Below are 72089 nucleotides of genomic sequence, written 5' to 3'. Positions count from 1 at the left end.
GACATAAAAATTGTGGAGAAGAACTAAGGTAGATTGCTTCTTGGTAGATCTATTTTTAGCATTACAAATTCTATACCAAGCATCTTTTAGATTTTCTCCCTCCCTTTGTTTAAAATTTAGAACTTCACTCTCGGGAGACAACGGAGAAGATATAAGACTAGCCATGACGACAAGCAAACAAACTAGCACACAAGCAAACAAGAGCAAAAGGGCAAAAGAGGCAAATAGAGAGGGAGGATAGAGAGAGGGGGCAAATAAAACGGCAAGGGTGAAGTGGGGGAGACGAAAACGAGAGGCAAATGGAAAATAATGTAATGCGAGAGATAGGGATTGTGATGGGTACTTGGTATGTTGACTTTTTGCGTAGACTCCCCGGCAACGGTGCCAGAAATCCTTCTTGCTATGTCTTGAGCTTGCGTTGGTTTTCCCCGAAGAGCAAGGGATGATGCATCAGAGTAGCGTAAGTGTTTCCCTCGGTTTTTGAGAACCAAGGTATCAATACAGTAGGAGGCCATGCTCAAGTCCCTCGTACCTGCACAAAACGATAGTTACTCGCAACCAATGCGATTAGGGGTTGTCAATCCCTTCACGGTCACTTACGAGAGTGAGATCTGATAGATATAATATTTTTGGTATTTTTGGTATAAAGATGCAAAGTAAAAAGTAAAGGCAAAGTAAAAAAGCAAAACAAGATTAAAGTGATGGAGATTGATATGATGAGAATAGACCCGGGGGCCATAGGTTTCACTAGTGGCTTCTCTCAAGAGCATAAGTATTCTACGGTGGGTGAACAAATTACTGTTGAGCAATTGACAGAATTGAGCATAGCTATGAGAATATCTAGGCATGATCATGTATATAGGCATCACGTCCATGACAAGTAGACCGAAACGATTCTGCATCTACTACTATTACTCCACTCATCGACCGCTATCCAGCATGCATCTAGAGTATTAAGTTAAAAACAGAGTAACGCCTTAAGCAAGATGACATGATGTAGAGAGATAAATTCATGCAATATGAAATAAACCCCATCTTGTTATCCTCGATGGCAACGATACAATACGTGCCTTGCTTCCCCTTCTGTCACTGGGAAAGGACACTGCAAGATCGAACCCAAAGCTAAGCACTTCTCCCATGGCAAGAACTACCAATCTAGTTGGCCAAACCAAACGGATAATTCGAAGAGACTTGCAAAGATAACCAATCATACATAAAAGAATTCAGAGAAGATTCAAATATTATTCATAGATAGACTTGATCATAAACCCACAATTCATCAATCTCAACAAACACGCCGCAAAAAGAAGATTACATCGAATAGATCTCCACAAGAGAGGGGGAGAACTTTGTATTGAGATCCAAAAAGAGAGAAGAAGCCATCTAGCTACTAACTATGGACCCGAAGGTCTGAGGTAAACTACTCACACTTCATTGGAGGGGCTATGATGATGTAGAAGCCCTCCGTGATGACGACCCTCTTCCGGCGGAGCTCCGGAACAGGCCCCAAGATGGGATCTCGTGGATACAGAAAGTTGTGGCGGTGGAATTAGGTTTTGGCTCCTGTTCTGATCGTTTGGGGGTACGTATGTGTATATAGGAGGAAGGAGTACGTCGGTGGAGCACCGAGGGGCCCACGAGGCAGGGGCGCGCACTAGGGGGGCGCCCCCACCCTCGTGACCTCCTCTTTGACTCCTTGGAGTAGGGTCCAAGTCTCCTGGATCACGTTTGGTGAGAAAATCATGTTCCCAAAGATTTTATTCCGTTTGGACTCCGTGTGATATTCTGTTTCTCCGAAACACTGAAATAGGCAAAAAACAGCAATTCTGGGCTGGGCCTCCGGTTAATAGGTTAGTCTCAAAAATAATATAAAAGTGGAAAATAAAGCCCAATATAGTCCAAAACAGTAGATAATATAGCATGGAGCAATCAAAAATTATAGATACATTGGAGACGTATCAGGCATCCCCAAGCTTAATTCCTGCTCGTCCTCGAGTAGGTAAATGATAAAAAGAGAATTTTTGATGCGGAGTGCTACTTGGCATAATTTCAATGCAAATCTTCTTAATTGTGATATGAATATTCGGATTAGAAAGATTCAAGACAAAAGTTTATATTGACATAAAAATGATAATACTTCAAGCATACTAACAAAGCAATTATGTCTTCTCAAAATAACATGGCCGAAGAAAGTTATCCCTACAAAATCATATAGTCTGGCTATGCGAGAGTGGTTCTACTGACGTGCTTTGCACACAGGTGGCTGGCGGGTGTCAGTTTCTCCAATTTTAGTTGAACTGAGTGTGGCTACGCCCGGTCCTTGAGAAGGTTAAAACAGCACTAACTTGACAAACTATCGTTGTGGTTTTGATGCGTAGGTAAGAATGGTTCTTGCTCAACCCGTAGCAGCCACGTAAAACTTGCAACAACAAAGTAGAGGACGTCTAACTTGTTTTTGCAGGGCATGTTGTGATGTGATATGGTCAAGGCATGATGCTCTATTTTATTGTATGAGATGATCATGTTTTGTAGCCGAGGTATCGGCAACTAGCAGGAGCCATATGGTTGTCGCTTTATTGTATGCAATGCAATCGCCCTGTAATGCTTTACTTTATCACTAAGCGGTAGCGATAGTCGTAGAAGCATAAGTTGGCGAGACGACAACGATGCTATGATGGAGATCAAGGTGTTGCGCCGGTGACGATGGTGATCATGATGGTGCTTCAGAGATGGAGATCACAAGCACAAGATGATGATGGCCATATCATATCACTTATATTGATTGCATGTGATGTTTATCTTTTATGCATCTTATCTTGCTTTGATTGACGGTAGCATTATAAGATGATCTATAACTAAATTATCAAGATATAAGTGTTCTCCCTGAGTATGCATCGTTGCCAAAGTTCTTCGTGCTGAGACACCACGTGATGATCGGGTGTGATAGGCTCTACGTTCAAATACAACGGGTGCAAAACAGTTGCACATGCGGAATACTCAGGTTAAACTTGACGAGTCTAGCATATAACAGATATGGCCTCGGAATACTGAGACCAAAAGGTCGAGCGTGAATCATATAGTAGATATGATCAACATAGTGATGTTCACCATTGAAACTACTCCATCTCACGTGATGATCGGACATGGTTTAGTTGATATGGATCACGTGATCACTTAGATGATTAGAGGGATGTCTATCTAAGTGGGAGTTCTTAAGTAATATGATTAATTGAACTTTAATTTATCATGAACTTAGTCCTGGTAGTATTAGCATATCTATGTTATAGATCAATAGCTCGCATTTAGCTCCTCTGTTTTATTTTTGATATGTTCCTAGAGAAAACTAAGTTGAAAGATGTTAGTAGCAATGATGCGGATTGGATCCGTGATTTGAGGATTATCCTCATTGTTGCACAGAAGAATTATGTCCTTGATGCACCGCTAGGTGACAGACCTATTACAGGAGCAGATGCAGACGTTATGAACGTTTGGCTAGCTCAATATGATGAGTACTTGATAATTTAGTGCACCATGCTTAACAGCTTTGAATCGGGACTTCAAAGACATTTTGAATGTCATGGATCATATGAGATGTTCCAGGAGTTGAAGTTAATATTTCAAGAAAATACCCGAGTTGAGAGATATGAAGTCTCCAACAAGTTCTATATCTAAAAGATGGAGGAGAATAGCTCAAGCAGTGAGCATATGCTCAGATTGTCTGGGTGCTACAATCGCTTGAATCAAGTGGGAGTTAATCTTCCAAATAATATAGTGATTGACAGAGTTCTCTAGTCACTATCACCAAGTTACTAGAACTTCGTGGTGAACTATAATATGCAAGGGATAAACAGAAACGATTCCCAAGCTCTTCGTGATGTTGAAATCGACGAAGGTAGAAATCAAGAAAAGCATCAAGTGTTGATGGTTGACAATACCACTAGTTTCAAGAAAAGGGCAAAGGGAAGAAGGGGAACTTCAAGAAGAACGGAATGCAAGTTGCTACTCAAGTGAAGAAGCCCAAGTCTGCACCTAAGCCTGAGACTAAGTGTTTCTACTGCAAAGGGACTGGTCACTGGAAGCGGAACTGCCCCAAGTATTTGGCAGATAAGAAGGATGGCAAAGTGAACAAAGGTATATTTGATATACAGACTATTGATCTATATTTTACTAGTGTTCATAGCAACCCCTCGGTATTTGATACTGGTTCAGTTGCTAAGAGTAGTAACTCGAAACGGGAGTTGCAGAATAAACAGAGACTAGTTGAGGGTGAAGTGACGATGTGTGTTGGAAGTGGTTCCAAGATTGATATGATCATCATCATACACTCCCTACACTTTCGGGATTAGTGTTGAACCTAAATAAGTGTTATTTGGTGTTTGTGTTGAGCATGAATATGATTTGATCATGTTTATCGCAATACGGTTATTCATTTAAGTTAGAGAATAATTGTTATTCTGTTTACATGAATAAAACCTTTTATGGTTATGCACCCAATGAAAATGGTTTGTTGAATCTCGATCGTAGTGATAGACATATTCATAATATTGAAGCCAAAAGATGCAAAGTTAATAATGATAGTGCAACTTATTTGTGGCACTGCCGTTTAGGTCACATTGGTGTAAAGCGCATGAAGAAAATCCATGTTGATGGGCTTGTGGAATCACTTGATTATGAATCAGTTGATGCTTGCGAACCATGCCTCATGGGCAAAGATGACTAAGACTCCGTTCTCTAGAACAATGGAGTGAGCAACTGACTTATTGGATATAATACATACTGATGTATGAGGTCCGATGAGTGTTGAGGCTCGCGGCGGGTATCGTTATTTTTCTGACCTTCACAGATGATTTGAGCAGATATGGGTATATCTACTTGAAGAAACGTAAGTCTGAAACATTTGAAAAGTTCAAAGAATTTCAAAGTGAAGTGGAAAATCATCGTAACAAGAAAATAAAGTTTCTATGATCTGATCGCAGAGGCGAATATTTGAGTTACGAGTTTGTCCTTCAATTAAAACAATGTGGAATAGTTTCACAAAACTCATGCCACCTGGAACACCACAGCATAATGGTGTGTCCGAACGTCATAACCGTACTTTATTTGATATAGTGCAATCTATGATGTCTCTTACCGATTTAACACTATTGATTTGGGGTTATGCATTAGAGACAGCTGCATTCAAATTAAAAAGGGCACCATCTAAATTCGTTGAGACGACACCGTATGAACTGTGGTTTAGCAAGAAACCTAAGTTGTCATTTCTTAAAGTTTGGGGTTGCGATGCTTATGTGAAAAAGTTTCATCTTGATAAGCTCAAACCCAAGTCGGAGAAGTGTGTCTTCGTAGGATACCCAAAAGTAACTGTTGGGTACACCTTCTATCACAGATCCGAAGGCAAGATATTTGTTGCTGAGAATGGATCCTTTCTGGAGAAGGAGTTTCTCTCAAAAGAAGTGAGTGGGAGGAAAGTAGAACTTGATGAGGTAATTGTACCTGCTCCCTTATTGGAAAGTAGTTCATCACAGAAATCTGTTTTTGTGACTCCTTCACCAATTAGTGAGGAAGCTAATGATGATCATGTAACTTTAGATCAAGTTACTACCGAACCTCGTAGATCCGCACCGGAGTGGTACGAAAATCCTGTTCTGGAGGTCATGTTAATTGACCATGATGAACCTACGAACGAGTGGTACAAAAATCATGTTCTGGAGGTCATGTTAATTGACCATGACGAACCTGCGAACTATGAGGAAGCGATGATGAGCCCAGATTCCGCGAAATGGCTTGAGGCCATGAAATCTGAGATGGGATCCATGTATGAGAACAAAAGTGTGGACTTTGGTTGACTTGCCCGTTGATCGGCAAGCCATTGAGAATAAATGGATCTTCAAGAAGAAGACTGACGCTAATGGTAATGTTACTGTCTATAAAGCTCGGCTTGTTGCAAAAGGTTTTCGACAAGTTCAAGGGATTGACTACGATGAGACTTTCTCACCCGTAGCGATGCTTAAGTCTGTCAGAATCATGTTAGCAATTGACGCATTTTATAATTATGAAATTTGGCAAATGGATGTCAAAACTACATTCCTTAACGGATTTCTTAAAGAAGAGTTGTATGCAACCAGAAGGTTTTGTCGATCCTAAAGGTGTTGACAAAGTGTGCAAGCTCCAGCGATCCATCTATGGACTGGTGCAAGCATCTCGGAGTTGGAATATACGCTTTGATGAGTTGATCAAAGCATATAGTTTTATACAGACTTACGGTGAAGCCTGTATTTACAAGAAAGTGAGTGGGAGCACTACAACATTTCTGATAAGTATATGTGAATGACATATTGTTGATCGGAAATAATGTAGAATTTTCTAGAAAGCATAAAGGAGTATTTGAAAGGAGTTCTTCAAAGAAAGACCTCGGTGAAGCTGCTTACATATTGAGCATCAAGATCTATAGAGATAGATCAAGACGCTTGATAAGTTTTTTCAATGAGTACATACCTTGACAAAGATTTTGAAGTAGTTCAAAATGGAACATTCAAATAAGGAGTTCTTGCCTGTGTTACAAGGTGTGAAGTTGAGTAAGACTCAAAACCCGACCATGGCAGAAGATAGAGAGAGAATGAAAGTCATTCCCTATGCCTCAGCCATAGATTTTGAAGTAGTTCAAAATGGAACATTCAAATAAGGAGTTCTTGCCTGTGTTACAAGGTGTGAAGTTGAGTAAGACTCAAAACCCGACCATGGCAGAAGATAGAGAGAGAATGAAAGTCATTCCCTATGCCTCAGCCATAGATTTTGAAGTAGTTCAAAATGGAACATTCAAATAAGGAGTTCTTGCCTGTGTTACAAGGTGTGAAGTTGAGTAAGACTCAAAACCCGACCATGGCAGAAGATAGAGAGAGAATGAAAGTCATTCCCTATGCCTCAGCCATAGATTTTGAAGTAGTTCAAAATGGAACATTCAAATAAGGAGTTCTTGCCTGTGTTACAAGGTGTGAAGTTGAGTAAGACTCAAAACCCGACCATGGCAGAAGATAGAGAGAGAATGAAAGTCATTCCCTATGCCTCAGCCATAGATTTTGAAGTAGTTCAAAATGGAACATTCAAATAAGGAGTTCTTGCCTGTGTTACAAGGTGTGAAGTTGAGTAAGACTCAAAACCCGACCATGGCAGAAGATAGAGAGAGAATGAAAGTCATTCCCTATGCCTCAGCCATAGGTTCTATAAAGTATGCCATGCTGTGTACCAGACCTATTGTATACCCTGCCCTGAGTTTGCCAAGGGGGTACAATAGTGATCTAGGAGTAGATCACTGGACATTGGTCAAAATTATCCTTGGTGGAATAAGGATATGTTTCTCGATTATGAAGGTGACAAAAGGTTCGTCATAAAGGGTTACGTCGATGCAAGTTTTAACACTGATCCAGATGACTCTAAGTCTCAATCTAGATACATATTGAAAGTGGGAGCAATTAGCTAGAGTAGCTCCGTGCAGAGCATTGTTGACATAGAAATTTGCAAAATACATACGGATCTGAATGTGGCAGACCCGTTGACTAAACTTACATTACAAGCAAAACATGATCACACCTTAGTACTCTTTGGGTATTAATCACATAGCGATGTGAGCTAGATTATTGACTCTAGTAAACCCTTTGGGTGTTGGTCACATGACGATGTGAACTATGGGTGTTAATCACATGATGATGTGAACTATTGATGTTAAATCACATGGCGATGTGAACTAGATTATTGACTCTAGTGCAAGTGGGAGACTGAAGGAAATATGCCCTAGAGGCAATAATAAAGTTATTATTTATTTCCTTATTTCATGATAAATGTTTATTATTCATGCTAGAATTGTATTAACCGGAAACATAATACATGTGTGAATACATAGACAAACAGAGTGTCACTAGTATGCCTCTACTAGACTAGCTCGTTAATCAAAGATGGTTATGTTTCCTAGCCATAGACATGAGTTGTCATTTGATTAACGGGATCACATCATTAGGAGAATGATGTGATTAACTTGACCCATTCCGTTAGCTTAGCACACGATCGTTTAGTATTCTGCTATTGATTTCTTCATGACTTATACATGTTCCTATGACTATGAGATTATGCAACTCCCGTTTACCGGAGGAACACTTTATGTGCTACCAAACGTCACAACGTAACTGGGTGATTATAAAGGTGCTCTACAGGTGTCTCCGAAGGTACTTGTTCGATTGGCGTATTTCGAGATCAGGATTTGTCACTCCGATTGTCGGAGAGGTATCTCTAGGCCCACTCGGTAATGCACATCACTATAAGCCTTGCAAGCATTGTAACTAATGAGTTAGTTGCGGGATGATGTATTACAGAACGAGTAAAGAGACTTGCCAGTAACGAGATTAAACTAGGTATTAAGATACCGATGATCGAATCTCGGGCAAGTAACATACCGATGACAAAGGGAACAACGTATGCTGTTATGTAGTCTGACCGATAAAGATCTTCGTAGAATATGTAGGAGCCAATATGGGCATCCAGGTCCCGCTATTGGTTATTGACCAGAGAGGTGTCTCGGTCATGTCTACATAGTTCTCGAACCCCTAGGGTCCGCACGCTTAACGTTCGTTGACGATATAGTATTATATGAGTTATGTATGTTGGTGACCGAATGTTGTTCGGAGTCCGGGATGAGATCACGGACATGAAGAGGAACTCCGGAATGGTCCAGAGATAAAGTTTGATATATGGGATAATAGTGTTTGGTCACCGGAAGGGTTCCGGAATTCACCGGAAGGGGTTCCGGATGTTTCCCAAAATGTTTGGGTACGAGAACACTTTATTTGGGCCAAAGGGGAAAGCGCAAAAGGAAGTTTTGCGGAGTCCAGGGGCCAGATGCCAGGGTCCCTGGCGTCTTGGTCCAGACGCCAGGAACCCTGGCGTCTGGCCCTGGAGTCCGAGAAGGACTCTTGCCTTTCAGGTGAAACTAACTTTGTGGAGGCTTTTACTCCAAGTTTCGACCCCAAGGCTCAACATATAAATAGAGGGGTAGGGATAGCACCCAGGACACATCAAGAACACCAAGCCGTGTGCCGGCTACCCCGTCCCCTCTAGTTTATCCTCGGTCATAGTTTTCGTAGTGCTTAGGCGAAGCCCTACGGAGATTGTTATTCACCAACGCCGTCACCACGCCGTCGTGTTGCCGGAACTCATCTACTACTTCACCCCACTTGCTGGATCGAGAAGGCGAGGACGTCACCGAGACGAACGTGTGCAGAACTCGGAGGTGTCGTGCTTTCGGTACTTGGATCGGTCGGATCGTGAAGACGTACGACTACATCAACCACGTTGATATAACGCTTCCGCTTTCGGTCTACGAGGGTACGTAGACATACTCTCCCCTCTCGTTGCTATGCATCACCATGATCCTGTCTGTGTGTAGGAATTTTTTTTGAAATTACTACGTTCCCCAACATCCTTGGCGTGGAAGGCAAGCTTGGTGACCGAAGATGAAGATTCCTTCTTATGTAACCGACTCTATGTAAACCCTAGATCCCCCCGGTGTCTATATAAACCGGAGGGGTTGGTCCGGAAAGGATATATTCATTACCATAGTCATACAGGCTAGGCTTCTAGGGTTTAGCCATTATGATCTCGTGGTAGATAAACTCTTGTAACACTCATATTCATCAAGATCAATCAAGCAGGACGTAGGGTATTACCTCCATAGAGAGGACCCAAACCTAGGTAAACATCGTGTCCCCCGTCTCCTGTTACCATCGATCCTAGACGCACAGTTCGGGACCCCCTACCCGAGATCCGCCGGTTTTGACACCGACACCCCTTCCTTTCCTCCTCCTAGTAGTTGTAGGAAAGGGGAGTCCTACTCCCACTAGGAGGACTCCTCCTCCTGGCGCGCCCTATAGGGGCTGGCCGGCCTCCCCCCTTGCTCCTTTATATATGGGGGCAGGGGGCACCCTAGAACACACAAGTTGATTGTTCCAAGCCGTGTGTGGTGCCCCCCTCCACCATAATCCACCTCGATCATATCGTAGCGGTGCTTAGGTGAAGCCCTGCGTCGGTAGCAACATCATCACCGTCATCACGCCGTCGTGCTAACGGAACTCTCCCATGAAGCTCTGCTGGATCGGAGTTCGTGGGATGTCATCGAGCTGAACGTGTGCTGAACATGGAGGTGCCCTGCTTTCGGTACTTGGATCGGTCAGATCGTGAAGACGTTCGACTACATCAACCGCATTCTCATAACGCTTCCGCTTACGGTCTACGAGGGTACGTGGATGATACTCTTCCCTCTCGTTGCTATGCATCACCATGATCTTGTGTGTGCGTAGGATTTTTTTTGAAATTACTACGTTCCCCAACATCCGCACGCTTTAACCATCCGCTATGCATTGGAGCTTCTAAAGGCATGCGCTGAATATGCCCAAACCATCGCAGACGATGTTGGACAAACTTCTCTTCAATTGGTGCTACCCCAACTCTATCTCGTATATCATCATTCCGGCCTCGATCCTTCCTCATGCGGCCACACATCCATCTCAACATACGGATCTCCGCCACACCTAACCGTTGAGCATGTCACCTTTTAGTCTGCCAACACTCCACAAAATAGTTCACCAATGGGATTATAATTCAACAATAAAGTAGTGGTCCTCAATAGTTGCAGCCCGATTCCTACACGAAAATTGTGAAAGAGATCAACTAATTTCATGCTGAACAAAAAAAATTACCCCAGACAAATGTGTACCGACCTTACACCTCTCTCGTATCTTCTTCTAGCCCTCATCTCCTCCTAAGCAGATGTGTTATACAAGGGGGAGGGTGGCGACTATTGGATCAAGCGCGTATCCTCCTATTTCTTCGCACTCTCGAGTCGTCGATGGTGCCACACCTCCTCCTCCACATAGCCGACCACCTGCGTCGCGACTGACCCACCGCTCGTCGTGTCGGCTGCCATGATCCATGAGGACGGATGCGTCTTCCGGGCTCGATAGATCGCTTGCATTGAGCGCGGTCCGACCCCCACCCCCAAGGTCACGCTCCTAACCAATCCACCTCTTGTTCGGATCATAGTTTTTTTTCAGACATGTGATGTTGTGATGTCGGCTTATGGGATGGGATAGGTTAATGGGATGGTATAAGTGGCCTAGTTTACTAGATGGTTGGATTCATAGGACAGTTGGGCCATGAATCTGCACAGTTAGCCAAGGCAGAAGTGCACCTAGATCTGACGGTCTAGGACAACCGAACCATGAGATCGAACGGCTAAAAACACATATGGCATGAGAAGGCTCGGTTTAGGCTCAGTCTTACTGTGTTAAAAAATTAAAAGGAAGACCAATTAAACCCACAAACCACAATGAAAAATTGAATCCTTGCAAAGAAAAAACAAAACTGAATGCCCTGCATAACATGCCATGTATGCTCAAAATAGATAACCGAATCAATGAGACAACTACATTAATATCAGGGGAAATAATGAAGTGCATGGGTCAACTTAAGGGGACAAAGATATTAGCGTGTTGGGGCACCAATTGCCGGAAGTGAAGGAAATATGCCCTAGAGGCAATAATAAAGTTGTTATTTATATTTCCTTATATCATGATAAATGTTTATTATTCATGCTAGAATTGTATTAACCGGAAACTTAGTACATGTGTGAATACATAGACAAACAAAGTGTCCCTAGTATGCCTCTACTTGACTAGCTCGTTAATCAAAGATGGTTATGTTTCCTGACCATAGACATGTGTTGTCATTTGATGAACGGGATCACATCGTTAGAGAATGATGTGATGGACAAGACCCATCTGTTAGCTTAGCACTATGATCGTTTAGTTTATTGCTATTTCTTTCTTCCCGACTTATACATGTTCCTATAACTATGAGATTATGCAACTCCCGAATACCGTAGGAACACTTAGTGTGCTATCGAACATCACAATGTAACTGGGTGATTATAAAGATGCTCTACAGGTGTCTTCGATTGTGTTTGTTGAGTTGACATAGATCGAGATTAGGATTTGTCACTTCATGTATCGGGGAGGTATCTCTGGGCCTTCTCCGTAATGCACATCACTATGAGCCTTGCAAGCAATGTCACTAATGAGTTAGTCACGGGATGATGCATTATGGAACGAGTAAAAAGACTTGCCGGTGACGAGATTGAACTAGGTATGATGATACCAATGATCGAATCTCGGGCAAGTGACATACCGATGACAAAGGGAACAACGTATGTTGTTATGCGGTTTGACCGATAAAGATATTCGTAGAATATGTATGAGCCAATATGAGCATCCAGGTTCCGCTATTGGTTATTGACTGGAGATGTGTCTCGGTCATGTCTACATAGTTCTCGAACCCGTAGGGTCCGCAGGCTTAACGTTCGATGACGATTTGTATTATGAGTTATGTGATTTGATGACCGAAGTTTGTTCGGAGTCCCGGATGAGATCACGGACATGACGAGGAGTCTCGAAATGGTCGATAGGTAAAGATTAATATATTGGAAGGCTATATTCGGACATCGGAAAGGTTCCGAGTGATTCAGGTATTTTTCGGAGAACCAAGAAGTTACGGGAATTCACTGGGGGAAGTATTGGGCCTTATTGGGCTTTAGTGGAAATGAGAGAAGGGCCACAAGGGGAGGCAGCGCGCCCCCCATGGGCTGGTCCAATTGGACTAGGAGGGGGCGCCCCCCTCTTTCTTTCTCCCTCTCCCTCTCCTTCCTTCTTCTCCTACTTGGACTAGGAAAGGGGGAAACCGACTCCTACTAGGAGCAGGATCCCCCCTTTGGGCGCGCCCCTTGAGGCCGGCCCTCCTCCTCCTCCCCTCCTTTATATACGGGGGAGGGGCACCCCATAGACACACAAGTTGATCTTTAGCCGTGTGCGGTGCCCCCCTCCACAGTTTTCCACCTCGGTCATATTGTCGTAGTGCTTAGGCGAAGCCCTACGTCGGTAACTTCATCATCACCGTCAACACGCCATTGTGCTGAATCAACTCACCCTCGACCTCAACTGGATCAAGAGTACGAGGGACGTCACCGAGCTGAACATGTGCAGATCGCGGAGGTGTCGTGCGTTCGGTACTTGATAGGTTGGATCACGAAGACGTTCGACTACATTAACAGCGTTACTAAACGCTTCCTCTTCGGTCTACGAGGGTGCGCAGACACACTCTCCCCTCTCGTTGCTATGCATCTTCTAGATAGATCTTGCGTGATCGTAGGAATTTTTTTTTAAAATATTGTGTTCCCCAACAGGAAGGGCATTCATGACTAATGGAGGACTAAATCCTCTCCTCTTTGTTTTAAGAAGAGGAAATACTTCGCTGGAGCTAGTGGAGCATACAAAAAAACTTATTTGGGTAAATATTGACGTGTAGTTTTGTACGAGACAAAGTGGTAATATTTAAGCTTTCTTGTACATGTTGTTTCATATCTCCAAACTTTTTAGAATGTCCAACATGGAAGCAAAATGTAATTGCTCTGGGGATCAAACATTAGCAATGTAAGCAACAAAATTTTCATAAAGCTCTTGTTATATGCTAATTATGGTTGGTAGTTGATGAAGAAGAAATATCTTGTTTTGGTAGCACGCTCTATACACCCACCGGAGGAAGTACCTAGAGTGAACGATACTCTGCATTTAAGGGCCTATTTGAGTTTGTAGGATCGAAAGTATGTCTAGAGGGGGGTGATTAGACTACTTGACCAAATAAAAGATCTAGACTTTTCCCAATTTTAGTTCTAGGCAGATTTTAGCAACTTAGCACAAGTCAAGCAATCAACCTACACATGCAATTCTAAGAGTATAGCAGCGGAAAGTAAAACAATTGCATATGAAGGTAAAGGGAGGAGTTTGGAGTGTGCAAACACAATTGAGACACGGAGATTTTTGGCGTGGTTCCGATAGGTGGTGCTATCATACATCCACGTTGATGGAGACTTCAACCCACGAAGGGTAACGGTTGCGCGAGTCCACGGAGGGCTCCACCCACGAAGGATCCACGAAGAAGCAACCTTGTCTATCCCACCATGGCCGTCGCCCACGAAGGACTTGCCTCACTCGGGTAGATCTTCACGAAGTAGGCGATCTCCTTGCCCTTACAAACTCATTGGTTCAACTCCACAATCTTGACGGAGGCTCCCAAGTGACACCTAACCAATCTAAGAGACACCACTCTCCAAGAGGTAACAAATGGTGTGTTGATGATGAACTCCTTGCCCTTGTGCTTCAAATGATAGTCTCCCCAACACTCAACTCTCTCTCATAGGATTTGGATTTGGTGGAAAGATGATTTGAGTGGAAAGAAACTTGGGGAAGGCTAGAGATCAAGATTTATGTGGTTGGAGCGGAATATCTTGACCTCAACACAAGTGTAGGTGGTTCTCTCTCAGAAAATGTATGTTGGAAGTGAGGCATGTTCTGATGGCTCTCTCCATGAATGAAGAGTGGGTGGAGGGGTATAAATAGCCTCCACACAAAATCTAACTGTTACACACAAATCATCAAACTCGGTGGGACCGAATCATGAAACTCGGTCAGACCGATTTAGTTCAAAATGTGAACGTTAGGATTCTCGGTGGGACCGACATGTCAACTCGGTGGGACCGATTTCATTAGGGTTAGGGCATAACGTAATCTCAGTGAGACCGATTACACAAACTCGGTGGGACCGATTTTGGTAATGGACTAACAGAGAGTTGGTCAGGCAAACTCGGTGGGACCGATTCACTCATCTCGGTTGGACCGAAACGTTACGAAAGGGAAACAGAGAGTTTGCATTGCAATCTCGGTGGGGCCGATCGCTCATCTCAGTTGGACCGAAATGTTACGAAGGGAAACAGAGAGATTACAATCCCATCTCGGTGAGACCGAGATCCCTATCGGTGAGACCGAAAAGACTAGGGTTTCTAGTAGTGGCTATGTCAACTGAACTCAGTGGCGCCGGATAGAAAGTTTCAGTGGGGCCGAGTTTGACTTTTGGTTTGGGACATATGTGGATTTGAGAAAGTAGTTGAGGGTTTTGGAGCATATCACTAAGCACTTTGAGCAAGTAAGCCATTAAGCAACACCTCATCCCCTCTTAATAGTATTGGCTTTCCTATGGACTCAATGTGATCTTGGATCACTTAAAATGAAAAGAGGTAAATACACCGATGGTCATAGAACTTGCATCGGACGGTCAGTTTGATGCATAAACTTGTAAAATACGTGTTTGAAATCATCTAACTTGAGCCGGTGTGCAAATACGGTCACAAATTCCGTATCCAGACGTATCTCACGCTTGTGTGACATGCTAGTGTGGCTATGGCCCATTGGCAGTGACTAAAACAGGCCAGAGTGATGCGCACATGTTATTTTTGGCAGAAACACCCACACTTTCAATTTAGTTATGCATAAAAGCCTGCGTTGCCTATTTTTCAGCGCGTGTTGGGACGGGAGAAATTGAGGAAGATAAAACAGCATTAAGACGCAGAGCTTGCCACTACACCACATGCACGTACCAGTATGCAGACAAACCGAACTATTTACTTTGGCAACAATTCCGATTAGTGTACAACGAAGATATGTTGGTTTTGTTCCTGCCGTCATGAAATTTATTTCCTCCAACCCAAGATTTAGAGATCGGCACGACGCAATTCAATTCAAATATCCTCTAGAATGAGCGGCGTGACATCCCTGTTAAAAAAAATGTCCATGACCTGCGCACTAAAGATGATGCCAAAATTTCACTCACCCACAAAATGGTCAAATTTTCGTAATTATTTAAAGACAAATCAACAAATATTTTTTTGAATCCTAATAAATTTAAATTTTTATTATATAGATAAAAATAAATAGTGTTGAGTTAATGTACGTAAATTCTTCCAGACAAATCACTGAATGTTTTTCTTTTGCGGCTCACTGAATGTTTTGTTTGAATTCAAATAATTTTAAATCTACAAATCTAGATAAAAGTAAATAGTTCAGAATGATGGACGTAAATTCTTTCAGACAAATCAACTAAGTTTTTGTTTGAATTCGAATAATTATAAATTTATAAATGTAGATAAAAATACAAGGTTTGAATCAATGTACGTAAAATTTTTTGGACAACTGAACGGATTTTTTGTTTGAATATGAATATTTAAAATTTTAAAATATAGATAAAAATATATGTACATTCTTTAAAAAATGATTTTTTGTTTGAATTCAAAGAATTTTCAGTGTAAAAATCTAAATGCAAAAATAGGTTTGAATTAATGAACATAAATTCTTTCGGACAAATCAACCAATTTGTTGTTTGAATTTGAATAATTTAAAGTTGAAATATCTAGATAAAAATATATGTGCATTCTTTTAGACAAATCAAAGTTTTTTTGGAATTCAGTTAACTTTAAATTCAAAAATCTAGATGAAAAAATAGATTTGAATGAACGTAAATTCTTCCGGACAAATCAACATATTTTTTGTTTGAATTGGAATAAGTAAAAAAAATTATATAAAAATAAATAGTTCGGAATGAATGTAAGTAAATTATTTCGGACAAGTCAACGAATTTTTTGTTTGAATTTGATTAATTTAAAATTTGAAGTGTAGGTAAAAGTAAATAGTTTTGAATGTAACATAATTTTTTGAGTGAAATGAAAAAAATTCACTCACCCTTGAATTTATTTGTCAGCTTTGACAATAGAATAGCATCTGCGTCTATTTACCTAACAGCAATGATTGTCCAGTCTGATGGTTAGCTTGCGCAATGGAAATGGAGCGGCTGTGGGTTCGAATCAGCACATGGTGCATTATTTTAACTCTTTTGCGCCCCACTGGCAGGTGGATCCCACAAACCTAGAGACGTAATTACCAAAAACACCTGGGAGGCGGGGGGTTCTGCAAATAAAACGCCACATGCACTAAGACCAAGCGCCTGTGCCACGCTGGCGAGCGATGGGCAACATGATACGTATGGAAGCACCGTATATGAACGTCTGCGCAAGTTTGATGACTACAATCACGTATTTTATAATTTGTGCACTAAACTAAACATCACATGCAAGTTCTAGGACTCCCGATGTATTTATCTCATCACTTTTCTCGTCCACATGGATTGATCTTGCCAGATGTGTGTACTGCATTCTCATTACCTTCCTGTGTACACAACATAGAGTAGTTCTTATGTATGTATGTATGTATGTATGTATGTATGTATGTATGTATGTATGTATGTATGTATGTATGTATGTATGTATGGAACACTATGTTGTAGTACTCTGTATTAGATCTGCACGGATTGAAGATCCCATGCTTTTGTAACCCCCCAGGATTTCCTGTCACGCAGTAAACGTATTATGATGGTACCATTTCTCTATCTATGTCAACCAAATTAGTTCCCATACGTTCTTCCATGCAATTTACATTTAGATTTACTAACTTGAGACAATTAACATTATCATGAATGTTTTCAAGATGTTAGGGCCATCTCCGTTAACATCTCAGGGTGCTGTTCTTTGCCCTGTCGTTCGACGGGCAACGCGCGGCAAGCCGCGCCCCCTATCTAGTAGGTTCTATTGACTTACCCTACGTTGTTGTAATTACGCGCAAGTAGGGAGCCTAAAATATTTTTTATGTTTAGAAAATAAATGTAATTTCTTTATTAGGCACATTGATTGTTGATAAATTATTTTGTATGTCTTTAGTTTCTCATTTATTACACACGATGGAAGGCAGACGCGCCAAGAGACGGCGGTGGATTGAACGGCCCAAGGCGTCATCTTCCTCTTCTGCAATGTCCGCCCAGATCGCAACGGGCAAGCGGACGGTGATGGTCAGGGGAGCGCCACTCACCAGCGAGGGCGCGGCAGAGGAGGGGGTCGCGGTGGGGGGTGTCACCGACGGGGAGGGTGCAGCCGGTGGGGATCCAGCAGGCGTGGGGAGGCCGACGAGTCGCCACCAACGGGTGCCTGCATTTCAAAATCCGCAATCTATAGGCAGCAGTTCAGCCTGGTTTAGTATTTGAAATGCTTGAAGTCATTAGTCATTGAATGCTAAGACCTCTTCCAATGTAAAGGTGTTTAGATGAGGTGCTAACAGCATGGTTAATAGTATAGCTAGTTGATGACTATAGAAAACTGCCATATCATGTATAGCCATCATCTATAGTCACTCGTATAGTAGTGTGGGCTACAAGGTTGGCTATAACATTACTACTTTTTTCAACCTTCTCTCTTTCTCTTTCTTCATATTTATTGTATTTGTTTAGGAACCCACATATAGCTTAGGCTCTTGCATGAGAGCCCACTCCCCTTACTTTTTCATCTTTCTCTCCTCCATGTAGGCAAAAATGACATGTAAGTGGGCTCTAACTCCACTATTATACTTGCTCTAAGTGCATTAAATACCTTAGCAACTCAACTCCCCAATGCATAGGTGCTTAACTTGTTGTTGCTAAGCACACTTTATTTAATGAGTTAGCACCTAAAGTCTTTCATGCATTGGTCAAATTGTTTTATTTAAATGGTTTGCCTAGGTTCTCGCACTTGGCATTGGTTTTTTCCGAGGTCACCAAAATACTCTCTCCCCTCCTTAAATATTGTGCCATGTCATTTTTTCGCTTATGTGGCATGCTTAGCACCTGTCCACGGTGGAGAACTGGGAAAGGCCTAAGTGCATGGATGCTAGAACCAAATATGTGTCACATGATCCTACCGGTGATTTGCTTATCAAGACTCCCTTGAGGTAGATATTCAAAGCAGAGTATCCTTGTCGGACATCTGCCAAGACAAGCTCTCCCTCGTGATCTATCATTTCCCCTTGTGTGTTAGAGCAATATCCTAATAATCGTAATATATTTCGGTGCTTTGCCTTCATCAAACAATGAACCCCTTCCATGAATCTCTTGTCATCAATATCAACCATTTTGAAAAGCTTCTTCACAGCAACCGTGCCATTGTCAAGTATTCCCTATAACCGCACGTGCTTTGGCACCATCACCTTAAGTTTCACAAAAAATGATGAGGACAAGGGCAGCTGACTAGCTGAGAGTTGCCAATATTCATACCTTATAAACCCTTGCAAATCCACCACAGCCAATTTCTTTGTAAATAGAGAAATCGCTGGTGATGTGCTCCAGAAGTGATAATGGTAGAGCCTTTGGTTCCACGCTTTCTTCAAATAGAATATGCTCCAGTTCATTTTGTGGGGTAAAAGCTTGGCGATCCATTTGGAGTTACAAACAAAATACCCTTGAAACAAGAAAAAAGTGTAACTTTGTGAATATAGTTACTTAAAAGCGCAATCATGTGATAGTTTGGACGAAATAAATGTAGCCTTGCGATGGTTACATTCAGGGCAGAACTACACAAAGATGATCACTCTACTGTTTTGCAAATAGAAAAGTTTGGATAACTATGCTCCCATTCCCTTGACGGCCAAAACTGTGCCACCATCATTCTCCATTAACAGGACAAATACCATGAAAGGCAAGTGTGTTTGTTCCCTAAACCCAGAGTTAAATTAACTTTGAGAAAATATTGTGTGTGACATCCGTAATTGCCAAGTTCTTGAATTTTTCATCACTAGCGGAAAGTTGCACCGACTGCCAATGCAATTAATGATTAGTTAGTCCAAGTCATCAGTCAATAGAGATAAGACTGACTTTCTTTATCCTATGCAAAAATAGAAGAAAAAAATGTGCAAATTAGGAGCCTGTTCAGGAACCCTCCAACTCCATTAAATCCTCAACTCCGCACTCCCATTCTCAACTCTGACTCCGCCACTGAAAACTGGAAGTGTGCTATTTGTTTGGTGACCAACTCTGCTCTACAGAGCACTTGAATCGGATTCTTCAGCTTAGCGGTGGCATTTTGTCTGTAATATTATATCAACTCCACGCTCGGCCACACTCAGAGCGCCGGTTTCCTAGCTCCGTAAATTTGCATTGCAAGGCGCTCCGCTCCACGGATTCAGCTCTGCGGAGTTGACGCGTTCGGCACTGCTCTGCTCGCTCCGGGAGGGGAGTTGTGGAGTGGAGAGGATCCGAACAGCTCCTAGATATCATGGCATGCTGAGTCATACATGAATTAAAATGAATAAGCACTAGAAATTGTTTGGTTGCAGCATAGGAAAAGGCATAAGCTTTCTTGAATTATCAGCTACTTGCCATAGTTGTCATAGAAACAGTGGAACAATCCATGAGGACTTTTGAATCACAAGTGAAGTAGTCCATAGTGAAATTCATATGGTTCTAGATCCTACAAATCAAACAATCTTCAAAAAGAACAGAATCGTCGAAAACTCCATGCAATTCCTTTGAATCAAAAAGGTTGATTCTTATAAAATTTATCTGAAACAAAGATGACACTGTGTGGATGACTAGTTCAAAGCAGCCTAAACACGTTCAAGAAGCAGCATGTCCTGGAACTACAGATAGCGATCATGCATGCGGGAGGCAATGTTATTTTCCTGGAACAAAAGATGGTAATTACCTGGAGAAACCCAGCTGCAGCACTGTGAAGTGATGGTGAGTTTCAGATGTAGCCGGTCCTGGACAGTCCCTGTGGAGAAGGGGATTTCTATCTCAGATGCTACTTCCAGCCGAAAGGTGCGCACAAAGTTTAACTGCAAGTTGCAACCACAGTGCCTATGTCAGGAGGGTTTCTTGTTACCAATTCCAACTTTCTGTATGAGCGTCACCTCACCGCCATCTTGCAACTTATAATACCTGCTGCAGGCATTATACGGCACGGCTCTCCTGTAAGAAGAGTATGATGGGAACATTGTCGAGGCCATGGACCAAACAAGTGTGGAAAATTTGGCTCTGTCGGTGAGAGGAAGGCGATAAGCGCGTGGAAAAAGTTGTGTGGTTGCCTCGGTGACTTTCTGTACCTTGACATCTTCTTTTCTTTCTCGGTGAAAGGGTAAAGGGGGTATATGGCCCACTATAGCCAGAACTGCCACACGTTATTGTTCTTCATTTTCATTTGATTTTGTAATTCATTATGCTGTATGTGTTTTTATTTAACAGGTCGTCTATCATGCTTCAGGTTTTCAACGGCAGGCAAACTTGAATGTCTACACAAAATCATTGTGCAGCATTTAAGATGGAAGCAAAATCAGTAGTATTATCAAAGCAAGACAAACGACTTACATCACACTGATCGATCAAGGTAGATTGAGGAAACGCAGGAGAACTGCGATCTCATTGCAGAAGAAACGACGTGAGAACGTCAACTGTACAAAGGTTTGGCCTGTCTCGTGGTCAAGGCAAACAAAATAAAAGAAAGAGAAAAAAACTGCGGCCTGGCTCTACTCTCGCAGCAACAGATGACTACCCCCAGCCAGAGCCCACAGTCGGAGCTCCTCACCGATCCGATTCAGAACCTCCTTCGGGTCATGCTCCGCGTCATTGAAGATCCTGTCATTACGTTCCTTCCAAATGGTCCAGAGGACAAGGAGCACGATCGAGCGCGACCGCTTGATAAGCGTAGCTGATCCGCCAAGCCTCATCATCCAGTCTACAAGGAAACCCCTGTCGGCAGGCCAACTCACAGGGTGCAGTGATGGGATGGCGAGGCGTACCGCCGCTGCCGCCCAGAGCTGCCTTGACCACTGACATTCTTTGAAAAGGTGTATGCTGGTTTCCAGGTTACGGCGACAGAGCGGGCAGAAATAGTTATTGGGCCATTGCCGCGCTAAGAGTCGATCGGCAGTAAGTAATCTGTTAATAGATAGGAGCCATGCGAAGAGTTTGATCTTGGCAGGAGCCCACGCCTTCCAAATGATCTCAAGGGCAGGCGATCGCGTAGAGCCCAGGAACTGCAGGCGATATGCCGATGCCGTGGTGAATTTCCGGGATTCAGTGAGGTTCCAGGAGAACTCGTCGTGGCCATCAGAGAGCGGGCTGGCCGAAGCAACTCTAGACCACAAGGCCACAAACTCCATTGGAAGGGCAGGGGTTATGCGCCCTTGCACATCCTTAACCCACCTCCCGTCCCGTAGAGCATCCTGGACCGACCTTTTTTTACGCCGCGAGAGCATGAAGATCCCCGGCGCAATGGTGATTGGGGCCTCCCCTCGCAACCAGCTATCGAACCAAAAGCTGGCAGCTTTGCCGTCATGGACCGTAGCGGTGGTGGCAGCCGCGAAGAGCAGTCGATCCGATGTGGAGCAGGGGATAGGTAGTCCGATCCATGGCCTTGCCCTGGCCACGCTCTCCAGCCATAGCCATCGCAGCCTCAATGCCACTCCAAAGCGTTGGAGGTCTAGGATGCCAAGGCCGCCGAGATCGCGCGGTCGGCAGATGCGTCCCCATGCCACCTTGCAGTGCCCACCATGACAGAACTCCTGGCCCTTCCAAAGCCAGGCATGCCTGATCTTGTCAATCTGGCGCCGAACCCACGCCGGCAGCTCGTGAAGGGACATCCAATAAACCGTGAAGGCCGAGAGCACGGAGTTGAGCAGTACCAAACGCCCTGCAGCCGCAAGTAGCATAAATTTCCAGCCTGCTAGCCTCGCCACTAGCTTGTCAATGAGCGGCTGGAAATCAATCTTGCGCAGTTTGCGAAGAGACAGAGGGAGACCGAGGAATTTGCAAGGAAAGGTTCCATGCGGCGCCCCCAGCAACCCAGCCAAGTCATCAATTGAGAAGCTCGCGCCATTGATGGCTAGGACTGTGCTTTTACTGAAATTGATTCTTAATCCCATGGCATCTCCGAAGGCACAGAGTATCGATCTAAGGGTGAGCACCTCTTGCTGGTCAGGGTTGAGGAAGATTGTGACGTCGTCAGCATACATAGAGGTTCGGAATGCCGGAACCTTGCCTTTGATCTTGGATAGGGCTCCTTCCTGCACAGCATTGACGAGCAGCTGCTGCAGCGGCTCATGGCCAGGATGAAGAGGAAAGGCGAGAGCGGGTCTCCTTGCCTAAGCCCTCGATGGTGCCGAATCACGGGGCCTGCCACCCTGTTGACAAGCACCCTGGATGACGCCGAGGCAAGGAGCAGGGCGATCCAGTCGCACCATCTTTGTCCAAAACCCCTGGCTCGTAGCATATCGAGCAAGTACGTCCAAGACACTGTGTCGAAGGCTTTGGCAATGTCGAGCTTGATCAGGAGCATAGGTCTCTTGGTGCGGTGAAAGTGCCTTGCCATTCCTTGGACGGACAAGAAGTTGTCCTGGATGCATCTGCCTTTAATGAAGGCGCTTTGCACCGGCGCGATGAGGCTATCAAGCCGTTTAGCCAGACGCGAGGCCAGAATTTTGGCGAATATCTTGATAACACCATGTAGCAGGCTAATTGGTCGAAAATCAGACATGGTCGCAGGGTCGTCCTTCTTAGGCAGGAGGATCGTGTGGGCGCCATTGATCAAATGCAGTCCAGCATTGTTGCATCTATGTAGCTGCTGAAAGGCAAGGAAGAGGTCGTGGATGATGATGCCTGATGTTGCTTTGAAGAAAGCACCCGAGAAACCGTCAGGGCCCGGTGCACGATCCCCGGGTAGGTCACGAATGCTGCCAGGATCTCATCGGAGGAGAAGTGTGCTTCGAGCTCCTGAAGATTGGCGGCTTGGAGGCCTAGTGCGTCCCAGTTGAACGTGGACGCTGTAGCAGCAGCCGTGCCTTGCAGCCCACGAAAGAATTGGGCGGCGATCTCCTCCTTGTGCTTCTGCTCAGTGGCAATCACCCCGTCGGCCGCAGGCATCGCAATAAAATTCTTTCGCCTTCTAGCATTTGCTTTGATGTGGAAAAAAATTGTGTTTGCGTCGCCAGTGCGGAGCCAGTTCACCCTCGCCCGCTGGTGAGCCTTGATGCGCTCAATGATCGCCAAGCCCAAGATACGCGATTTAAGGTCGCTCCTGAGTTGAAGCTCATCGGGCTGAAGCTGCCTCTCTTCTTGTGCAGCATCAAGCAGTGCCATCGTGTCCTGGGCCATCAGCAGCTGCAGTTTGGTGTCTCCGATGTAATTCTTGTGCCAAAGCTGAAGGGCCCGTGTCGTTCGCCTGAGCTTCTCGTCAAGGGTTTTGATGGCGCCGGTCGCCCTGCAGGGTTGTGACCAGGCTTGCAGAACCACTTCTTGGAACCCATCTATGTGCGGCCAGAAAGCTTCGAAACGGAAGCGGGGTCGCCTAGGAGTGGTTGCGTCACAGGTGAGCAGCAACCGGCAGTGATCAGACATTGCAGTTGCAAGGGGCTGCAGTCTGGCCGCACCGAACATTGAGTCCCATTGAGGCGTACAAAAAGCACGGTCGAGTCGAACCATAGTGGGTGATGGTTGCTCATTCGACCAAGTGAATTTCCTCCCTGGCAGCTTGATCTCCAAGAGGTCGCTGGAGTGCAGCGCATCACTGAATTGCGCCATCAGCCGACGGTTTACATGCGCGTTGTTCTTGTCCCTAGTTTGATAAATAAGATTGAAGTCGCCCACTAGAAGCCAAGCTCCATTCACCAGGCCCCTGATCCTACGCAGATCATCAAGGAATAATGGCTTCAAACCATCGTTGGTCGGCCCATAGACGGTGGTGAGCGTCCAGGCAGCCTCTCCAGTTCTTGGCGGCACTTGCACCGAGATGGCGAACGCAGAGACATCAAGCGTGTTGACGTCAAAACGGATTGCATCCCAGGCTAGCAAGATCCCGCCTCTAGTGCCCACGGCCGGCAAGAGCACAGAGCCCGTTAGCCGTGCGCTGTAAGTGCATCTAGTGCCTCTTAGCAATTTTGGTGTATTGAAGACTTATAGGTTAAGGGACTAATGCGTTTGTGAGTGTACACAGGTCTATAAGTCTATGAGGAGTTTGATATTTACAGGAAAAGTCAACCCCTAAAAATGAATATCTTCGACTGAAGATTTTGGTATTTCTGAAGACTTTCATGAAGACTTTGAAAGTGAAGAAATTGGTGTGTCCGTGAAGACTTGATATTCATGCGAGGAATATGAAGCTTGAAGACTTTCGTTTTCATAGTTTTATTTTTCTCTTTCTTGAGTCATAGGAAACACCGTACTGTTAAAGGGGGTCGAGGAAATACTAAGGAAAAATTTCCATGTGATGCTCAACTCAAAATCCTACACCTACCAATTCCTTCGAGTGAAGCCATTGGAAATCTCATACAGTTCAGTCAATTTCTTCAGTGACAGAGACGAAGTTCTTCTGGTCTCTGAGGAATTTGTCCTGACTGAGGAGTTAGGAATTCGCCAGTGCGGATTGCCTACACAGTGAGGAACATGATAGCCCTGAGGATTTTGCTACTCAAAATTCCGACCGTTGATGTGCTATGCACCAGCTGTCCCAAAATATCTATCCACCTAACGGTCATATCATTGAAAGGCATTTATGTCTTATCATGTCGGGCTGTTCCCTAGGCTATAAATATCCGCCCCTACAACCACTAACTGGTTGGCTGCTCCGAGAGAATCTGACACTTGTCATTTGAGAGCAACCCATCCTCTGAGGACTTTGAGCGAAAATCATCAAGTGAGGAAAAACCAAAAACCCAAAACCCAAACACCTACAAACCCCAAGTGATTGAGCATCACTGAAGAGATTGATCCTGAGTGGATCCGACGCTTGTTACCTTTGAAGACTGTGCTTCTTCCAGACGGTTAGGCGTCATGGTCTAGAGCATCCAAGAGGAATTGTGGATCGCCGAGTGACCAAGTTTGTGAAGGTTTGGAAGTCGCCTGAAGACTTACCACGAGTGATTGGACGAGGTCTGTGTGACCTTAGTTCAAGGAGAATACGGTGAGGACTGGGTGTCCTGAGCTGCGTGTTCAGGACTGGGTGTCCGGGACTGTGTGTCCTCGAGTTTAAATACTCAGCCGCTCTAACCAGACGTACAACTGAGACAGCAGTTGGAACTGGTCTACCAAATCATTGTCTTCACCAAGCTTACTGGTTTTATTTCCTCAACTCTTTCATTTCCTCATAATTGTGTTGTGTGTTTGTTCATATCTGTGTTTGAAGACTTTGACTGAAGACTTTCTCAATTTCCTCAGTTCAATTTCTTCAGTCTGTTTGTCTTCATCCTGTGTTATCCTGTGATTACGCTTCCTGTACTCTATGCCTGTCTTCGTTTCATCATGATGACTATGCTTATATTCTGTTATGTTTACTTTTGAGTACTTATTCCGCTGCTAGTAGTTCTTCGCTAAGGAATTTCCTCACCGGCAAATTCCTCGGTGAAGAATTTCATAAAAATTGCCTATTCACCCCCCCTCTAGTCGATATAACGCACTTTCATGCGCCCATCACCTTGGCAAGCAGAGCATCAGAGAAGTGCTCGCGCTTGGTTTCTTGGAGACAGAGCAGGGAGCAATGAGTTTGGTTGACAAGGTTGTGTACACCGCACCAACGTGCGTGGTCATTTAGCCCACGCACGTTCCAGTTAAGTAATGAGAAACTATTCATAATTGACACAGAACGGGATCCCTTTCATAAGCATGCTCCAACAGAGAGCAGCTAGGCAAGCAACATTGTTACACAGGTACAGCCGGATGAACGACACTGGTGCCCGGCGAGGTCGCAACGAGCTAAGACGGAACCTATGATGCAGTCTGCTGACGACGTGATGGTTCGGACAGTACACAAACACGGACAAACGCGCCATGGGTCGCGCTAACATGGAGAACTACTGGATCCCGAGGCAGCCTAGCGCGGGGTTCAGACCGCTCCGGCTGCGTCCTCACCGGCAAGGCCGTGGGGTCCTCGTCCGGGAGGTTGATCTTGGTCTTGGAACACGCCCCGGTGGCCTTGGCGATGGTAGCTGTGAGCTTGCCAAGCGGAGCTTTGAAGTGATCCACATAGCGGGCTCGCACGACGGAGTTGAACTGCTCGGGGCCATCGATGAACAGCGTCTATTGGGCCAGTCTTGCTTGTGCTTTCTGCAGTTGGGTGAGGCCGACCGCCGTCTTGGTGATACTAGCACTGGTGCGGCGCTGGGTGGTAGGAGTGGGCACCATGCAGGGTGGTGGCGCCTCCACCGTTGCCGCGGGCAGCAGCGACATGTCCGGTGGCGCGCCCATGATGGAAGGAGGCAGCATCTTGAACACCTTGTGGAGGAAGGTCGTCGTGGCATCCACTTCGAGCCCTTGCAGCTGAATGGCCAGCTGGTCGGCCAACATAAGGCGATCCTTCTTGTTGCAGTCCTGAACCGAGGGCCAGCAGAGTTGTTCAGTTGGCGGCGGCGCGAGCAACTGGGGCGGCGGAGTTGGCACGAGGTAACCCAGACTGGGCCAAGGCTTAAGCCCAGCTCCTGACACAGAGAAGCAGGTCCAGTGGACTGCGCTAGCCCACCATCCTGCCCATGCTCGAGGAGGCCTAGTTGGGCATCTTCGGGGCCGGCCCAGGCAGCGGGAGGGGACCCAAAGGATGGTGAAGAGGCCCACCCCACGTCAGCTGACAGGAGAGGGTCAGCGGCGTGGCCCGACTGCCAGGAGGATAGCGCATCTATCTCTAGGAGAAGCGGGTCAGCGCGCGCGGCCTCGTTCCACGCGCCAGCTGATAGGAGGGGGTCGGAGGCGTGGCCCGGCTGCCAGGAGGACAGAGCATCTATCTCCAGAAGCAACGGGTCAGCGCGCGTGAGCTCGTTCCATGCAGCCTCCACTTCGCCCTGGAAGGAGTGCATGTCCGGCTCGGCCAGGAGCGGCAGCCCGTGCAGAGCGCCCTCGGTCGGCGTTCCCTCCGGAGCAGGCATGCCCTGTAGCAGGGGTAGGGGCAGGCCCAGCACCGCCACGCTCTCTAGGGGCAGGCAGGACCGCGGCGAACGAGAGTGACTGCGCCTGGACAGACCGCCAAAACGCTCACAGGACCGCGAGCGGCTGCGCCTGGCGGAGTCCACAGAGACAGGGCTCAGGCTGCGACTGCGGGGAAACAGGCCATCTCGGGGCAAGGCACTGCGGCGCCTGCCGTGCTGCCCCGTGGGGCCGCTGGCCTGCCTACGGAGCGCGCTGCCCTCCGTTCCGTCTGAACGGCAACCCAGTAACCCTCCGCGGCGAGACGACTTGGAGCGGGCGCGCCTACGGCCCCGGCTGTCGTGGTGTTCATCGCTGTCGTCGCGTCGGCGATGCCTATCCACCGCGCACGCGGGGGCCGCGCGGCGGCGGCCCTTGCCCGCCTGACCGTCCTCGATGAAGCGCTCCCAACGGAAGCGATCGATGAGCGGCCATTCGGTGCTCGCCCCCGGTGGACGCTCGGACATCGGGGAGTAGTCTTGCGTCTGGTCGAGGTGGATCAGGATGGGGAATTGCGGCCCTTGGACACCTTCTTCGCGCGGGCGGCCTTCTGGGGGCGGCGGGAGGCCACGCACATCAGCAGTCGGACGGTCGATGATGGAGAAGCCGTTGGCCGTGGGAATGTCATCCGGCGACCAGGCCCACACCCACGCATACGCCGGGGAGGTGTTGGAGAGGGACGATGATTGGCGCTCAAGCCGATCGACCTTGCAGGAGAGGCCAATGGCATCTTGAACCGCATCCTTGCGCCAGGCTTGAACGGGCAGGCCCTTGATCGCCACGCGACAGTACAAGCGGGAGACCCGCTGGTGACTGCACGCCGCCGGCGCCCAGGGGGCCAGAGTCAGAGCCACCCCCCGGCATGGAACTGCCCCGGCCTCCACGGCGGTGTCGCGGTGACGCGAGTGACCGAACCTGACTAGGAAATCCTCCGGGTGATGCTTGGAGACGTGCATCTGGTCCCAGGGGATATTGAGCTCGCGCTCCAGCGCCTTGGCCACCAGTTGCGGGTTGATGTCTTGTCTGGCCTCCGACATGGTGACCAGCACAGCTGAAGCACGCAGATTGCGTGCCGCATCCTCCATGGCCTGCGTGATCACGGTGAAGGTGCTGCCGGCGCCCGGGCGCTGCGAGGCCTCGCCAGGGCGGTACGCCATGGTCACAGCAGGACGCCGGGGGCGCAGGAGCGGGGGCAGCTGGCGCGGTGGCGGGTGGAAAGGAGGGGGTGGCGGCGGGAGGGGCGGCCGGCCAGGTGGTGGTGGATGAGGGAGCGTGGAGGTGATGGCGGCTGGGGACGGGGTGGCGGCAGGCGGCGGTGGGGGAGGGGTGCGGGGTTTGGGGCGCCCCTTGCAGATCGGGTCACGAGCTCGGTGCCCAAACCCCCCAGCAGTCGGCGCACCGAACAGGGTTGCGGCAGTCGGCGGCACGGTGGTGTGGAGCGAGACACCTCGAGCAGCAGCCCTTGAACCTCCTTAAAAAGGCGGCCCGGCGACGCTGAGCCTCGAGGCGGGCGGCCTCGGATTGCAGGCGGCCATAACCGCGGTGTGCCGCAAGCGGTACGGGCGGTGCACGCCGCCGGCGTCTCGAAACGACCGTGTGCCATTTCGGGGAAGTTGGGGCCTCGTCCATGCCGTTGCCCCTCGCCTTATGCAGAGGCCTCGCGGCAGCCGAGGCGACTGGCCTGGAGTTAAGGAGGAGCTCACGCGGAGCGCAGATGAGGGATTGAAGGCGGGGCACCGGCGACGGACTTGAAGGCGCTGGGGGGGCGCATATGGTAGACCGTAGGCGCCTACCCGAGGCCGGCACAGGCAGTAATGGCGCCCGCAGCGAGCCAGAGCAGCTCGACTCTCCCACCTCATAATGGCCGCTGGCCAGGGATGCAGAGGCATCGACCGACACAACGGACCGAAGCGTGGGGAGGGGCGATCTGGGGGGAGGTGGGTGCAGCGCGCGGAGATGCGCCGCGGCGGATTCAGCAGATCCGGGCGGGTTCTAGCAGTGCTTGGGGGCGGGGGAGTTGGGGGTGTCCGGCGTGCTCGGAGTGGGCAGCGCCGCATGGGTGGTCGCCACTCCCGGAGTGGGAGGAGGCGAGGAGGGGGAGCGAGACATCCTTCGAACTTGCGCAGCTCCAAGGTAGATTGTGGTAAGCTTCTTCCGCTCTGCTCTGCGGTTCAGAATTTCTGTTGGTTGCTACAACCATCCGGATCTCAATGGAATCAATAATTCTGCACCTCTGCTTCCTCACCCTCTGTTTCTGCCAGAAAGAAACATCTGTTGGCTCATCAAGTCACCTGGGTCGCCCAGAGCTTCAGTGTGTGTGGTATCCAGATTCCATATCTCCATCGGTTTTAAGGGAACTAGTATTGTCGCCAACCTCCATTCCTGCGGGTGGGAGATCGAGGTTCGGATCATGTGGCAATCGGCCCTAGTCACCATGGATCTGCATTAATTCGTAACAAGTGATTGGTCGATGCCTCGATCACGCTCTAACTCGAATACTCGATCCAAGAGCATGCGGGGAATCGCCTTCGCCACCCGCCGCGGCCGCCGAACGGAGGCGCTCCACCTCTCTCTCTCTCTCTCTCTGCGGCGAGCAAGATGATGGGCCTGCACGGCCCGCGCTAAAAATTGCCATAGGTCGGCAGGCCCAACTTGTTCACTCCTGCGTTTTATTAAGTTTGATTGAATCGTGGGCCAAGATTTCTCAAAAAAAAAAAAGATTGAATCGTGGGCTGGGTCGTTTCCGCAAAACATGCAGCCGTTGTTTTGGTCCACGATTTTTACGAGAGCAATCTCGTAGTCGACACGTACTCGAAACTCGTAGCCGAGTCGGGGCCCCAGATACCGTCACGTACGAGTATAAAAGGCGAGACGCCCACCCGATTTCCTCCACCAGAACATCGAGGAGAGCAGATAGAAGGAAATCCGTCGGGAGGATTCGAGTGCTTAAGCCAACAACAACCACGTGCGTACGTGAGATCGACCAAGCAAGTTCGCGAAACATGGGCTGCTCCATGAGCCGGTTGGTCAAGGCGACGATCGCGGTCGTCTTGCTCGTCATGATCTTCACGTCCGGCGCAATGACGGCCACCAGCTTGGACGCCACCCGGATCCAGCAGCTGCCGTTGGCGGACGGACTTCTCCAGGGGCCAGAGAGCGTCGCCTTCGACGCCCAAGGGCACGGCCCATATAGCGGCGTCTCCGACGGCCGCATCCTCAGATGGGACGGGGACAAGATAGGCTGGACCACTTACGCGTACGGCCCTGGCTACGACGAAGACATGTGCAGGGCTTCGATATTCCGCCCGGCAACTTCCATGGAGAGTCAGTGTGGCCGGCCGCTCGGTTTGCAGTTTCACCACAAGTCTGGGGATCTATACGTGGCCGACGCCTGCAGGGGACTCATGCGGGTTGGTCCTCGTGGCGGGGAAGCCACGGTATTGGTCAATGCGGTTGATGATAAACCTCTCCGCTTCACCAACGGGGTTGATGTCGACCAGGTCACCGGTCAAGTCTACTTCACCGATAGCTCTATGAACTATGACAGGACGAATCATGAGCTGGTCACAAGATCTGGGGACTCAACAGGGCGTCTCATGAGGTACGACCCACGTACCGGTGACGTCACGGTCCTCCAAACACGCCTGGCATATGCAAACGGCGTCGCTATCAGCACCGACCGTACGCATCTAATAGTCGCATCTACCGGGCCGTGCAAACTGCTGAGGCACTGGATCAAAGGGGCCAAGGCGGGGACATCTGAGCCATTTGCCGATCTCCCTGGCTACCCCGATAACGTGAGGCCTGACAGAAGGGGAGGTTACTGGGTGGCATTACATGGCGAGAAGAATGAATTGCCCTCTCGCCCCAATAGCCATATGCTCGCTGTGAGGATCGGAGCTGGCGGCGAGATACTCGAAGAGATGAGGGGGGCCAAGCGTGTGAAGCCTGCAGAGGTCATGGAAAGAGACAATGGGAAGCTTTACGTAGGCTCTATTGACTTGCCCTATGTCGGTGTAGTTACACGCAAGTAGGGAGCTTGAAATATTTCTTGTGTTTTGCAAATAAATGTAATTCCTTTATTATGCACATTGATTGTCGATAAATTATTTTGTATGTCTTAAGTTTCTCAGACCCGCCAATATTTTTTTATTTGATTGATTACAATAATCGTGAGTTTCTTTGTTGATTGACGGAAAGGTTATCAATCGTAAGTTACGGCAAACTGTTCATTAATATGATGCATGCTTTGACGATGATTTCTCCTTGTTGGGTGTGTTTGTTTGAACCAGAGAACATTTTATGTGCAGCGATCGTCAGAATAACTAGTAGTGGATTCGTCCGTCCAGACCGTGGGAAGGTGGCCGTATTTGCCGTCGATTGCCATATTGAGCTGTCTCGTATTCCATAATAAGGCAATAATGCTCTGATTCAGGGGCGGACACACGTTGAGCTCAGTGGGGGCAAATGCCCCTACTCGATTTTTGCTCCCGTAAGGGCTTGTACAATGGTTCATAAAATAGTCTTATCTTAAGTTTTGCATGTAATTTAAAGATAACAAAAAAGAGAGTCTACAATGGATTATCTCTTAGCCTTATTTTGAATAACTAGCAATTCCTAAAAACATGGTGAGACATATTGTGTAAAGACATCATCTCTTGTCTTCTCTTAAATAAGAGAAGACAAGCCTTTTCTTATGAGTTCTCTCTCCTCCATCTCATTGATCCTACATGGCACTTCTAAGATAGCATCATTGTACATGCCCTAATACTAAGCCCATGGTATAAAGCCTTGCCCCCACTAAGCCCATACTCTTTGCCCCCACTCATTTATTTTTTCTGGTTATTTTCCAAACAAAAGTCAGCCCATATGGCTTGGTCACGCACGAACTACCAGCGGGCTTTGCAAAACAGCGTACTAGCTTTTCCTTTCGTGAATTGCAACGGAGTCCGGACGCGATGCGCCTCCTCTCTTCCGCCCAGTCGCCCAGACAAGATGCGACGGGCGCCCTCGCCAGATCGCCTTCGAGCTCTGGTAATCATCGTCGATCCGTGTTGTACACGCTGCCGGCCGGTTGGCGTGCCGTTCTTTGATCCTTGCGCCCTTGATTGATCAAGGTAAGCCCTAGACCTAGGTTCACTTCATCTTTACAATCTTCTGTTCTAGTTCTTAAATTGGTGTTCTTTTCCAACTTTCATGTTAGAAAGCAGTGAGTTTTACTTTTTGACGATGCAACCAAGGTGCTTCTGTGATTTCATATAGATCGGCTAAAGAAAAAAATACATGGTGGTGTGGTTTATCAAAAGGGAAACTGGGACAAAAACTAAAAGAGAAAAACGAAGAGAAAGTAAGGAAAAACAACTATGTCGATGCCGGTCGACAAAAAACACCATTGATGGAATGAAGAGATTTTTTTTTCTTTTTTGCAAAATCTACAACTGGCAACACTCACGAATTTGTTGATTTGAACTAACTTTCTAGGAATCCATCTATAAGAAAGAGAATTACATATTTCCTTTGCTTTGTAGAAAATAAAATTTTATGGAAAAAGTCGCCACTTGGACGAAACGGAAGGAGGTGATGCGCTCAAGATTATTTTCATTAGATTTTAACATGTTTTCTCTTTAAAAATTGCATGCTATAATTTGTGTTTAAGACTAAAAAGCGGCATATTGATATTTTTCAATTTACTGGGTCTTCAGTGATTAGTTTAATTTTACATTGGCAATGAACTTATCATAATTATGTGTGATGAAATTATATTATATAAAAATATATGATGTTTTTTATTAGGTGCTATAAGTATGCTTGTGTAGTTGTGTCGCTAGTTTTTATAAATGATTTAGCCATTATTTTTATTAGGCGCTATAAGTATGCTTGTGTAGTTGTGTCGCTAGTTTTTATAAATGATTTAGCCATTATTTTTATTAGGCGCTATAAGTATGCTTGTGTAGTTGTGTCGCTAGTTTTTATAAATGATTTAGCCATTATTTTTATTAGGCGCTATAAGTATGCTTGTGTAGTTGTGTCGCTAGTTTTTATAAATGATTTAGCCATTATTTTTATTAGGCGCTATATGTATGCTTGTGTAGTTGTGTCGCTAGTTTTTATAAATGATTTAACCATTAGTACTCACATATACCTCTGCGAAAAAAAGTCATATGCATCTTTGCCCCCTCTCAATTTTCATCCTGGCTCCGCCCCTGCTCGCCAGCCCCTGCTCTGATTGGGAGGGAAATAAAAAGATCGATTGGTTTGGAGGCACAGACTGAAACCAGGATCAATCGATTTGGACCAAACAACAGCTCAATTCGTTTTAGCTAGGGCACGTCTAGACATGTTTTAGATCCATGCCGACGCTGACGAATTTGTCGGCGAGCTCCACTTCTTGTTCTTGTTGACGCCAAACTTGTTGATGTGGTCTGGAGATGGCCCTCATGAGGGTCACCTCCAGCCCATCCATGACAATGTACTTGACCAGGCCCTTCACGTACCCACCGCCGGCGCCTCCCAACGACGACGCTGAGGCCTTGGCCGCAGCAGACAGCAGCACGAACGTCACCTCGGTCGCCAGCCTCCATGGTGGCCGTCGCGCAGGTGTACAATCTTGGCAGCGGGGTACAGGGCCCTCTACGATTTCATCATGGTCTCCAACTCATCGAAGGTGAGCAGCCCGTCTCCGTTGAGATCAACCTAGTACGAATCATGGCGCGGCACTCGCCGACATCCCGTCTGGCGCCCACCTCAGGCTCGCCGGCGTGATGGTGCGATGAGAAGCCCGTGTGCACGGCGCACTTGGCGGTGCCACTGAACTCACCGAAGCGCCGTACTACATTACAGTCAAAAGAAGTTCACTGGGCCAAAACTGAAGTTCAATTTTAAATGGCACGGCGGTTTCAAATAAACCCATCGTTCTCGCCTCCCATATATTCCGTCAAAGAAGGTCACTCATTTTATTTTTCCTGGTCCGAAATTTAACTCGCTATTTGACTTAGTTTGCTCGACCATACCAATTCCCAGCTATAAATACCAACACAGCAGAACTCCATGTCAACCAGCAGGAAACCAGCTACGATCCCAGCCGAGTGAATGAGCATGGCCGCATCAGGCGAGTTCAGCCGTGTGTTCGCGGCGTTCGTAGGACGGCGACGGCAAGATCTCCACGGCCGAGTTGTGGCTCTGCATGTAGGCGGCACTGGGCGGCGACATGTCAGCCGAGGAGGTGCAGGCCCTGATGGCCTCCGCAGATAGCGACGGGCTGCTGGACGAGGAGGAGTTCCTGAGGCTGGTGCGGGAGGCTGAGGCCGGCCACGAGGAAGAGGAAAACAGGTGCAGGGAGGCGTTCAGGATGTACGAGATGTAAGGGAGGGGCTGCATCACCCCGCTCAGCCAAGCTGATGATGAGCAGGCTAGGGCTGCACCTGCAAGTCGACGAGTGTCAGGCTATGATCCGCCGGTTCGACCTCAACACGACGGGGTGCTCACTTTCGACGAGTTCAAGACCATGATGATGATGATGATGATGGCATGAGATCTAGATTATGCCCACACATACAAAAACTCAACTTCTATGCAAGACATTCGGTTTTCTATAATGAAAAATCGGACAGGGTGGCCTCTCTTTTGCTCCAAAAAAGGAACTTTGTATACTTTCTCTGGTTGATTGTGATTCTATAATTTCTATCTTTGATTCATCAACAGATACAATTGTATTGTTCTATAGCCAACTAGACTGGCCCCACATCCCTTGACAAAAACAAAGTGCCAAACTAAAAAAGATGAACAAATGACAATGCTTCCATTTCCAGTGCTCCACTATTAATATCAGTGGATACCTGGGAGGGACATGACACATCTATAAAATGTTGCAACGAAGAAAAACATCTTTCCAGCAGTAGCATATAAATTGCACTTACCCATCATTATTCCAACATACCTGGTCCTAAATAAAACAGATGGACCAGACTCCACACTTGACTCCTTGGCACCTTCCATGCTCCAATAAAAAGAACAGACAGGAAAGCTCTAGCAGTCGAACCTGTACACTACGGTCTTCTGCACCACGGGCGCATAAACGTTAAAAACTAGATTGCCCCGACGAGCGAGCTGACCGGTTCATCCACTGCACAGAGTTACAGCAATATAAGTACATGTTCTCCATGGTCTATCTGTGATCATCAGGAGGGTGTGCTATAGTAAATGACCCACATAAAAGGGGGGATCCATCTCTTTTTGTTGGTCTATGAGATTAATCTGAAACCTACACTTAAGTCACAGACTGAAATAAGGCTACTTTCCTGAGCCCATGGAACTTCTCCCAGCTCAAAACCTTATCAAGGGGGTGATCATGCATGTCTTCGGATATATAAGAATCACCATTCCGAAGACAATTGTGCAGAGGCCTTGAGCTATATTAACCAGGAACCGATTCAGAAGAGATGTGTCCACCGCTAGCACCAGGGGGATTAAAACTGCTGGCAGGCGTGGTTCTCTGAGCGAAATCAAGCAGCATCTGCCGTTGCTGCTCGTTTGTGTGAGGGAGGCTTGCACGTAGCAACTCTACTGGCATCTCCCTGCTGGGTGCTTGAGAGGCTTCAGATCCAATCACAGAGCCTGATGCCTGCATCACAAACATCTGCAGAATACTTTCATACTTACTGAGGCAGTATTTTGTCAGAAGCCCAAAGAAAGCATCAAACGATGCCTGCCAGAGAGCTCGGTTTGACGGGGTATAGCTGGATACGGCACGCTGATCAGTCAGCAACTCAGTTGCTCGGTCCAGTACTGACTTGATAATAAGAGAAGCCCCGTCACCAGCAGAGCTACCAAGAGGACGGAGAGGTGGTTGTTCAGATGAACAGACGACTGCAGCAAGGCAAGCACTAAGAGCACCAAGCTCCATATGGTGAGCACAAGTCGAAACAGTCTTTGCCAGAGCAACTGTTGTCTCTGCTGCACTTGAATCTGATGGTAAACCCCCAAACAAGAACCTCAGGTGTCGGAAAATAGCCATGCACACAATCCTGGTCAACTCGCTTCCAGGGACAATAAGCCGGATATAACGAGCCAGAAGCTTACGTCCTTTGGGAAGAGAAACAATGCGAAGAAAGACAATATCATCCTTAGGGGCTAAACCAGATGAATTGGCAGATTTGCTGGGCCCAAGAGGGTCAGCAAGCTGAAGTGATGCGGCTAGACCTTCAAGGAGAACTTGTCGCCTTCGCCTCAGCTGAAAGCTATTCTCCTGTGCCTGGCTAGACTGCAGGAGCCTGTCAATATCATCCACCTCAAGAAGAAGACCAATGGCATCTTCAACAGTGACCCTGGCTGCTAGCATAGGTTCTTTCTCCAGGGACCTCACGGAAGACTTCTGATCATGAGGACCCTCACCTGACAAAGGATTGTCAACTTCAAGAAGAGACCGGGGCCTGCGAATGGAAGAGAAAGAAACTCTCCCAAGAGCATCGACCTGAAGATATGCATGCTGGTCACCACTTGATCTAGACTTGGAGGGCAAGTCTTTAACTGATGTTGGGGAGAAATTGGTCTTTTGCTTAGAACTGGAACCCTTTTTTGCCATGCAAGCTTGATGATAATAATCAACAACATAAGGATCACTGCTGTGACTTGCCGAGTGCTGCATTCTTAGAATAGACTCGATCTCTTCAGATGACATGTACTTGGATCTAAACTTCAGTCCACCACTCTCACCGTTCTGACTACCAGTAGTATCAGATGGTGGTTGAGAAAAACGTAAACTGTGTTTTCCCCTTCCTGATCTTGATCTCTTGTCTCTTGATGAAGGAAGACTGGTAGCAGATTCAAACCTGCCTGGTATCTCTGGGGGGTGATGATGGTAGAATAGGTGGGGTGGTAAATTTAGGTAATTCTGATGGTGGGATGGTTGGAGCTGTGCCAATCTCTGCTGTTGCTGAGAGAATAGCAGTGATGACATTGGGCTATTCGGAAGCGATATTTGTTTCTGTAATAAGTTTGGCAGTAGATTAAGGTGCTCCCCAGTGAACAGGTTGGCTTGGTTTGACCAGTCATTTTGCATTGGATTGCCTACATGCATATTAGGACCACCAAAGGGCATGCTTCCCCCATATGGTAGTCCATGAGGTAACCCAACCATATGATACGGGGAACCTGGCAGTGGCATGCTCGGAGAACCCATCTGTATCCCAGCTCCAAATGATGGAATGCTCCCATGACGTGTAAGACCTTGAGCAGGATGTGGTGATCTACCACCTGGTGGCGGAAACGAGGTAAACGGAGGAGACTTTGGTCCTGTGATAGGTTCACTGGAACGGTGCTGCAGTGGCTGCTGAGGATAGGAAGATGTTCGACTTAGCGGTTTGCTGTCCCCTTGCTGCACCAAAGAATGTGACTGTGATGACCACCATCTTTTACCTTCCTGGAATTCCTCATTTTCTAATATATCTTGATAATTGGGAAACTCTACATCCTCAGTCCAATCGACAGTTAAAGAACCTGAAGAATAAAAATCATTCCATAGATCAGTAACACATTGAATCTTGGGGCATAAAATTGACTTCTACTATACATATAATTCAACATAAGACAATTTTTTTATCCTGACAGAACAATATATAAGAACCTAAATTCGAGGCCACAAGGGATTGAAATTTGCTTAAAATAGTTGCTTTCCAACCAATAAATACAGACACCTCGCCACTCTTCCTGATAACACTGGTGACATTAAATTTCGAAAATATGTGCAACAATGCAATAAAATCATATCGTACTGGAGCACATGCTGAGCTTTCAACAAGCCACATGCAAAAACTACAATATATTAATATAAACATTTCTGAAAAAAAAAACATAAATGTTTTTATCTACTGACATAGATAACATGATGTATAGCATGTCATAATTCCATACATAATATACAAGGTTAACAGTGAGAGGCAAAACAGTTGAAGCGACAAAAATAAATATGGTGCAGAAGAACATGCTGTGAAGACTGACTTGAAGATTCTTAAACAACCAAAGTTTGAGCATCATGTTTCATAGAGAGCAATAGCGAATATCACAAATAAGCTTCACACTATTAAACATCAGTGTTAATTTGTCGTAAGAGTAGCAATGTCAACTTACTTCCTCTTGAAATGGATCGTCTGTCACCGATAACACCAGGATTCCGTGTTCCACTAATGGTTCGGTTCAACTGAAATAAAATATGTAAATTTCTGAGTGCAAGCTAAGAAACAGTAATAGTAAACAAGCAGCTACTATGAACACATGCATCATATATAAGTATTAAGTCAAACAAAGACGAAGGTGAAGGCACAACAGACATAATCCTAAGTTGCATAGCCATTGACCAAAATATTACTCCAAAGCGAGTTCAATCCCCATGAACTCAGTGTCTACATCTTTTATGTCCAATAGGGCCTTTCATGGGTAAAAACGTAGAATAGGTAAATGTGTTCAGAATCAATAATCTATCTACGTTCACTAAGTTCAGATAATCAAATTATCAAGGATATAATAAGAAAAGAATGGATTGTCAAACAATAAGAGTAACCGCTTAGCAAAATATGATAAAGCATAATGTGGCTTCAGAAAGTTGCTAATTCAAGAAGAATCTGCTGAAGAATACTGTGTATCCCAAAAACATATGTGATAGGTGCATGTGGGAAAGGTCATATCCAACTCCTATCAATTTTTAAAGCTGAAACACTGGAGCAATAAGTTAAGAGTAGCAAACCTTAGCAAAAGTACTCGCAAGATCATCGACGTCCGACAAGTTACTTAGATTGTCAATCTGTGGAAATAGGAGCTTGAGTCAGAATAACAGCATGCACTAGAGAATTTAAATAAATTAGAAATCACAAGAAAAGATAATAAAAAACAGGAAGCATTTCGAAAATGGTATGCACAGGGTGTCAGGTTAGCTAAAAGCATACACATGTCCCTGATTCCCCATACAAACTTTGTTTCTGAAAATACTGAACAGGGATTGACGGCTAATTACTTTACATGAACAATTTGCCCATTACAATCAACTCGAGGTATAAGTTTACACATGCGCTCTAGCTAATCATGATCACGCAGTACAACTGAGCCACACAGTCAGTGAGTCACTAAAAATTGGTCATGTTAAGCAGCATAAGCTTAAACTCGCTATGCCCAGAAATACATGACATGAATCTTAACGGCCAAACTTAATCCATAGGAGACTTAAACTAGATATTAGCATTGCAAGATCAACGACGCAATGTTGACTGCAAAAGCAACTAGAGCAGTTCAAAAATGGCATGCCTACCAACAGACCAATCAGCTCTATTATTCTGCAACATAGTAGATTCAATGGTTATTTTCACACAGCAGTATTGAAAATGTTGATCCCAAAGTTGCAGAAATAATTATGTTTGAACCCAACAAATGAATTCTGGGGTCAAACAACACAGGTGGAAGTATGCTAGGATCCAAATTGCACCAAAAATCCTACTCATAATTTCCTCAAAAAAAAATCCTACCCATAATCAACAATCAGATAAATACATAGGCTAGGCTACTCATATAATCAACAATCAGTGTTCTAGGGGTGTAAAGTCTTGACCAGTTAGTAACAGGGTGGGTGCAAGAAAACTTCTGCTTACTACATCCGAGGCAAGAAATTCCACCCTCTAAAGGAACTTTTGTGCTCTGAAAGTAAGTGCTAAAATCGTTCACTAGACGGCACATTAAGATAGCTCAAAAGTTCCCACCGGTCACCAAAGGACTTTGTGTTCCAACACTAGTGAATTGATCCTCATTTCCACCAGATACACCCCATAGGCCCGCAAGGATTTATTCGTGATTCCTCCAGCACTAACTCTCCAGTACTAACATCCAAGTTGCAAAATCCGCACGCCATCAAATTGGATCAAGCACGCATGAGAACCAAACACACAACACAAACAAGGCCAGCAGTCCATAACAAATACGGTCAGGGTGTGGACTAGGAAGGTTCCGGAGTCAGCACCTCTTCTCCAACCGAAGAGAGCCGGTACAAGCCACCATCCTCTGGCCCGCTGAATCCACCGCCATTGCCATGGCCACCATCAGCCTCCAAGCAACCTAGCTCGAGCCCGTCGCGCGGCTCCTTCCCGAAGAAGGCGTACTGCCCGGCGTCAAAACTATCTGCAGCAAGGAAGAACAGATCAAATTAACATCTTTACCCAGATTACAAGCTAGAACTAACTACGAAGAACAGAGGCAAGAACAGCATGGGAAGACCAATCAAGCGAACAAACTAAAAACATGTCTTCAGCTCGCCGGGTAATTCTCCGCTGGGAGAAGCAAGATTCGCACCAGAAGCGCAACGAAGGCGCCAGGCTCGAGCACCAAATCTACCAGGGCAGCACCAGCAACCCAACAACACCAACCAAACCGGCGAGCAGATCAAACGCTCCCAGGAAACCCAGCAAAAGCGCACCAAATTCGTTCACCACCCCGGCGCAAGCCTCACCTGCAGTGGAGGAGGAGGAGGCGCCGGCGCCGCCGGCGCCGTCGGCCTCAGCGCCCGGCATCTCCGCAGAAACCTAGCAGCAGGAACAGTAGCAGCCTGCGGCGCGCATCTAGCTACGGCGAGGGCGAGCGAGTTGGCGCGATTCTCTTCGGCTTTTGGATCTGAGAGCTGAGGGAAGGGATAGCTCGGCTCGGCGGCCTCGGGTGCTGCTGCTGCCTCCTACTTCTCCCTCCTCTTTCTCTCTCTCTCCCCCTCCCTCTTTCTCTCTCCTATCTATAAATAAATAAGTAAAGGGGAATATATTTTGGGATAAGGAGGGTAGCAATTGATTGCTCCCAAAGAAATAGGGCGTGCAAATTAAAAGCAGCCCGAAAATAAACACCGCCTTTTCCCTCTTGGTTGGGCGGGATTAGGGTTTCACGCTTTTGTTGCATTAATTAATTATTGCCTTCAAAAAAATAATTAATTAATTATTACAATAAAAAAATTGGTGTTGCCTTGCAAGGCACACAACAGTGGATCAAGCAGGGGAAGTGAGATCAGAAACGGTAGATGATGGGAGGTGCTAAAGAAGTGTAGATAAGAGAGGGAGATGGGAGACTTTTGGCGTGGCTTGATTGTTACTCCATCCATATTTAACTTTTCTTTATGCGTTTTCTTCTTTTTCACTTTGTCTCTGCCTCTCTTCTTATTATTATTATTATTATGTGGTGTCCTGTTTTTGGAAGGGACTTTGAAATCATTGGGTTTTTTGAGGGTGTCACTGCTAAACTGTGTCATTTACTATATGGTTTTCTCTCTCTTCTATGATTCATATACTTGTCTTCGGTAATGATGGTCTTGGGGGATGGATTTAGCACTCTGTTAGCAGTTGGTTGGTGGTGATGGGAAGTGGAGGTACTGTATTCGAGGGGAGGGATCAAGCATCAAGCATCCTATGTTACTGTTACTAATAGAAAAAAAATATGAGATGTGGTGTGCTGCTTTGTTTACACCAAAATGTTACCTCCTCCGTTTTAAAGTGAGAATGATACTCCACGATGCTTATTTTCCCGAGATTTTTTGGTTTAGCTGATGCGACTCCTGCCTAGCCTTTCGAAAACAAATGTAGCTTATTTATTCTTCCCCGAGCGTGCTTGATTTTGGGGATGACCTTCTTACCAATAAGAGAAATTTTACTATACTCGTATGCTCGTGTGTTGCTAGTGCCGTAGATGGCACCCAATTCCCATGCGCGTGTGTAGCTTGCTTCTAAAAACGGACTAGAAACCTCATTTTTCAAGGTAGAGCCATAAATGCTACGGTACCATGGCATGATGTGGCCGTGTAATAGACTATAGGTACAGTTGCAACTTGTAACCGATTCGATCGCTCCATGGTTTTTTTTTAACACAGTATAGACACAAACGTTCATATACACACGCATGTACTCATCTCTATGAATGCACACACATACACTTTACCCCTATGAGCACCTTCAAAAGACATCTGTCTGCATGACCAAACGCCATACTACCATTTCGTTTGTCCCTTGTCGAAACACATGTTCCTTTTTCTGACCCTGAAATGCCATCTAGAATCCCCGCAAAAAAGAAATACCATCTAGAGGAAGACGTGAGATGAAATTTTAAAAGGAGAGTCGGTACCAAACATGGCCCTACAAAAGGAGCACGTACCCCATCACCAAGTAATAATAATAATAAACTTTTAAAAGGGGGAAAGTGGGTAGGGATATGTGGATGGATGATAGGAGTATTCGCGCACGTAAAATGCTTTATTTCTTTTTTCAGTGATGCGGCGGCCAACAGGAGTCCTTTTCTCTGCGCCCTTTCCTTCTTTTTAAAAAAATTTCAGCTGTCACGAGAGAGATAGAGTGTGTGAATTATTGGGCGCCGGAATATTCCGTGCCACCCAAATGGTTGGAAGAATATGTTCCGAGGAGCCTGGCAGGCAGGCAGCTGGTTAATCAATCACCAAATGCTCGAGATGAGCAGATGGCACACCTGAGCTGAGCTGAGCTGAGTTGAGGTCGGGCTGTACTTTTTCGCATGAATATGTTGGAGTTGCCCTAGGTGTGATTCGAGCTCGGCCAATTTTGTGAGCTGTTTCCAAACGCTGCATTCCCCAGGCCTTGTAAATTTAACGGTAAGAGCCAAGAGGCTGGCATGGATTATTTAGAGCAACTCCAACGGGCCGATCCAAACGGACGGCGTTTTTGTCCGCTTTTTGTCCGTTTGGGTCGGCCCGGCGGACACAAACGTCTGGTGTTGTGTTTGGGCTGGCGTGAGCGCCCAATGCTGACCCGATCCATTTCGTCGGCGCGTCAAAAAAAATATTGCGAGCAGTTTAAAAATAAATATGCATTTAACTAAACATAAAAGCCGGCCACGAAGGAGATACAGCCCCCGCGTCGCTCCTCCGGGGCGACTCGGGCGGCGACACAAACCAGCCCGCCGCCACCTCCCTTTCCTGATCCCTTCCCCTCGCCGTCACCTGAGTAAGAAGGCGAGAAATCTCGCAGCGCTTGCGAGGATGGCGACGGCGGGGCGTCTTGTCGGATCTGGCTCGCGGGAGGCCGGGATGCAGCGGTTGGTGGCGGATCTGGCCCGCGGTGCCCAGTTGCGGCGCCCGGCGGCGGATCTGGCATGCGGTTGGCTTCGACGTGAGGTGGCTCGGGCGAGTGGGCAGTCAAGCCGGTATCCCGGTGACGGTTGTGTAGGCCACGTCCCACTCCGCTCTTGCCCTCGCTTCTCCCCATCGCGACACCCGGTCCCGGAGCCCGGCAACAGGCGGCTGCGGCGCGCATCCAGTGTTGGGTTTCGTAGTAATTTCAAAAAAATTCCTACGCACACGCAAGATCATGGTGATGCATAGCAACGAGAGGGGAGAGTATGATCTACGTACCCGTGTAGATCGACAACGGAAGCGTTTGGTTGATGTGGTCGTACGTCTCCACGGCCCGACCGATCAAGCACCGAAACTACGGCACCTCCGAGTTCTAGCACACGTTCAGCTCGATGACGATCCCCGGACTCCGATCCAGCAAAGTGTCGGGGAAGAGTTCCGTCAGCACGACGGCGTGGTTACGATCTTGATGTACTACCGTCGCAGGGCTTCGCCTAAGCACCGCTACAATATTATCGAGGACTATGATGGAAGGGGGCACCGCACACGGCTAAGAATATGATCACGTGGATCAATTTGTGTCTCTAGGGGTGCCCCGTGCCTCCGTATATAAAGGCTCAAAGGGGGGCTGGCCGGCCAAGAGGTGGCGCGCCAGGAGGAGTCCTACTCCTTCCGGGAGTAGGACTCCCCCCCTTTCCTAGTTGGAATAGGATTCGCGGAGGGGGGAAAAGAGGAGAGAGAGAGGAGGATGGGGGGCCGGCCCCCTCTCCTTGTCCTATTCGGACCAAAGGGGGGGAGGGGCGCGCGGCCCATCTCTGGCCACCTCTCCTCTCTTCCACTAAGGCCCACTAAGGCCCATATACCTCCCGGGGGGTTCCGGTAACCTCCCGGTACTCCGGTAAAATCCCGATTTCACCCGGAACTCTTCCGATATCCAAACATAGGCTTCCAATATATCAATCTTTATGTCTCGACCATTTCGAGACTCCTCGTCATGTCCGTGATCACATCCGGGACTCCGAACGACCTTCGGTACATCAAAATGCATAAACTCATAATATAACTGTCATCGTAACCTTAAGCGTGTGGACCCTACGGGTTCGAGAACAATGTAGACATGACCGAGACACGTCTCTGGTCAATAACCAATAGCGGAACCTGGATGCTCATATTGGCTCCTACATATTCTACGAAGATCTTTTATCGGTCAGACCGCATAACAACATACGTTGTTCCCTTTGTCATCGGTATGTTACTTGCCCGAGATTCGATCGTCGGTATCCCATACCTAGTTCAATCTCGTTACCGGCAAGTCTCTTTACTTGTTCCGTAATACATCATCCCGCAACTAACTCATTAGTTGCAATGCTTGCAAGGCTTAAGTGATGTGCATTACCGAGAGGGCCCAGAGATACCTCTCCGACAATCGGAGTGACAAATCCTAATCTCGAAATACGCCAACCCAACATGTACCTTTGGAGACACCTGTAGAGCTCCTTTATAATCACCCAGTTACGTTGTGACGTTTGGTAGCACACAAAGTGTTCCTCCGGCAAACGGGAGTTGCATAATCTCATAGTCATAGGAACATGTATAAGTCATGAAGAAAGCAATAGCAACATACTAAACGATCGGGTGCTAAGCTAATGGAATGGGTCATGTCAATCAGATCATTCACCTAATGATGTGATCCCGTTAATCAAATAACAACTCTTTGTCCATGGTTAGGAAACATAACCATCTTTGATTAACGAGCTAGTCAAGTAGAGGCATACTAGTAACACTCTGTTTGTCTATGTATTCACACATGTATTATGTTTCCGGTTAATACAATTCAAGCATGAATAATAAACATTTATCATGATATAAGGAAATAAATAATAACTTTATTATTGCCTCTAGGGCATATTTCCTTCGGTCTCCCACTTGCACTAGAGTCAATAATCTAGTTCACATCGCCATGTGATTCAACACTAAGAGTTCACATCACCATGTGATTAACACCCATAGTTCACATCGTCATGTGACCTATACCCAAAGGGTTTACTAGAGTCAATAATCCAGTTCACATTATTTATGTGATTAACACCCTCACATCGCTATGTGATTAACACCCAAAGAGTACTAAGGTGTGATCATGTTTTGCTTGTGAGATAATTTTAGTCAACGGGTCTGTCACATTCAGATCCGTAAGTATTTTGCAATTCTATGTCTACAATGCTCTGCACGGAGCTACTCTAGCTAATTGCTCCCACTTTCAATATGTATCTAGATCGAGACTTAGAGTCATCCAGATGTGTCAAAACTTGCATCGACGTAACCTTTACGACGAACCTTTTTGTCACATCCATAATCGAGAAACATATCCTTATTTCACTAAGGATAATTCTGACCGCTGTCCAGTGATCTACTCTAGATCACTATTGTACTCCCTTGTTAACAGTGTAGGGTATTCAATAGATCTGGTACACAGCATGGCATACTTTATAGAACCTATGGCTGAAGGCATAGGGAATGACTTTCATTCTCTTTCTATCTTCTGCCGTGGTCGGGCTTTGAGTCTTACTCATTTCACACCTTGTAACACAGGCAAGAACTCTTTCTTTGACTGTTCATTTTGAACTACTTCAAAATCTTGTCAAGGTATGTACTCATTGAAAAACTTATCAAGCGTCTTGATCTATCTCTATAGATCTTGATGCTCAATATGTAAGCAGCTTCACCGAGGTCTTTCTTTGAAAAATCTTTCAAACACTCCTTTATGCTTTGCAGAATAATTCTACATTATCTGATTAACAATATGTCATTCACATATACTTATCAGAAATGTTGTAGTGCTCCCACTCACTTTCTTGTAAATACAGGCTTCACCGCAAGTCTGTATAAAACTATATGCTTTGATCAACTTATCAAAGCGTATATTCCAACTCCGAGATGCTTGCACCAGTCCATAGATGGATCGCTGGAGCTTGCATATTTTGTTAGCACTTTTAGGATTGACAAAACTTCTTGTTGCATACATACAACTCTTCTTTAATAAATCCATTAAGGAATGCAGTTTTGTTTATCCATTTGCCAGATTTCATAAAATGCGGCAATTGCTAACATGATTCAGACAGACTTAAGCATAGATACGAGTGAGAAACTCTCATCGTAGTCAACACCTTGAACTTGTCGAAAACCTTTTGCGACAATTCTAGCTTTGTAGATAGTAACACTACTATCAGTGTCCGTCTTCCTCTTGAAGATCCATTTATTTCTATGGCTTGCCGATCATCGGGCAAGTCCACCAAAGTCCACTTTGTTCTCATACATGGATCTATCTCAGATTTCATGGCCTCAAACCATTTCGCGGAATCTGGGCTCATCATCGCTTCCTCATAGTTTGCAAGTTCGTCATGGTCTAGTAACATGACTTCCAGAACAGGATTACCGTACCACTCTGGTGCGGATCACTCTGGTTTACCTACGAGATTTTGTAGTAACTTGATCTGAAGTTACATGATCATCATCATTAGCTTCCTCACTAATTGGTGTAGTAGTCACAGGAACAGATTTCTGTGATGAACTACTTTCCAATAAGGGAGCAGGTACAGTTACCTCATCAAGTTCTACTTTCCTCCCACTCACTTCTTTCGAGAGAAACTCCTTCTCTAGAAAGGATCCATTAGCAACGAACTTGCCTTCGGATCTGTGATAGAAGGTGTACCCAACAGTCTCTTTGGGTATCCTATGAAGACATACTTCTCCGATTTGGGTTTGAGCTTATCAGGTTGAAACTTTTTCACATAAGCATTGCAACCTCAAACTTTAAGAAACGACAACTTAGGTTTCTTGCCAAACCATAGTTCATACGGTGTCGTCTCAACGGATTTAGATGGTGCCCTTTTAACGTGAATGCAGCTGTCTCTAATGCATAACCCCAAAACGATAGTGGTAGATCGGTAAGAGACATCATAGATTGCACTATATCCAATAAAGTACGGTTATGACGTTCGGACACACCATTATGCTGAGGTGTTCCATGTGGCATGAGTTTGTGAAACTATTCCACATTGTTTTAATTGAAGACCAAACTCGTAACTCAAATATTGTCTCCGCGATCAGATCGTAGAAACTTTATTTTCTTGTCGATGATTTTCCACTTCACTCTGAAATTCTTTGAACTTTTCAAATGTTTCAGACTTATGTTTCATCAAGTGGATATACCCATATCTGCTCAAATCATCTGTGAAGGTCAGAAAATAACGATACCCGCCGCGAGCCTCAACACTCATCGGACCGCATACATCAGTATGTATTATTTCCAATAAGTCAGTTGCTCGCTCCATTGTTCCGGAGAACGGAGTCTTAGTCATCTTGCCCATGAGGCATGGTTCGCAAGCATCAAGTGATTCATAATCAAGTGATTCCAAAATCCCATCAGCATGGAGTTTCTTCATGCGCTTTACACCAATATGACCTAAACGGCAGTGCCACAAATAAGTTGCACTATCATTATTAACTTTGCATCTTTTGGCTTCAATATTATGAATATGTGTATCACTACGATCGAGATCCAACAAACCATTTTCGTTGGTGTGTATGACCATAGAAGGTTTTATTCATGTAAACAGAACAACAATTGTTCTCTAACTTAAATGAATAACCGTATTGCAATAAACATGATCAAATCATATTCATGCTCAACGCAAACACCAAATAACACTTATTTAGGTTCAACACTAATCCCGAAAGTATAGGGAGTGTGCGATGATGATCATATCAATCTTGGAACCACTTCCAACACACATCGTCACTTCACCCTTAACTAGTCTCTGTTTATTCTGCAACTCCCGTTTCGAGTTACTAATCTTAGCAACTGAACTAGTATCAAATATGAGGGGTTGCTATAAACACTAGTAAAGTACACATCAATAACATGTATATCAAATATACTTATGTTCACTTTGCCATCCTTCTTATCCGCCAATCACTTGGGGTAGTTCCGCTTCCAGTGACCAGTCCCTTTGCAGTAGAAGCACTTAGTCTCAGGCTTAGGACCAGACTTGGGCTTCTTCACTTGAGCAGCAACTTGCTTGCTGTTCTTCTTGAAGTTCCCCTTCTTCCCTCTGCCCTTTTCTTGAAACTAGTGGTCTTGTCTACCATCAACACTTGATGTTTTTTCTCGATTTCTACCTTCGTCAATTTTCGCATTGAAGAGCTTGGGAATCGTTTTCGTTATCCCTTGCATATCATAGTTCATCACGAAGTTCTACTAACTTGGTGATGGTGACTAGAGAATTCTGGAATCGTTTCTGTTTATCCCTTGCATATTATAGTTCACCACGAAGTTCTAGTAACTTGGTGATAGTGACTAGAGAACTCTGTCAATCACTATATTATTTGGAAGATTAACTCCCACTTGATTCAAGCGATTGTAGCACCCAGACAATCTGAGCATATGCTCACTGCTTGAGCTATTCTCCTCCATCTTTTAGATATAGAACTTGTTGGAGACTTCATATCTCTCAACTCGGGTATTTTCTTGAAATATTAACTTCAACTCCTGGAACATCTCATATGATCCATGACATTCAAAATGTCTTTGAAGTCCCGATTCAAAGCTGTTAAGCATGGTGCACTAAATTATCAAGTACTCATCATATTGAGCTAGCCAAACGTTCATAACGTCTGCATCTGCTCCTGTAATAGGTCTGTCACCTAGCGGTGCATCAAGGACATAATTCTTCTGTGCAACAATGAGGATAATCCTCAAATCACGGATCCAATCCGCATCATTGCTACTAACATCTTTCAACTTAGTTTTCTCTAGGAACATATCAAAAATAAAACAGAGGAGCTAAATGCGAGCTATTGATCTATAACATAGATATGCTAATACTACCAGGACTAAGTTCATGATAAATTAAAGTTCAATTAATCATATTACTTAAGAACTCCCACTTAGATAGACATCCCTCTAATCATCTAAGTGATCACGTGATCCATATCAACTAAACCATGTCCGATCATCACGTGAGATGGAGTAGTTTCAATGGTGAACATCACTATGTTGATCATATCTACTATATGATTCACGCTCGACCTTTTGGTCTCAGTATTCCGAGGCCATATCTGTTATATGCTAGACTCGTCAAGTTTAACCTGAGTATTCCGCATGTGCAACTGTTTTGCACCCGTTGTATTTGAACGTAGAGCCTATCACACCCGATCATCACGTGGTGTCTCAGCACGAAGAACTTTGGCAACGATGCATACTCAGGGAGAACACTTATATCTTGATAATTTAGTTATAGATCATCTTATAATGCTACCGTCAATCAAAGCAAGATAAGATGCATAAAAGATAAACATCACATGCAATCAATATAAGTGATATGATATGGCCATCATCATCTTGTGCTTGTGATCTCCATCTCTGAAGCACCATCATGATCACCATCGTCACCGGCGCAACACCTTGATCTCCATCATAGCATCGTTGTCGTCTCGCCAACTTATGCTTCTACGACTATCGCTACCGCTTAGTGATAAAGTAAAGCATTACAGGGCGATTGCATTGCATACAATAAAGCGACAACCATATGGCTCCTGCTAGTTGCCGATACCTCGGCTACAAAACATGATCATCTCATACAATAAAATAGAGCATCATGCCTTGACCATATCACATCACAACATGCCCTGCAAAAACAAGTTAGACGTCCTCTACTTTGTTGTTGCAAGTTTTACGTGGCTGCTACGGGTTGAGCAAGAACCATTCTTACCTACGCATCAAAACCACAACGATAGTTTGTCAAGTTAGTGCTGTTTTAACCTTCTCAAGGACCGGGCGTAGCCACACTCAGTTCAACTAAAATTGGAGAAACTGACACCCGCCAGCCACCTGTGTGCAAAGCACGTCAGTAGAACCACTCTCGCATAGCCAGACTATATGATTTTGTAGGGATAACTTTCTTCGGCCATGTTATTTTGAGAAGACATAATTGCTTTGTTAGTATGCTTGAAGTATTATCATTTTTATGTCAATATAAACTTTTGTCTTGAATCTTTCTAATCCGAATATTCATATCACAATTAAGAAGATTTGCATTGAAATTATGCCAAGTAGCACTCCGCATCAAAAATTCTCTTTTTATCATTTACCTACTCGAGGACGAGCAGGAATTAAGCTTGGGGATGCCTGATACGTCTCCAATGTATCTATAATTTTTGATTGCTCCATGCTATATTATCTACTGTTTTGGACTATATTGGGCTTTATTTTCCACTTTTATATTATTTTTGAGACTAACCTATTAACCGGAGGCCCAGCCCAGAATTGCTGTTTTTTGCCTATTTCAGTGTTTCGGAGAAACAGAATATCACACGGAGTCCAAACGGAATAAAATCTTTGGGAACATGATTTTCTCACCAAACGTGATCCAGGAGACTTGGACCCTACTCCAAGGAGTCAAAGAGGAGGTCACGAGGGTGGGGGCGCCCCCCTAGTGCGCGCCCCTGCCTCGTGGGCCCCTCGGTGCTCCACCGACGTACTCCTTCCTCCTATATACACATACGTACCCCCAAACGATCAGAACAGGAGCCAAAACCTAATTCCACCGCCACAACTTTCTGTATCCACGAGATCCCATCTTGGGGCCTGTTCCGGAGCTCCGCCGGAAGAGGGTCGTCATCACGGAGGGCTTCTACATCATCATAGCCCCTCCAATGAAGTGTGAGTAGTTTACCTCAGACCTTCGGGTCCATAGTTAGTAGCTAGATGGCTTCTTCTCTCTTTTTGGATCTCAATACAAAGTTCTCCCCCTCTCTTGTGGAGATCTATTCGATGTAATCTTCTTTTTGCGGCGTGTTTGTTGAGATTGATGAATTGTGGGTTTATGATCAAGTCTATCTATGAATAATATTTGAATCTTCTCTGAATTCTTTTATGTATGATTGGTTATCTTTGCAAGTCTCTTCGAATTATCCGTTTGGTTTGGCCAACTAGATTGGTAGTTCTTGCCATGGGAGAAGTGCTTAGCTTTGGGTTCGATCTTGCAGTGTCCTTTCCCAGTGACAGAAGGGGAAGCAAGGCACGTATTGTATCGTTGCCATCGAGGATAACAAGATGGGGTTTATTTCATATTGCATGAATTTATCTCTCTACATCATGTCATCTTGCTTAAGGCGTTACTCTGTTTTTAACTTAATACTCTAGATGCATGCTGGATAGCGGTCGATGAGTGGAGTAATAGTAGTAGATGCAGAATCGTTTCGGTCTACTTGTCATGGACGTGATGCCTATATACATGATCATGCCTAGATATTCTCATAGCTATGCTCAATTCTGTCAATTGCTCAACAGTAATTTGTTCACCCACCGTAGAATACTTATGCTCTTGAGAGAAGCCACTAGTGAAACCTATGGCCCCCGGGTCTATTCTCATCATATCAATCTCCATCACTTTAATCTTGTTTTGCTTTTTTACTTTGCCTTTACTTTTTACTTTGCATCTTTATACCAAAAATACTAAAAATATTATATCTATCAGATCTCACTCTCGTAAGTGACCGTGAAGGGATTGACAACCCCTAATCGCATTGGTTGCGAGTAACTATCGTTTTGTGCAGGTACGAGGGACTTGAGCATGGCCTCCTACTGTATTGATACCTTGGTTCTCAAAAACCGAGGGAAACACTTACGCTACTCTGATGCATCATCCCTTGCTCTTCGGGGAAAACCAACGCAAGCTCAAGACATAGCAAGAAGGATTTCTGGCACCGTTGCCGGGGAGTCTACGCAAAAAGTCAACATACCAAGTACCCATCACAATCCCTATCTCTCGCATTACATTATTTTCCATTTGCCTCTCGTTTTCGTCTCCCCCACTTCACCCTTGCCGTTTTATTTGCCCCCTCTCTCTATCCTCCCTCTCTATTTGCCTCTTTTGCCCTTTTGCTCTTGTTTGCTTGTGTGCTAGTTTGTTTGCTTGTCGTCATGGCTAGTCTTATATCTTCTCCGTTGTCTCCCGAGAGTGAAGTTCTAAATTTTAAACAAAGGGAGGGAGAAAATCTAAAAGATGCTTGGTATAGAATTTGTAATGCTAAAAATAGATCTACCAAGAAGCAATCTACCTTAGTTCTTCTCCACAATTTTTATGTCAGTGTTAATCCTTGGTATAGATATATCCTCGATACCATTACCGGAGGGAACTTCTTGGGTAGCGATACTTTTGATTCTTATAATGCTATGCTAAATTTATTTGGCTCACCACCTCTTTTGGTTAATGGAACGATGTTAACTTTGGAGCATGTTATGCAAAGACTTGAAATTATTGAAAATAAAGTTGCTACTATTGAATCAATTGAAAATCTAGATAAAAAGATCCACAATCAAATTACTCAATATGGATCTAAGGTAGGAATGACTTTGAAAAATATTAAGGAAAAAGAACCCATAGTTAATGAGAAGATGAACTTAGATTCTACTAGAATTGATAAAGTTGAGGGTATCATTACAAACTTGGGAACCGCCTTTTATTCCATAAATAATACTCCAAGTCCTCCTACTAAAATTGCCAAGCTTATGTATGTTCCTAAAAATAAGGGTGAATCATCTAAGAAAACTGCGGATCTTAAATCTATAAGTATTCATCCCAATCTTTTTGATATTGTTAAGGAACCAATTGCTACAAATGAATTTTTCGATCTTGTGCCTAAAAGTTTAATAATCACTAGAAAGAAATAAATTCCTAAGGGAAATAGATGCCTCATCGAAGAATTGCCCACCAAAGATGGCAATACCTAGATCTATCCTCGCTTTTATGCCTAGCTAGGGGCGTTAAACGATAGCGCTTGTTGGGAGGCAACCCAATTTTATTTTTATTCCTTGCTTTTTGCTCCTGTTTAGTAATAAATAAATTATTTAGCCTCTGTTTTGTTTGTGTTTTTTGTGTTTTATTAGTGTTTGTGCCAAGTAGAACCGTTGGGAAGACTTGGGGAAAGTCTTGTTGAACTTGCTGTAAAAAACAGAAACTTTAGCGCTCACGAGAACTGCTGTCATTTTTATTTGAAGAGTGCTATTTAGTTAATTATTTTTGAAGATGATTAATAGATAAATTCCTCACGTCTAGCAATTTATTTTAGAATTTTTGGAGTTCCATATCTTGCGCTAGCTACAGATTACTACAGACTGTTCAGTTTTTGAAAGATTCTGTTTTTCGTGTGTTGTTTGCTTATTTTGATGAATCTATGGCTAGTAAAATAGTTTATAATCCATAGAGAAGTTGGAATACATTAGGTTTAACACGAATATAAATAAAGAATGAGTTCATTACAGTACCTTGAAGTGGTCTTTTGTTTTCTTTCGCTAACGGTGCTCACGAGTTTTCTACTTTAAGTTTTGTGTTGTGAAGTTTTCAAGTTTTGGGTGAATTCTTGTGATGGATTATGGAACAAGGAGTGGAAAGAGCCTAAGCTTGGGGATGCCCATGGCACCCCCAAGATAATCCAAGGACACCAAAAAGTCAAAGCTTGGGGATGCCCCGGAAGGCATCCCCTCTTTCGTCCACTTCTATCGGTAATTTACTTGGAGCTATATTTTTATTCACCAACATGATATGTGTTTTGCTTGGAGCGTCTTATATTATTTGTGTCTTTGTGTCTTAGTATGCGACAATCATCCTTGCTGTACACACCTTTTGAGAGATCCATACATGAATTAAAATTTGATAGAATACTCTATGTGCTTCACTTATATCTTTTGAGCTATGTAGTTTTGCTCTATGTGCTTCACTTATATCTTTTGAGCTATGTAGTTTTACTCTATGTGCTTCACTTATATCTTTTGAGCGTTATAATCTTTCTCTATGTGCTTCACTTAGATCTTTTAGAGCACAGTGGTGGATTAGTTTTAAAGAAACTATTGATCTCTCATGCTTCACTTAAATTATTTTGAGAGTCTCTTAATAGCATGGTAACTTGCTTAATAATAATATGCTTGGTATTCAAGATTTGTGAAAAATTCTTTTGAGTGTGTTGAATACTAAGAAAAGATTGAAGCATGATAATTGTTTTGAGATATGGAGGTGATAATATTAAAGTCATGCTAGTTGAGTAGTTGTGAATTTAAAGAATACTTGTGTTAAAGTTTGTGATTCCCGTAGCATGCACGTATGGTGAACTGTTATGTGATGAAGTCAGAGCATGATTTATTTATTGATTGTCTTCCTTATGAGTGGCGGTCAGGGACGAGCGATGGTCTTTTCCTACCAATCTATCCCCTAGGAGCATGCGCGTAATACTTTGCTTTGATAACTTCTAGATTTTTGCAATAAGTATATGAGTTCTTTATGACTAATGTTGAGTCCATGGATTATACGCACTCTCACCCTTCCACCTTTGCTAGCCTCTCTAATACTGCGCACCTTTCGCCGGTATCATACACCTACCATATACCTTCCTCAAAACAGCCACCATACCTACCTATTATGGCATTACCATAGCCATTCCGAGATATATTGCCATGCAACTTTCCACCATCTAGTTCATCATGACACATTCATCATTGTCATATTGCCTAGCATGATCATGTAGTTGACATAGTATTTGTGGCAAAGCCACCATTCATAATTTTTTCATACTTGTCACTCTTGATTCATTGCATATCCCGGTACACCGCCGGAGGCATCCATATAGAGTCATACTTTGTTTTAGAATCGAGTTGTAATCATTGAGTTGTAAATAAATAAAAGTGTGATGATCATCATTTAATAGAGCATTGTCCTCCCAAAAAAGAGAAAGGCCAAAGAAAAAAAAGAAGGCCCAAAAAAAGAGAAAATAAATAAAAAGCGACAATGCTACTATCCTTTTACCACACTTGTGCTTCAAAGTAGCACCATGATCTTCATAGTAGAGAGTCTCTCATGTTATCACTTTCATATACTAGTGGGAATTTTACATTATAGAACTTGGCTTGTATATTCCAATGACGGGCTTCCTCAAATTGCCCTAGGTCTTCATGAGCAAGCAAGTTGGATGCACACCCACTTAGTTTCTTTTTGAGCTTTCATATACTTATAGCTCTAGTGCATCCGTTGCATGGCAATCCCTACTCACTCACATTGATATCTATCGATGGGCATCTCCATAGCCCGTTGATATGCCTAGTTGATGTGAGACTATCTTCTCCTTTTTGTCTTCTCCACAACCACCATTCTATTCCACCTATAGTGCTATATCCATGGCTCACGCTCATGTATTGCGTGAAGATTGAAAAAGTTTTGAAAAAGTTAGAGTATGAAACAATTGCTTGGCTTGTCATCGGGGTTGTGCATGATTTAAATACTTTGTGTGGTGAAGATAGAGCATAGCCAGACTATATGATTTTGTAGGGATAACTTTCTTTGGCCATGTTATTTTGAGAAGACATAATTGCTTTGTTAGTATGCTTGAAGTATTATTATTTTTATGTCAATATAAACTTTTGTCTTGAATCTTTCTAATCTGAATATTCATATCACAATTAAGAATATTTGCATTGAAATTATGCCAAGTAGCACTCCGCATCAAAAATTCTCTTTTTACCATTTACCTACTCGAGGACGAGCATGAATTAAGCTTGGGGATGCCTGATACGTCTCCAACGTATCTATAATTTTTGATTGCTCCATGCTATATTATCTAATGTTTTGGACTATATTGGGCTTTATTTTCCACTTTTATATTATTTTTGGGACTAACCTATTAACCGGAGGCCCAGCCCAGAATTGCTGTTTTTTTGCCTATTTCAGTGTTTCGGAGAAACATAATATCAAACGGAGTCCAAACGGAATAAAATCTTCGGGAACGTGATTTTCTCATCAAACGTGATCCAGGAGACTTGGACCCTACTCCAAGGAGTCAAAGATGAGGTCACGAGGGTGGGGGGCGCCCCCCTAGGGCACGCCCCCTGCCTCGTGGGCCCCTCGGTGCTCCACCGACGTACTCCTTCCTCCTATATATACATACGTAGCCCCAAACGATCAGAACAGGAGCCAAAAACCTAATTCCACCGCCACAACTTTCTGTATCCACGAGATCCCATCTTGGGGCCTGTTCCGGAGCTCCGCTGGAAGAGGGCCGTCATCACGGAGGGCTTCTACATCATCATAGCCCCTCCGATGAAGTGTGAGCAGTTTACCTCAGACCTTCGGGTCCATAGTTAGTAGCTAGATGGCTTCTTCTCTCTTTTTGGATCTCAATACAAAGTTCTCACCCTCTCTTGTGGAGATCTATTCAATGTAATCTTCTTTTTGCGGTGTGTTTGTTGAGATCGATGAATTGTGGGTTTATGATCAAGTCTATCTATGAATAATATTTGAATCTTCTCTGAATTCTTTTATGTATGATTGGTTATCTTTGCAAGTCTCTTCGAATTATCCGTTTGGTTTGGCCAACTAGATTGGTAGTTCTTGCCATGGGAGAAGTGCTTAGCTTTGGGTTCGATCTTGCGGTGTCCTTTCCCAGTGACAGAAGGGGCAGCAAGGCACATATTGTATCGTTGCCATCGAGGATAACAAGATGGGGTTTATTTCATATTGCATGAATTTATATCTCTACATCATGTCATCTTGCTTAAGGCGTTACTCTGTTTTTAACTTAATACTCTAGATGCATGCTAGATAGCGGTCGATGAGTGGAGTAATAGTAGTAGATGCAGAATCGTTTCGGTCTACTTGTCACGGACGTGATGCCTATATACATGATCATGCCTAGATATTCTCATAACTATGCTCAATTCTGTCAATTGCTCAACAGTAATTTGTTCACCCACCGTAGAATACTTATGCTCTTCAGAGAAGCCACTAGTGAAACCTATGGCCCCCGGGTCTATTCTCATCATATCAATCTCCATCACTTTAATCTTGTTTTGCTTTTTTACTTTGCCTTTACTTTTTACTTTGCATCTTTATACCAAAAATACCAAAAATATTATATCTATCAGATCTCACTCTCGTAAGTGACCGTGAAGGGATTGACAACCCCTAATCACGTTGGTTGCGAGTAGCTATCGTTTTGTGCAGGTACGAGGGACTTGAGCATGGCCTCCTACTGGATTGATACCTTGGTTCTCAAAAACTAAGGGAAATACTTACGCTACTCTGCTGCATCATCCCTTCCTCTTCGGCGAAAACCAACGAAAGCTCAAGACGTAGTAGGCTCATTTGCAGAGACGGTAAAAGGGTGGCGGTCGGGGTGGTTCTATATCACCGAGCCGCGTGACGCCAACTAGGTGCACTACAAAAAAAACACTTCCGTGATGATACGTGTTTGTCACAGTAGGTCGCATTTTTTGTCATGCATGTACATCCATGACAAATTTATGACAGAATCAAGATAGTCATACCTGTGCTGTCGTAGAAGTGTTCCATGACATTACCAAAATTATCATCACAGAAGTGTCCACTTCCATGACGATAAATCGCGCGTCACAGAAGTGCTTTCGTCAAGGGTGACCGACACGTGGCATCCATCGTAACGGAACGCCGTTAAGCTATCGGGTCGGGTTTTGGATCCAATAACCCGCTAACAGCCCCGACCAATGGGGATTTTCCACATGTAAAATCATCATTGGCTGGAGGAGACACGTGTCAGGCCCGCGTTGGCATAGGTGTTACTCATCCAATGGGCGAGACGCGCCTATGATATGTTGACACGTGGACCAGCGCATCAAGTTTAAATGGGCCGGCCCAACTGAAGCCCACAAGATTTTGCGGACCATAATGGGTCGGCCCAGCTAAAGGCCCACAAGATTTTGCGGACCATAATGGGCTAGCCCAGCTAAAGGCCCACAAGATTTTGCGGGCCATAATGGGCCGGCCCAGGTAAAGGCCCACAAGATTTTTGTGTGCCATAATGGGCCGACCCTGGTAAAGGCCCACAAGATTCTTGCGGATCATAATGGGCCGGCCCAGCTAAAGGCCCATGAGATTTCGCCGACATTAATGGGCCGGCCCAGCTGTAGGCCCACAAGATTTTGAGGACCCTAGTAGGCCGGCCCATTAACTGGCTGCCATGTTTTGGGCCAAATGCCGACCCATATTTGATTCGGTCCATTAATGGCCTGCCATGCTCTGGGCCTAATAGTGGCCCATATGAGATCCGACCCATTAAAAGCCTACCACGTTCTGGGCCAAATTACGGCCCAGATCAGGTCCGGCCCTATAAGAGGCTTTGGGCTCAATTATGGCCCATATCAGATTCGGCCCGTCAACTGGACACTATGCTTTTGGGCCCACTTGCTAAAGGCCCACTTAGTAATTTGGCCTGATATTAGTTTTGGCCTATTAAGGGCCCGTTTAACATTTCGGCCCTATATTAATTTCGGTCTGTTAAAAGCCCGTCATATAGTTGGGCCTAACTATGACCCGGTTGCATCCGGCCTGCTCGCAACCGATATCTGATTGGGACAAACAAGGACCGAGATAATTTTGGCCTGTTAAAAGCCCGTGATTTGATTCGCACAATCATGGACCGGGGTTCATTTCGGGCTGCTGCCGGCCTGTGAGCTGTTCGACACGTTTCAGGCCTGCTAAAAACCTAGCCCATTAGAGTCGAATGTTTCGGTCCGGTCGACTACATCTGATTTTTTTCAGATAGCGAATGATGGCAATAACTAGTAGGAATTAAGAACAAACCTACTCTATACAATAAAGAAATTATGGCATAGTAACTGAGAATAAACCTACACTATACAATAAAGGATTTAAGGTATATTACATCCACTGGGCATCGAAGTTCGCCACGAGTGATCATAAAGCGCAACGAAGAAGCAGATTACAAAAACTGGGCACCATTGCAGCGTAGCAAAATAATACCGAACCGAGACAACTTCCAAGACAGTTCAAGAAAGGTTAGCCTTACGGGGGAACTGCTGCGCAAGCTGCTGAACAAGGCTGTGAGACCGGCCTAACATGTCGGTCATAGCTTCCAGGTGTAGCCGTTTAGCGATGAGGTTCTGATTGGTGTTCTCCGCAATCTTTCTTAGAGATAGGACTTCAAGTCGAAGTTGAGTTGTAGAATGCCTTTCTGCTAGAACTTGGGACTGAAGAAGTCGAACTGATTCAGACAACGAATTCTGTGAGCTTGTCTGACTGTTAGTCTCAAGTAACTTGAACACTGCATCAAGACAAGACTTTGGGGTTGTCTCGCTATCTTCAAGATGTTTTGCCTTCTTTGCTGCAATATATGTTGGGTTTGTCTCACAGCCTTCAGCAGACTTGTGCATGCCATCAGGCATATCACCCCAAAACAAAGCAGAGAGATGACAAGTTTTGCACGTGTATAAACAAAGATGATAACCGTTCTGTCAATTCTATCCAATTTCAAATTAGAAAATAAAGAGTAAGTTCAAAATATCAATAGCATAATTTGGCATTGTTCATAATGCGGGGAGCTTCACCACACTACTAGATTACCATGTAAACATAACAAGCATAGATGAAGGGCAAAGAAAATCATTGTATCTATTTTGGATAATGTGCATGGCATGTTGTTCATATCATCAGCCACATCAGTAAGATAAAACAGGAGATGACAAGGTGCAAACGTGGGCTGCTTCACCACACACTGGATTATAGATCCACAAAAACAACCATACATATAGGGAGCATTAAGTAATGTGCATGGTATGAATAAGGAATTTGGTTTTACAAGTAAAACTTAGAACTTACGGTTCTTACGAACATGCATTTTGGTATAAACAGCAAACTAAACAGCAGTAAATGATAGGTGATACCTCTCCAACGTATCTATAATTTTTGATTGCTCCATGCTATATTATCTACCGTTTTAGACATTATTGGGATTTATTATCCACTTTTATATTATTTTTGGGACTAACCTATTAACCGGAGGCCCAGCCCAGAATTGCTGTTTTTGCCTGTTTTAGGGTTTTGAAGAAAAGGAATATCAAACGGAGTCCAAATGGAATGAAACCTTCGGAAACGTGATTTTCTCATCAGATAAGATCCAGGAGACTTGGACCCTCCGTCAAGAAAGCCATGAGGTGGTCACGAGGGTGGAGGGCGCGCCCCCTGCCTCGTGGGCCCCTCGAAGCTCCACCGACGTACTTCTTCCTCCCATATATATCCACGTATCCCCAAACAATCAGATACGGAGCCAAAAACCTAATTCCACCACAGCAACTTTCTGTATCCACGAGATCCCATCTTGGGGCCTGTTCCGGAGCTCCGCCGGAGGGGGCATCGATCACGGAGGGCTTCTACATCATCATCCAAGCCCCTCCGATGAAGTGTGAGTAGTTTACTTCAGACCTACGGGTCCATAGCTAGTAGCTAGATGGCTTCTTCTCTCTTTTTGGATCTCAATACAATGTTCTCCCCCTCTCTTGTGGAGATCTATTCGATGTAATCTTCTTTTTGCGGTGTGTTTGTTGAGACCGATGAATTGTGGGTTTATGATCCAGTCTATCTATGAATAATATTTGAATCTTCTCTGAATTCTTTTATGTATGATTGGTTATCTTTGCAATTCTCTTCGAATTATCAGTTTGGTTTGTCCTACTAGATTGGTTGTTCTTGCCATGGGAGAAGTGCTTAGCTTTGGGTTCAATCTTGCGGTGTCCTTTCCCAGTGATAGAAGGTGCAGCAAGGCACGTATTGTATTGTTGCCATCGAGGATAACAAGATGGTTTTTTTATCATATTGCATGAAACTATCCCTCTACATCATGTCATCTTGCTTAAGGCATTACTCTGTTTTTAACTTAATACTCTAGATGCATGCTGGATAGTGGTCGATGAGTGGAGTAATAGTAGTAGATGCAGAATCATTTCGGTCTACTTGTCTCGGATGTGATGCCTATATACATGATCATACCTAGATATTCTCATAACTATGCTTAATTCTGTCAATTGCTCAACAGTAATTTGTTCACCCACCGTAGAATACTTATGCTCTTGAGAGAAGCCACTAGTGAAACCTATACCCCCGGGTCTCTTTCTCATCATATCAATCTCCATCACTTTATTATTGCTTTGCTTTTACTTTTTTACTTTGCATCTCTATATAAAAATACCAAAAATATTATTTATCATCTCTATCAGATCTCACTTTCGTAAGTGACCGTGAAGGGATTGACAACCCCTAAGCGCGTTGGTTGCGTTGAGCTATTGTTTTTGTGTAGGTACGAGGGACTCGAGCGTAGCCTCCTACTGGATTGATACCTTGGTTCTCAAAAACTGAGGGAAATACTTATGCTACTTTGCTGCATCATCCCTTCCTCTTCGGGGAAATCTAACGCAGTGCTCAAGAGGTAGCAAGAAGAATTTCTGGCGCCGTTGCCGGGGAGTCTGTGCAAAAGTCAACATACCAAGTACCCATCACAATCCCTATCTCCCGCATTACATTATTTGCCATTTGCCTCTCGTTTTCCTCTCCCCCACTTCACCCTTGCCGTTTTATTCACCCTCTCTCTCTATCCTCCCTCTCTTTCTCTATTTTCCTGTTTGCTTTTTGTTTGCTCGTGTGTTAGTTTGTTTGCTTGTCATCATGGCTAATCTCATATCTTCTCATTTGTCTCCCAAGAATGAAGTTCTAAATTTTAAACAAAGGGAGGGAGAAAATCTAAAAGATGCTTGGTATATAATTTGCAATGCTCAAAATAGATCTACCAGGAAGCAATCTACTTCAGTTCTTCTCCGCAATTTTTATGTAGGTGCTAATCCTTGGTATAGATATATCCTTGATACCATTACCGGAGGGTATTTCTTGGGTATCCATACTTTTGATTCTTATAATGCTATGTTAGATTTATTTGGCTCACCACCTCTTTTGGTTAATGGAACTATGTTAACTTTGGAGCATGTTATGCAAAGACTTGAAATTATTGAAAAATAAAGTTGCTACTATTGAATTAATTGAAAATCTAGATAAAAAGATCCACAATCAAATTATCCAATACGGATCTAAGGTAGGAATGACTTTGAAAAATATTAAGGAAAAGGAACCCATAGTTAATGAGAAAATAAACTTAGATTCTACTAGAATCGATAAACTTGAGGGTATCATTACGAACTTGGGAACCGCTTTTTCTTCCATAAAGAATATTCCAAGTCCTCCTACTAAAATTGCCAAACTTATGTATGTTCCTAAAAATAAGGGTGAATCATCTAGTAAGGAAACTGCGGATCTTAAATCTATAAGTATTCATCCCAATCTTTTTGCTATCATTAAGGAACCAATTGCTACAAATGAATTTTTCGATCTTGTGCCTAAGAGTTTGATAATCACTAGAAATAAAGAAATTCCTAAGGGAGATAGATGCCTCATTGAAGAATTGCCTACCAAAGATGGCAATACCTAGATCTATTCTTGCTTGTTATGCCTAGCTAGGGCCGTTAAATGATAGCACTTGTTGGGAGGCAACCCAATTTTATTTTTATTCCTTGCTTTTTGCTCCTGTTTTGTAATAAATAAATCATCTAGCCTCTGTTTTGGTTGTGTTTTTTGTGTTTAATTAGTGTTTGTGCCAAGTAGAACCATTGGGAAGACTTGGGGAAAGTTGTTGAACTTGCTGTAAAAAACAGAATCTTTAGCGCTCACGAGAACTGCTGTCATGTTTATTTGGAAAGTGATATTTAGTTAATTCTTTTTTCAGATGATTAATAGATAAATTCCTCACGTCCAGCAATTTATTTTAGAATTTTTGGGGTTCCAGATCTTGCGCTAGCTACAGATTACTACAGACTGTTCAGTTTTTGAAAGATTCTGTTTTTCGTGTGTTGTTTGCTTATTTTGATGAATCTATGGCTAGTAAAATAGTCTATAATACATATAGAAGTTGGAATACAGTAGGTTTAACACCAATATAAATAAATAATGAGTTCATTACAGTACCTTGAAGTGGTCTTTTGTTTTCTTTCGCTAACGGAGCTCACGAGATTTTCTACTTTAAGTTTTATGTTGTGAAGTTTTCAAGTTTTGGGTAAAGATTTGATGGATTATGGAACAAGAAGTGGCAAGAGCCTAAGCTTGGGGATGCCCATGGCACCCCAAGATAATCTAAGGACACCTAAAAGCCAAAGCTTGGGGATGCCCCGGAAGGCATCCCCTTTTTCGTCTACTTCTATCGGTAACTTTACTTGGAGCTATATTTTTATTCACCACATGATATGTGTTTTGCTTGGAGCGTCTTTTATGATTTGAGTCTTTGCTTATTAGTTTACCACAATCATCCTTTCTGTACACACCTTTTGAGAGAGCCATACATGATTTGGAATTTGATAGAATACTCTATGTGCTTCACTTATATCTTTTGAGCTTTATAGTTTTGCTCTAGTGCTTCACTTATATCTTTTAGAGCACGGTGGTGGATTTGTTTTATAGAAACTATTGTTCTATCATGCTTCACTTAGATTATTTTGAGAGTCTTAATAGCATGGTAATTTTCTTAAAATCCTAATATGCTTGGTATGCAAGATTAATGATAAAACTTTCGCATGAGTGTGTTGAATACTAAGAAAAGTTTGATGCTTGATGATTGTTTTGAGATATGGAGGTAATAATATCAAAGTCATGCTAGTTGATTAGTTGTGAAATTGCGAAATAATTGTGTTGAGGTTTGCAAGTCCCGAAGCATGCACGTATGGTAAACTTTATGCAACAAATTTGAAACATGAGGTGTTATTTGATTGTCTTCCTTATGAGTGGCGGTCGGGGACGAGCGATGGTCTTTTCCTACCAATCTATCCCCTTAGGAGCATGCGCGTAGTGCTGAGGTTTTTGATGACTTGTAGATTTTTGCAATAAGTATGTGAGTTCTTTATGACTAATGTTGAGTCCATGGATTATACGCACTCTCACCCTTCCATCCTTGCTAGCCTCTTCGGTACCGTGCATTGCCCTTTCTCACATTGAGAGTCGGTGCAAACTTCGCCGGTGCATCCAAACCCCGTGATATGATATGCTCTTTCACACATAAACCTCCTTATATCTTCCTCAAAACATCCACCATACCTACCTATTATGACATTTCCATAGCCATTCCGAGATATATTGCCATGCAACTTTCCATCATTCCGTTCATCATGACACATTCATCATTGTCATATTGCTTAGCATGATCATGTAGTTGACATAGTATTTGTGGCAAAGCCACCGTTCATAATTCTTTCATACATGTCACTCTTGGATCATTTCATATCCCGGTACACCGCCGGAGGCATTCATATAGAGTCATCTTTGTTCTAGTATCGAGTTGTAATCATTGAGTTGTAAATAAATAGAAGTGTGATGATCATCATTATTAGAGCATTGTCCCAAGTGAGGAATACAAAAAAAGGCCATAAAAAAGAGAAAGGCCATAAAAAAGAGAAGGCCCAAAAAAATGAGAGAAAAAGAGAGAAGGGACAATGTTACTATCCTTTTACCACACTTGTGCTTCAAAGTAGCACCATGATCTTCATAGTAGAGAGTCTCTCATGTTATCACTTTCATATACTAGTGGGAATTTTTCATTATAGAACTTGTCTTGTATATTCCAACAATGGGCTTCCTCAAGTGCCCTAGGTCTTCGTGAGCAAGCAAGTTGGATGCACACCCACTAGTTTCTTTTGTTGAGCATTCATACATTTATAGCTCTAGTGCATCCGTTGCATGGCAATCCCTACTCCTTGCATTAACATCAATCGGTGGGCATCTCCATAGCCCATTGATTAGCCTCGTTGATGTGAGACTTTCTCCTTTTTTGTCTTCTCCACATAACCCCCCTTCATTATATTCTATTCCACCCATAGTGCTATGTCCATGGCTCACGCTCATATATTGCGTGAAAGTTTATAGGTTTGAGATTACTAAAGTATGAAACAATTGCTTGGCTTGCCATCGGGGTTGTGCATGATGAGAGCATTCTTGTGTGACGAAAATGAAACATGACTAAACTATATGATTTTGTAGGGATGAACTTTCTTTGGCCATGTTATTTTGAGAAGACATAATTGCTTAGTTAGTATGCTTGAAGTATTATCATTTTTATGTCAATATGAACTTTTGTCTTGAATCTTTCGGATCTGAATATTCATACCACAATTAAGAAGAATTACATTAAAATTATGCCAAGTAGCACTCCGCATCAAAAATTCTGTTTTTATCATTTACCTACTCGAGGACGAGCAGGAATTAAGCTTGGGGATGCTTGATACGTCTCCAACGTATCTATAATTTTTGATTGCTCCATGCTATATTATCTACTGTTTTAGACATTATTGGGCTTTATTATCCACTTTTATATTATTTTGGGGACTAACCTATTAACCGGAGGCCCAGCCCAGAATTGCTGTTTTTTGCCTGTTTTAGGGTTTCGAAGAAAAGGAATATAAAACGGAGTCCAAACGGAATGAAACCTTCGGAAACGTGATTTTCTCATCAGATAAGATCCAGGAGACTTGGACCCTCCGTCAAGAAAGCCATGAGGTGGTCACGAGGGTGGAGGGCGCGCCCCTTAGGGCGTGCCCCCTGCCTCGTGGGCCCCTCAAAGCTCCACCGACGTACTTCTTCCTCCCATATATATCCATGTATCCCCAAACGATCAGATACGGAGCCAAAAACCTAATTCCACCGCCGCAACTTTCTGTATCCACGAGATCCCATCTTGGGGCCTGTTCCGGAGCTCCGCCGGAGGGGGCATCGATCACGCAGGGCTTCTACATCATCATCCAAGCCCCTCCGATGAAGTGTGAGTAGTTTACTTCAGACCTACGGGTCCATCTAGTAGCTAGATGGCTTCTTCTCTCTTTTTGGATCTCAATACAATGTTCTCCCCCTCTTTTGTGGAGATCTATTTGATGTAATCTTCTTTTTGCGGCGTGTTTGTTGAGACCGATGAATTGTGGGTTTATGATCCAGTCTATCTATGAATAATATTTGAATCTTCTCTGAATTCTTTTATGTATGATTGGTTATCTTTGCAAGTCTCTTCGAATTATCAGTTTGGTTTGGCCTACTAGATTGGTTGTTCTTGCCATGGGAGAAGTGCTTAGCTTTGGGTTCAATCTTGTGGTGTCCTTTCCCAGTGACAGAAGGGGCAGCAAGGCACGTATTGTATTGTTGCCATCGAGGATAACAAGATGAGGTTTTTATCATATTACATGAAACTATCCCTCTACATCATGTCATCTTGCTTAAGGCGTTACTCTGTTTTTAACTTAATACTCTAGATGCATGCTGGATAGCGGTCGATGAGTGGAGTAATAGTAGTAGATGCAGAATTGTTTCGGTTTACTTGTCTCGGACGTGATGCCTATACACATGATCATACCTAGATATTCTCATAACTATGCTCAATTCTGTCAATTGCTCAACAGTAATTTGTTCACCAACCGTAGAATACTTATGCTCTTGAGAGAAGCCACTTGTGAAACCTATGCCCCCCGGGTCTCTTTCTCATCATATCAATCTCCATCACTTTATTATTGCTTTGCTTTTACTTTTTACTTTGCATCTCTATATCAAAAATACCCAAAATATTATTTATCATCTCTATCAGATCTCACTTTCGTAAGTGACTATGGAGGGATTGACAACCCCTAAGCGTGTTGGTTGCGTTGAGCTATTGTTTTTGTGTAGGTACGAGGGACTCGAGCGTAGCCTCCTACTGGATTGATACCTTGGTTCTCAAAAACTGAGGGAAATACTTATGCTACTTTGCTGCATCATCCCTTCCTCTTCGGGGAAATCCAACACAGTGCTCAAGAGGTAGCAATAGGGAGTATGAGAAAATTAAATAGCAGTTGAGGATAAAGGCTTTAGAAGAACTGACTTACATTAACAGTTAACACCGGCTTTTATATTGCCCTTCTCCATGTCAAGGGAAGGATAACTCAAGAATTTCAGCACATAATCTTCTTCATAAGCATTGCATGTACTCTACATTTTGTAGAGAGTAATTATAGATATGATAATACTGGAAGGGATAGAGGATAATGAAGATAAGATGCAGATTGATGCTACATAATCAACTACCAATCCCTGGAAGTACAAGCATTACAGGACAAAATGTACTGACAAGTGCAATGGGCTACACTTCTGCACTGGCATTGTCTGTGTATTCTACTTGTTGGTAAGATTAAATATAGATCTGATCTTTTTTAGTAAATGGTGGGCGAGGGAGATAAGATGCAGAATGCTACAAAATGAACCAATCCCTTTTTCCCATAATACAAGAGTGTTTTGAACACTGGTGTACTGCACAAAACGTTCTTATATTATGGGACAGAGGGAGTAGCTATTAATGTAAGTATAGTGATAGACCACGTTCAGTCCTTACAAGAGGACTGCAGAGCTAAACCTCTTCAAAAGCATTGGGTTGATTCTAAATTTATGTAAGAGTCCATACAGATCTTATAATGTCCACCAAATGGACGATTACGAGGCTAACATGTGCAGTGATGCTACATAATCAAACAGCTATGAAAGTAAGTATGGTCATACAGGGCAAGAGGTACTCATAAGAGCAATGCAGTGTGCAGTATAGTTGCGAGATTCTGTGGTCCCTTGGGAACGAATGTTCTTCTGCTAACAGTTTTCGTACAAGTGAGACATTAAGGTAAATGCAGAAATGTAGTTCAAATTGTGATGTGATATCATAGACAGTACCTTACGCCGCAGCTAAGACCAATGTGTAACAAGATTATTCCAGTCACCATCGGATAAATGTAGCACCGGAGACTTTATAGAAATTTCATTCAGAGGCTTGCCATCAAAGTGCGCTTGCCTCAGGTAGGAACGATACTTCATCAACGAGTGCTTGAAAAGCGCAACCAACCCTTGCTCGTCATCACAATCCAGTTTGCTCCTCGCCTATTTAAAAGAATGAAATCTTGTGTCTTCTGTCAGCAGAAACATATGCAGTAATGACCATGAATAACATTAGTACATTACTTACGCGTAAGTTGCGTAGGAAGACTGGAAATTGTTCTGTGTCCGCGGTATAATCTTTCCATGAAGGAAAGATGCGCACAAAGTTCCTGACAACAACATAAGCTTCGTCTTCTAAACTGGGAAGAAATGGAACAGGGGTCCTATTTGCTGCAATTGGGGCTCTCTCTGGTTCGAAAAGGGATTTGGCAACTGGATTTGGTGTACTCTTTGCTGGAATGGGGGGTTTTGCGTCGTACAGCTGTTGCTATGTCAACTGGTATAATCATATTGTTTGCTGCAGTTGGGGTCTGCTGAGTTGGGGCATCAGAAATGACCACTGTAGTAGGGCTAGAGTCTGCTAGAGTTGGGGTATTTTGTGGGTCAGGTGATATTGCAACTACACCTAATGGGCTATTTGATTTATGAGGTGCCACTACCTTTTCCAAATACTTTGCTTGTGCTCCTCCACGATCAGCAATCGTCCTCTTCCTTTTGAACGTCTGATACACAAGAACAACATTTTAATGGATAAATATGGTATGATGACAGATGGAATATGTACTGAAAATGGATAGGCAGGGCGTATTCACATACACGATGTGTAAACTAAGCTAATGGCAGTTCAACAAAGTAGAAGCAATGCAAAGCATCAGTTGCAAGATATGTGCGAGCAATGTAACCTTGGAAAGTTAGAGCAAGTACCTTGATGGGTGAATAAGATAGGGCATCTTCCTCTGACTCCTCCACTAGGGAGATACATTAACTTAGGTCTCCCTCTAGCTCAGAATCACTGTTAGGATCATATTCTGAGCATGAATCTGTAGGTGGAGAGCATTTGCATTGCATTGCATCCAGACTTGATTTCAATCCCTTAATGCCAAGTTTGACAACCATGGCATTGTTCTACTTTATTCTTTTCATGCGCGCAAGGTCATAATCATTATGATGCTGTTCAGAATCTAAGATTCATGAAAACATAAAAAATAGTCAGATTATCTATTCCGAGGGCCGGAGTTTTGAAAACCCTGTGAACTTTAGAGGTACTAAAGATTACCGAAATACATCTGAACCATTAAGTGTAGGTGGCACTGAGCACACAACAAACCCTAATGACAGTCCTGCCTAATGAGTAATGAATCAATTAGAAAATGGGTGATGAGGAGTGGCTGCTGACTGTTGAGGACGTCTCTCAGGATAAATCGGGTTGGCTTGGTGGGTGCTGCACGCCTGAGCCCTGAACGGACTGGGAAGGTAGGCACGGTGGCGCGCCCGGGCAGCGGTGACGCTGTTGGGCGAGCGGCTCCTGGCCTCCTGTTAGTCCGGCGTCTCCTCCTAGAGTCATGCCGTCCGGGGACGGCAAGTCGCCGGTGAGGCAGGCGGCTGGGGGCGAGTAGATATCGGAAGCGTGCAGCAGACCAGAGGGGAATCAGGGTCTGGGACGACCCAAAATCCTAGGGTGGGCCGGCCCACCGTGGGCACCCTGTAGAGATACACACCCGAGCGGATTTAGGAACATTTAGGGCGAGTGTTATTATGACACGAAGCACGTATTCTGATCGTATAGTGATCATAAAAGGGGGAAATTCTAAGCATATTTTTTTAGCAAAAGAGGGTTTCCCCTCCGATTTCTATTAAAGAAACCACCACGGAACCAACATGATCAATTAAACCCTAAGCATGATCAATTAAATCGTATTATGGGTGTGCCATGGCAGATTTGAAGCTGCAAACCGGAGAAATGATATTTAACATCCATTGTTTGCTTCGAACTAAGAACTAAATTCTAAGAGCTGAAAAGAAAGTAGAGTAACCAAGTTAAGATCTATTTTCTGGTTGAGATAAAAAAGTTGAGGAGATATGAAGTACCACCTCTCTTGCGGCGCCGTGTAGGCATCGGGGGTGCGATGGCTATCGGTGGCGTTGAAGCAGATCTGCGACGGTAGACGGGTGCATCGGGGGATAAGTCCCGTTGCGGTGGAAGAGAAGGTCGTGTGAGCGGCCCCGGCAAAGAGGACGACGGCGCCGATGAAGCGAGAGGACGCGATGCAAGGCTATTGGTCCATCGCCGTGGATGAGAAATGTCCATCTCTAGCAGTGGACGATGCGGTCTTGGTAGGCGCTCCGGCATGGTGGAGGATGGTGGCGATGGATGTGGTGGAGGACGACGGCGATGGATGGGGTGGCAGACGGAGGCTGGTGTGGGGATGTGGTGTTCTAGCGCGGATGGTGTATGAATGGGAAAATGGAGGGAGAGGTACGCGGAACCATGTTTTTGGGACGCGCCTGTCTGAAATATGGGAAAGTTACGAACTTAGCCCTCGTTTAAAATTTGGACGTCTCGTCGGTTGGGGATAAGACGGTAATCTCACATCTCGCCAATATTTGCCCAGAGCGATTTCGGGCGAGGAGAGGGTGGTTGGCGCCCATGGTTGGCGCCCATGGTGTATGAACGGGGCTGACAGGTAGGGCGGTTGTGTCACGTCTGAGTGAAGTTACAAACCTGCCCCTATTGAAAATATTTGCCTACATCGATTTCGGCCGAGTCGAGTTTGTTTTGCCGCCCACCGTGTATGAATGGGTAATGGAGGGAGAAACAGAGGTCTTTTGGACGAGCTTGAATCAAATGAGTTTTGCCGCCCATGTTTGACGCCCACCGTGTCGGAATGGGCTCAGAGGCGGTCGTGTCACGTCTAATTGAAGTTACTAACCTACCCCTATTTAGAGCAGTGGAAATCGGGCCGATGGATTGTCTGTGTAATGGGTAGACAGTAATTTCCATCTCCCAAACACTTGGCTTCGGGCAGCCGACGTGGGAGTGGACATTTTGCCACTTCTTTCGAATTTTGGGACAATAAGCATCCATGTTTACCCTGGCAACTAAATTCAAATCCATTTTGTATTCCTATATGAATCTTTATAAATCATTCTATGTGTTTTTATATATCTTCAAAAGGACGACAAAGATGTATTCCACTGTCATATATGAATATGGTTTACAAATGCCGATACTCAAATTCAGAAACTAGAATCCAGTTTAAGGTGAATTCAAATATTTGGAACACTTCATGTCCAACTCAAATGTCACACGCAACATAATGTGTACTCCCATTTAGATATGTACACAAGCGATGTATCAAGATTCAAATACCGAGTCAATCAACCAAGAATGTACAGAACTAACAGACATATAAACACTTATAGAGTATATGGATCAATAATATCAACTAACATACATAAGCCAGGCCGCTGTACTTTTTTTTGGCTACAACATCATCCTTTTTTTAGCTAGCATCTTGGCCCTTTCCGATGCTTGCCACTTATGGTCCATCTATACTACTACTATTGCTGAATGCACATTC

The 72089-nt window shown here is 44.5% G+C and overlaps 2 protein-coding genes across 2 annotated transcripts; one reads left to right on the top strand and one right to left on the bottom strand.

Moving 5' to 3' along the window:
• Positions 1 to 30615: 30615 nt before the first annotated feature.
• Positions 30616 to 31831, top strand: LOC125548665 (protein STRICTOSIDINE SYNTHASE-LIKE 10-like). Its single transcript, XM_048712228.1, has one exon. The coding sequence runs from the start codon at positions 30723 to 30725 to the stop codon at positions 31752 to 31754; it is 1032 nt and encodes a 343-aa protein (XP_048568185.1). The 5' UTR covers positions 30616 to 30722; the 3' UTR covers positions 31755 to 31831.
• Positions 31832 to 35379: 3548 nt separating this feature from the next.
• On the bottom strand, positions 35380 to 41479 carry LOC125544897 (protein PAT1 homolog 1-like). The gene is made up of 5 exons (XM_048708685.1): positions 41204 to 41479; positions 40718 to 40875; positions 39458 to 39514; positions 38845 to 38914; positions 35380 to 38214 (listed from the first exon to the last, which is right to left on the bottom strand). Exons 1-5 carry the CDS (start codon positions 41262 to 41264, stop codon positions 36134 to 36136), a joined length of 2427 nt encoding a protein of 808 aa, XP_048564642.1. The 5' UTR covers positions 41265 to 41479; the 3' UTR covers positions 35380 to 36133.
• Between the last annotated feature and the right edge of the window lie 30610 nt (positions 41480 to 72089).

The sequence above is a fragment of the Triticum urartu genome, chromosome 3 (assembly GCF_003073215.2).
Source record: "Triticum urartu cultivar G1812 chromosome 3, Tu2.1, whole genome shotgun sequence".
NCBI lineage: Eukaryota > Viridiplantae > Streptophyta > Magnoliopsida > Poales > Poaceae > Triticum > Triticum urartu.
This window is presented reverse-complemented; position numbering and strand designations above follow the sequence as displayed.

Bases quoted from the DNA above. Each gene is read 5' to 3' on its own strand.
- LOC125548665 (XM_048712228.1), top strand. From the start codon at position 30,723: ATGGGCTGCTCCATGAGCCGGTTGGTCAAGGCGACGATCGCGGTCGTC.
- LOC125544897 (XM_048708685.1), bottom strand. From the start codon at position 41,264: ATGCCGGGCGCTGAGGCCGACGGCGCCGGCGGCGCCGGCGCCTCCTCC. The intron at 39,515-40,717 runs GTGCTGACTCCG...CTATTTCCACAG, and splicing joins TCTCTTCGGTTGGAGAAGAG to ATTGACAATCTAAGTAACTT. The intron at 38,215-38,844 runs GTAAGTTGACAT...TTTATTCTTCAG, and splicing joins ACGATCCATTTCAAGAGGAA to GTTCTTTAACTGTCGATTGG.